This window comes from Nuphar pumila, chromosome 10 (genome assembly GCF_984573655.1).
Source record: "Nuphar pumila chromosome 10, dmNupPumi1.hap1.1, whole genome shotgun sequence".
In the NCBI taxonomy this organism is placed as follows: domain Eukaryota; kingdom Viridiplantae; phylum Streptophyta; class Magnoliopsida; order Nymphaeales; family Nymphaeaceae; genus Nuphar; species Nuphar pumila.
Window position 1 is genome coordinate 118,563,597 of NC_143258.1, and position 72,089 is coordinate 118,635,685.

Genomic DNA, 72,089 nt, shown 5'->3' on the forward strand with positions numbered 1-72,089 from the left:
ATCACATTCTTAAAAGAAAGATAGTATTAATCCTTGTGGTGAGATGTTTTTTATAGCATTTACAACTTTGGAAAAGAAATCGAAGGATTCATGGACATGGTTTTTAGAGCAAGTGAAGAAAGAGTTCATTGTCTTCGACAATTATAAAGTAGGCATGAAGGTCTAAAAAATGTTGTCTTCCACACATGGCCTACATGTTATGTTGGATATTGCATGAAACACATGACAGAGAACTTTTGTAAGAATTTTTGTTTACCACTAAATGCTCTTTGGTGGAGCACAACCTGAGCAACCATGAGACAATAATGCAATTATTTTCTTCAAAAAGTCTAAAGCACTGCATATCATTATATTGCTACTAACATGAATCTGAAACATTAGACTAACAATCACTTTTCAGCAAAAAGATATGGGTGATTAATATCTAATATAACAGAGTGCTTCGTTTCATAGATTCTCACCATACATGACAATCTCTTAATTCTTTTTATTAAGAAGCTTTGTCTTATGCTGATAAAACTTTTTTAGAAAAGAAAGAAAACTGAGATGCAAATGAGAGGGTGTGATACCTGGTGAGCGTACCGATATATCGTACAAACCTCAAGAGGTCCACCATGCGAAGTATAAAATGATCATTTTAAATGCGAACATTTGCTATTTTGGACATCAGGCAAATTTTAAAAATTCTAAGATTTTTTGAGAAATATATCATTTTTATCATAAAGTACGATCATTTTTTGTTAAAATAATCAGTAAAAAGCTATTGTATATTTTGACATGCTAAATCGATGTCACAAATCTTGGAATATGGGAAAAACTTTGCATGGAAAACCCTTGCAATTTAACTTTTCATGATGGAGTCTAGGAAAAATTATAAAGAAAATAATTGAAAAACATAAAATGACCTTAAACAATATATTTATCATATTAACATTGTGATATCTTCATATTTTTAGAATATCATGGCCTTTTAAGCGATTATCATCCATGTGATACCCACAGAGCTGCCTCGGGATGCCGTTCATCTATGTGACAAACGACAACAAGAAAACCATGAAAATTTGCTTGCTGCTTAGATGGGTCCCACAATTTTTTCCAGAGCCATTTATGTTTTAGATAAGGGGCAGCTACATTGGAAATTAAGAATGAACAGTTGAAAACAAATGCCATTCATCATTGATGAACGACATCCAAGGCAGCTCTGACAATATACAGTCAGAGCTACCTCTAACCTGATCCTTTCCACCCTTAAACAAATGGGTCGGGTCAGTCCTTACATTATAATAGGAGTAAAAATGTATCGAATATTCAATCCGATCCCAAACATATTAATTTCTGATTTGTAAACTGTAAGATCCAGTTTGTAAATGTACTGAATCAGAATAGATTCAGAATTGAATTAAGGTTGATCCTTATTTGGATACATTTTTTTTAACATGTAAAGAGCTTGTTTTTGTTCTTTTTTACCATATTCACTAGTACCACATATATTCGGGATCCAATTTCAAACCTACCTCATTGTACCTTATTTTGATGTCGAATCTACTACAAATATACTCTTTGTATTCTGAATCTAGATTCAAATTTGACATGATCCAGCCGAACCCAATTCATTTGGTACATTAAACCCGTGAAATTTATGGAATTCTAAATGAATAAAAGTGAAGCATTTATATGAAATAATGAGATTTTATGTTATGCAATACAATTTTGATGACTTGAGGTTTCTAGAACAAAACCTATAATAAACCCTCAAAAGTGGTATTTGGATCCGGATTTTAGCGAGAACCGATGATCCGACCCAGTTCATGGGGCTAAATGGAAAAAAAAATCCGATGGTTTCAGGATGATAGTGTGAGACCCAAAACACATTTACGGTGAGAGAGTGCAATGTTGAAACAAATGGGAGAAAAATTCACTTAGTAGCGGGCGAGATCCCCCAACGAGGGAAAACGTCTTAATAAGACATAAAGGAATTTCTTTGCAAAAGTAAACACCAAGTGATGGTGTGGTGTTGTGGTAGGACACACGGGTGTGTGAAACCGCAAGCCAAGCTCAAAACCCACTGTGCGCCCATATGGAAATGAAAAACCTTACCTTTTTGCATTAAATCCGGAACAGAACAGAAAGAGCTAAATACAATTTAATCCACACTTTATAACGAAAAACAATATAGCACATGTGGTGGGGTTTGTTGCCCCTTTGGTGGAGGACCTTGGTTCAAAACCCCTTGTGCATGGGTTTTTTCTTCCTTTTTTTACATAAAAAGGTGATATATTTTTTTTACTATAATGAAAGGGGTAAAAAGGTGGGCTGGTAAAAACTTATCTACCTCATAACCCACCTCCCAAAAAAATGTGTGGGAGTTGGCTTGTAGTTCCTCATTTCCAAGAAACATGGGAAATCCCACCAAATGAGGTAGGGGTACCACTAAAGCAACCAACAAAGGTAGTTAGAGAAACTTTTTGCTAAAGGGAAGAGGGGGCAATTTAGGAAATGCTTTGCACTCACCAAAAACGTGGGATGGGGGTGGAGATTTGAGAATTTGAAACTCCCCTAAGAAGGGGGGGGGGGGGATTAAATGAGGAAGTTATGGTGGGGAGCTACACTAGACGACCCACTTCTCTCTCTCTCTCTCTCTCTCTCTCTCTCTCTCTCTCTCTCTCTCTCTCTCTCTCTCTCTCTCTCTCTCTCTCTCCATTTTCATGAGTTTGGACCTCCCTTGTTGGACGTGTAAACCTTCTATTGTTGTGCTAGTGGACCTCCATTAGCGACATGGTGCACTGCTTCAACGAAGATAAGGAAGTGTGGTGGTTGCCATCATGAGTCTCCAAAGAGGTAAGGGGTGTTTTATTTTATATGTACGTGTTAGATGCCCTGCAACACAAATATGTTGCAGTGTCGTCGATTCAAGTATGGACAACACCGTCGACATGGGGTTGTCTGTGTCAGGAAACATGATTGGGTGTGGGCCGAACCTTTGGTTCGTTTAAATGATGAACTATGGGAGCACAACCAACAACCATCATCTTGATGGCCGCAGGGATCACGTGATGTTGTTATAAGTCATGATATAGTGCGTCGGTAAAAAAAAATAGAAACCCAATATTAAACTGGGGTATTGAGAAAGTAGACGTTATATGTTGATTGATGCTTTGAAATGCCAACATATCTGGGTAGGTATGATTGAGTTCTTCTTGTAAGTGGATTCGGTCATTTCATGGGCTGTAATGTCATCTATACATTCACTTTTAGATGCAGACCACATATGATGTGTAGTAAAAAAAAATACAGATATCTATCGGATCCAGAGCAACATGATGTTGTTTCATTTTAGCATCACAAGGGTTGCATTAACAATGCAATGGTCCTTAATTGATCGGGTTAGATACTGACCCCAAATGGGTTCACGTCATTACTTAAACCTGTTTGATTAGGCTTCGGGTTTTGCACTGTGAGCCTTAAATGTTACTCTATTGTTGTTGAGGGTTACTTTTTTTTTATTCTCTTTCTTATCACTACAACAAATCAGTGGATTAGCGACGACTTAATTCCGTCGCTAACCGGCTTAGCGATGGATATCTTCTATCATGAATTTTTTTACGCTAATAAGCGACGGCATATATCCGTCGCCAGTTTCGTCGCTAAGTTGCGATGGAATAACGAACGACAACGTCTGTCGCAAAGCTGTCGTTACTAAACGATGACCTCAATTTGGCGACGGCTTTACAGTCGTCGCTAATCCGTCGCTAACTTATACATCTAGCGATGAATATATCCATCACTAATCCATCGCAAACAAGGAAAAAATTTAAAAAAATTTGAAAATTAAATATCGAGAAAAATTTCTCACACTACAATTGATATTTCCTATACAATTTATATTTCCTGTGAATAAAAAACAAAGTACACATAAAATTACATATAAAAGGAAACAAAAACAATTAATCGTTCCACTTTAAAATTCACAAGTTTTAATTATTTACAATTCAACAATTACATTTTCGAAACAAAAAAAAAGTAGAACAAATTCAACACATTAATCTAATCATCGCCAAGATTTTGTGTGTCTTCTTGTTCATTGCCTTGATCTGTCCCTTCAGCTCCGCTACGCTGATTATCGCCAGCAACCTACATAAGAAAAGAAATGTCAGTATTGATAAACAAAATATATTGAAATAAAAAAAAACTCTATATGTAATTCTATCATGCTCATATGTGCTCTAAGGCAGGCAAAAAACTCTATATGTGATTCTATCATGAATGATGTGTTCTAAGGCAGTCAAAAAACTGAACATGGGATTATAGCATGCTCATATGTGTTCTAAGGCAGTCAGAAAAACTCTATATGTGATTCTACCATGCTCATGTGTGCTCTAAGGCAGACAAAAAATTGTATATGTGATTTTATCATGCTCATATGTGTTCTAAGGCAGTCAAAAAACTGAATATGTGATTATAGCATGCTCATATATGTTCTAAGGCAGTCAAAAAACTGAATATGTGATTATAGCATGCTCATATGTGTTCTAAGGCAGTCAGAAAAACTCTATATGTGATTCTATCATGCTCATATGTGCTCTAAGGCAGACAAAACTTTATATGTGATTCTATCATGCTCATATGTGTTCTTAGGCAGTCAAAAAACTGAATATGTGATTATAGCATGCTCATATGTGTTCTAAGGCAGTCAAAAAACTGAACATGTGATTATAGCATGCTCATATGTGTTCTAAAGCAGTAAAAAAAACTCTATATGTGATTCTATCATACTCATATGTGCTCTAAGGTAGGCAAAAAACTTTATATGTGATTCTATCATGCTCACATGTGTTCTAAGGCAGTCAGAAAAACTCTATATGTGATTCTACCATGCTCATATGTGCTCTAAGGCAAGCAAAAAGTTGTATATGTGATTTTATCATGCTCATATGTGTTCTAAGGCAGTAAAAAAACTGAATATGTGATTATAGCATGCTAATATGTGTTCTAAGGCAGACAAAAAACTGAATATGTGATTATAGCATGATCATATGCGTTCTGAAGCAGTCAAAAAAACTCTATATGTGATTCTATCATGCTCATATGTGCTCTAAGACAGGCAAAAAACTTTATATGTGATTCTATCATACTCATATGTGTTCTAAGGCAGTCAGAAAAACTCTATATGTGATTCTACCATGCTCATATGTGCTCTAAGGCAGGCAAAAAACTGTATATGTGATTTTATCATGCTCATATGTGTTCTAAGGCAGTTAAAAAACAGAATATGTGATTATAGCATGCTCATATGTGTTCTAAGGCTGTCAAAAAACTGAATATGTGATTATAGCATGCTCATATGTGTTCTAAAGCAGTCAAAAAAATAATATATGTGATTCTATCATGCTCATATGTGCTCTAAGGCAGGCAAAAAACTGTATGTGATTTTATCATGCTCATATGTGTTCTAAGGCAGTTAAAAAACAGAATATGTGATTATAGCATGCTCATATGTGTTCTAAGGCTGTCAAAAAACTGAATATGTGATTATAGCATGCTCATATGTGTTCTAAAGCAGTCAAAAAAATAATATATGTGATTCTATCATGCTCATATGTGCTCTAAGGCAAGCAAAAAACTTTATATGTGATTCTATCATGCTCATATGTGTTCTAAGGCAGTAAAAAAAACTCTATATGTGATTCTATCATGCTCATATGTGCTCTAAGGCAGACAAAAAACTCTATATGTGATTCTATCATGAATTATATGTCTTCTAAGGCAGTAAAAAAACTCTATATGTGATTATATCATGCTCATATGTGTTTTAAGGCAGTCAGAAAAACTCTATATGTGATTCTACCATGCTCATATGTGCTCTAAGGCAGGCAAAAAGCTGTATATGTGATTCTATCATGCTCATATGTGTTCTAAGGTAGTAAAAATATTATACTGAAATATTATATAAAAGGTCAGTACTGATAAACAAAATATATTGAAATAAATTATATCCAATGCACCCAAGTTAAGACAATCAAAGTTACATGAAATCTAACGACATGCAATATATTACATGAAACTTTCATACCTGAGAGGCACCTGCAATTGAAGTTCCCCTGTTCAGCAAAAAACTATTGAACTCAAATTGAAAAACGTCGGCGATGGTTTCATGAAAGTAGTCACGCATTGTGTCCTTAACGATCTGGCGTACATCATCACCAGAAAAAATAGGATGTTGCTTGGAGCTTATGTCGACGAAAGAAGTCTGTGAGCCGTGACTGGAGGAAGCAATGACAGATGAGGTGTTCATATTACTCTCAAACCCGAACACATGACCCTTTTTGGGTTCACCTGCTGCAGTCACCCATGCTGCAAGATCAAATGATGAATGCTGAGTGGAGTCATCGCCATATCGCTCTACCATCTGTTGCTTATATGCCTCCTACAAAATAATGTTTACAGTATGCATTAACAATTAAGAATTACAATGTTTATGATAACTTGTATATTGCAATGATTATTAATAGAATAAATGCATACCGTTGTCGTTCTCGCCTTCTCTGATACGAAGTCTCCCGTGGTCTTCCGTTTATGTGTTTCAACAAACACATTTTTATATGGTACAATGCCTCCTTTTTCTGCTTCCTGCGAAGTTAAATGATAAAAGATTTAGTTAACAGGTTTGCAACAATACTTATAAAATTGATATTATATATTGATGAGTAACCATTTTCTTCAGGTGGTTCTCAAAAGTCTTAGATCCACCTGTGTGTAGATGGGCTTCGGGCATTTTTGCTCGATTTTGTGCAGCCTTCGCAGAGCGATTTTGAAATGCATCCCCCCCCCCACTTGTCACACATTCCCTCCCAATAATCTTTCCTGATAGTAATAGGGTCATGGCCCTTCCACTGTAATGGATCATCTATTCCACCAGATGATTTTTTTGCTGCAGTATTCATATTGTGCAGCATGTCTGCAAATCGATTGGTAGCCACCTTCTGTCACACCTTCCTTGCATCATGTTTCTCCACCGTAGTCGCGAAGCAATTCAAAGCCTATATATATTTTCAAAAAGTTAGTAGACATGACTATAAAAAAAATTTAAATATGAAACACATTAACTATGACAAACAACTGATACCGTGAATGAGGACCACAATCTGTCTATCACCTCTTTTGGATACTCTTTCCATTGAGCGAACGATCCTGGTAGATATTGAAGAAGTGAATTCTTAATCTCGCATACTACTTCTTGTGGCTCAAACCTCGTGTTGCACATGATTTTGTACATAGTAAATATCAATATAAAATATTTATAAGATATGCAATAAGTGAAAACGAAATACTTATGGTCGATTATCGATATACACTATTCGAATGAGTCTTCTTGTGCCAGACTGAGAAGACCCTGCATCCTGTGTTGGCTCCTGACTTGTGTGATCAACTGGTGTAGGTGGGTCATGTACAGGCGAAACATCATCAGTAAAAAAATACGTTAGAAATTCTCAGAATACGCATTTCAACTAATCAAGCATCCAATTAGTTAAATGATATACCTATCACAGGAGCCCGTGAAGATGAAGGCTGGGTCTGACTACTACTGGATGAACGACCACTGTAAGCTCCACGAACCATATTCTAACAAATAAAAAATGGCATATAATACATTCAAATAATTTGCATCAAGTATTACAATACATTCAAATCATTCATATCAAGTATTGCAATATATCCAAATTATCAAACACATTTTCTCCACATGCATCACATCCAAATTATGTCGTATCCATAGGGTCGGTCAATATGGTAGTTCCCAAAAAATAGATTTCTTTGTCCAATTGTGATCCTTCCCAAATTCACGGAAGGGTGTAGGACAACGGGTATCTGTTAATACATCTGGAAAGTATCACAATCTTCTTAGAATCTCTATGCCAAACAATCTTGTGGATGAACCTTCCATTTCAGTTGTGCCTGCTCTAAACACATTCCTTTGTCGTTGGAACGGATGGTCGCTGGGTGGAAATCGACGATGGCATTCAAACCAGCAAGGCTTCCTTCTATGCATCAATCTAAAAGCTTTGGTATCCTCCATGCAGTACGGACATGCCAACCTCTCATTTGTGCTCCAACCAGATAACATACCATATGAAGGGAAGTCACTGATTGTCCATAGAACAACGGCCTTCATATTGAATTTTTGTTTTTTGTGGGCATCATACGTGGTAACATCGTCATCCCACAATACTTTTAGTTCATTAATCAATGGCCTTAAATATACATCAAAATTTTGGTCAGGTGAGGTCGGACCAGAGATCAACATAGACAAGAAAAGATTTGGACGCTTTATACACAAGCTTGGTGGAAGGTTGTATGGAGTTACAAATACTGGCCAGCATGAGTATGAAGTTGATCTACCCTCAAATGGATTAAATCCATCTGTACATAGACCGAGTTTAATATTTCTCACTTCCAATGCGAAGTTCTGATGAGTACGATCAAAGTGCTTTCAAGCTTCAGCGTCAACAGGATGCGTGATCTTGTCTTCATCGTGTCAAACTTTATTTGCATGTCATCTCATGTGTTTAACTGTCCTTGAAGACATATACAATCGTTGCAATCTAGAAGTGATAGGAAAATAGCAGAGCGACTTGTGTAAAACTTCCTTTGATCTCGTGCTACCATTGCCTCTTGTCTTTGGCTTGAACCGAGGATGCCCACATGATGGACATGATATGTTATTTTCCTAATTCTTGAAATACAACATGAGTGATTTAGACAAGCATCAATCTTTTTATACCCCATACCTAGAGCGTTGACCATAACTTTCGCACGATAGAAATTTTTTGACAATTTCTCATCTTTGGGCAACATACTCTTCACAATCATGCACAAATGGTCAAAACATGATTGACTCAAATTATACTCGGACTTCAAATTCATTAGTTGAAGAACTGCAGATAAGATAGTGTGACTCTCGCAACTGTTCCAAAGTGGCTTATCAGCATCTCTAAGTAAATCATAAAATCTACTAGCTGCATCGTTTGGTGAATTCTTCATCTACTGCAGTTCTTACATCACTAAGACTCATAGCAGAACCCAGTTATATTCATGCGGCATCAAATGTTAAATTCATATATGGATTATCGTGCACCATATTCACCCGTGCATCAAAATTCTTTCTAAATTCTTCTTCATAAAACGTCTAATTCTGATAATCACTCACAAAACCCTTCCTGTATAGGTGATGTCTAACGCCATGAGGTTCTACAAATCGATTATTCTTACAAATCTTGCAGGGACACCTAATCTGACCTGTGTGATCCACTGTACTGACACTTGCCGTTGCAAATTCAATAAAACTTTCAACACCATTCATATATTCAAGCGATAACTCATTGTCCACTATTTTACGGTACATCCATTCACGGTTTGCAGTCATTTTGTCGTATGATGTTACGAATAGTATCCTAACCAGTTAAAAGAGAACCATCAGAATGCTATGATAAAGAAAATATCAAATTTATCATGCAATATATGATGTCATACAATCACAATAATTATGATGCATGCATTGATAACTTAATATTTTCATGTGCAAACTATTCATGACACAATACATTCATGTGAAGCATGCTTTTATTATACAATTTCACATGGAAGTCATAATCAAATTGAAAGTAACTACATGCAAGCATGAATACAATCACATCAAACATTGCAATACATTGAAATCATTCATATCAAACAAATGTCAAACATGTACCTACAGCAAACACACTTCAATATCCCGCTAACTACTACCATGCCTAGCATAGAATTCGTACTCAAAAAATAAGAACACTTCTATTCTTATACATTAAAATCATGCTCAGCGTGATCTCTGAACTCTAACAAAGCGGTCTTAGATATCAACAACTAAGTGAATGTGTGAACAATAAACTGTTACATCCAATAAATTAAATAACATGTGATGTGCTTGCATCACTTACTCACCATGGGTATTTACCCGATTTGCATTATTTTTGTCACTTACTTACCACAGGTGGCAGGGCACAAGCGAGTTTCGTTGAGAAATCTGCAAAAAGCATTGTGTTAAAATGAAGTCACCACCTGCCAAAAAAAAAATCGAGGCAAATAAAAAAATCTTGCATAGGCCTTTTATCTAAAAAAAGTGGCCCTTCCAGAAGTCGGACTTTGGTGCACGTATTAGCTCTAGCTTTACTAGAGTTATCCGAGTAGCAGGAACCATCAAACAAACTATAATTGATTTAATGAGTCATTCGCAGTTTCATAGAATAATGCAGTTTCACATAACGCAGGGGGCGACCCCCCTGCCGGAAACGCAGGGGGGCGACCCCTTTGCTTGCCAGAAACACAAAGGGGGCGACCCCCTGCCTGTCGGAAACGCAGGGGGCGATCCCCTACCGGAAACGCAGGGGGGCGCCCCCCTGCCGAAAATGCAGGGGTCGACCCCCTGCCGGAAACGCAGGGGGTCGACCCTCTGCCGAAAACGCAGGGGGGGCGACCCCCTGCACCCTGCTGCCAGAAACGTAGGGGGTCGACCCTCTGCCTGCTGAAAACGCAGGGGGGGCGACCCCCTATGCCCTGCTGCTGGAAACGCAGGGGGGGGGCGACCCCCTATGCCCTGCTGCTGGAAACGCAAGGGGTCGACCCCCTGCCGAAAACGTAGGGGGTCAACCCCCTGCCGGAAATGCATGGGGGGTCGACCTCCTACCGACGAAAACGCAGGGGGGTCGACCCTCTGCCGACGGAAACGCAGGGGGGTCGACCCCTTGCCGACAGAAACATTTACCTGCGTGTTGACGGGCGACAGCGAGAGGCTGACAGGGAGCGGTGGGGGCCGGAGAGAGGCTGACGGGCGGCGGGAGGAAGAGGGCGGCAGGATGGAGAGGGCGGCGAGCGAGAGCAGTGGAAGAGGCAGCGAAACAGGAAAAGAGAAAGAGGGTTGGGATTAGGGATTTACGCGACGGCTTAGCGACAGAATTATTCTGTCGCTATGCCGTCGTAAATCAAAATACAAAAATAGCAACAGAATCTATTTTGTCGCCAAATCTGTCGCTAAATAGCGATGGAATAGATTATGTTGCAAAATACGTCACTAAATGGTGCGACTATTACGACAAAACCTTCTGTCGCAAAACCCGTCCCTAATTAGCGGCGGTGTTTGCGACGGAATCTATTCCATCGCAATTTTCGTAAATATTATTCATTTTAGCGACAGATTTGTTTCTCTCGTTAATTTGTCTCTAGTTAGTGATGGAATTATTCTGTCGCTAATTCCATATTTTCTTATAGTGTATGGATTTAACATCAGCCAATACCTACCAGATGACTTCCAAATAACTAGTTAATACATTAATTCATCTCACAGGATTTTTGAAGCCTGTAGCTTTTAGTTTCGCCTCACATTTCTTGAAAAAAAATGACCTGTTGTAAAACATCCCACACGGTAAAGAAAAAAATGCTGGGATGTTTTCACTGAAACATCAAACCTATTCTGGGCGTTATCAGATTGCTAGAATTTTTCTGAAAATGCTAGTAGTAGACAAGTTTGTAAGGAATCTATTTCTGAAAAAAAAAATGCGTGACCATGAGACAACGATCTACTAACCTCCGAATATATTTTTTAGCATGTACCTTATTGCAATGTATTCAGAAGTCGGTTGTCGATCTGAAAAATACAATGGTATTCTATGTATGACTATGATGTAGTTGAAGTAACGATTAAAAAGATGGGTCTGGATTTCCTGCCCATCATTTCTTTCATTTTCGTTTATTGGGTGCCAATATTCTTATTATTGATCTGGTATTTTTTTTTAGTAAAAAGACCTAGTTGTATAAAAAACAAAAAACAAAAAAACATGAGACCCATGTGTTAGAGGTATTGATGTTGTTGTGTGGTTACCGAGATCCATTTTTGTCTCACTTGTTTGCTTTGCTTAAAATTTTACATTGTTGAGAGCATAAGTCGGAACACACACCACCCACACACTCACATGATTTGTCAAAAGGAGGAAAACAAAACTGGGTGATCCAGCGTAGTTACCTGACGTGTCTGGGTAATGTATCAACGTTCTATGAGAACGAAAGTGTTGATGGTATAAAAAAAACATGTGACCATGATGCAACGATCTACTAACATCAGATTTTTTTTCGAGCAAGTGCATTATTGCTATGTATTCAGAAGTTCGGGTAGCATATATATATATATATCACATGCATAACTAGGGCTACCTCCGTGCAACCTAGTTGGTTGGATCGAGGGATTTCGTCCCTCTCTAGCCTTGGGATTCAGGGATGTGGTGGCAATGGCGTTAGTCGCTGCTCATATTGGTCACCCATCCATAAAGGCCTACAGTGACCTGCTAGATTCGACTATAGCGTTGTACCACTAACATGGGTGCACCAGAGAACGGATAACCCCATTCAAGTGCTAGTTGAGCCTTGCACACATAAGTGGCAGGTGGACTCCTCAACAAATTCTAGCATCGATCAACATGTCTCGTTGACGATGTCACTTGGTGGTTGCCACACGGCCATGGCGTGGACGTGCTTAGGGCAGCCCGACGTAGTGTGTGAAGTCCATGTGACTTCAATCCAAGTACATATAAAGAAAGAAATGTGTATATAAAAGATAAACAAAGCTTGCCGTGAATATGGCATTGTTTGTGGGTACGAATGCATACGCCATAGCTCAGAAAATGAATGTTCAAATGTGGGCTCTGAGTCGAACCGAGTTCTGAGAAATATACATTGTTGGGCAGTGCCTTTGAGATGCCCCAAATGGTAAGATGCATACTATGTGCTTGAACCAAACACAGGTTCAGAATTTAGGAAATCCCTTGTGGTGTGATGTCTCGCATAAGAAAATAAATGAATAATAAAAATGTATGCATAATCATAAAGTTTACGAGACTCTGGGTATACCTGAAAGATGGTATATGTTACCAGACTCTCTGGGCTCTGGGTACACTTGAAAGATGGTGTATGTTACTGGACTTCTCATGGTGCGATGGCTCACACAAAAACATAAATGAAAAATATAAATGTATGCATAGATATAAAATTTTTGAGATTCTGGGTATACCTGAAAGACGATATATGTTACTGGATTCTCTTGGCTTTGGGTACACCTAAAAGATGACATATGTTACCAGACCCGTGGTCTACCTTGGAGAGGGTAGGTGGTACAAGCTTCGTAGGACAATTGAGTTTTTTTGTGAGAGCTAGGCGTCTCACCTGGTCCCCAGTCCATGAAGTTAGGGGGTCAGGACTACCAATGCATCCTAGGTGGTAGATCCAAGACTTCTGCAGAAGTGTCTAGGGTGCATCCTAATTTCTTGTTCTAGCCACTAGGGAGTTCTCTCTCGGTCATGGACCGTCTCCTTTGGATATTCGTACGGCTAGTCATACAGGTTATTAATTAATAGACCTCTGTATGGTCTCGATTTGCTACGAGGTCTATGCCTGTGCGTACCCACAGGGTAAAAATAAGATAAATATTAAATAATTTAAGTTGACTGAAAACTTATTCCTGAAGAATTGTGAAGTGTTGATATGACATTTGTAGAACTTGTGAAACTACAATTTATGTTAGTATGAATAAATGTACCTTTAGTCCAGTTATCTCTCATATTGTATCATAAAGTAGAAAGCATGTTTATTTTCTTAGATTAATGCAAATTACCTGCTAGCTATAACTTTAGATGTTTGCACATATTTGTACACAGGACACTGAGCACCACATATAAATATGATGCTTCTTACCCAGACAGGAGATTCTGACCCTTCTACTTTAAATGTTTTTCAGGTAACGAGTAATTTAGAGCATCGGAGCGTCGTTCTGGATCGGGTCAAGAGATCTCCATTATTTAGTGTTTTTGTTTATGTTGGACTCTGATTAGTGTAGTTACTTTTAATTGATGTAATGGATATCTTAAGTGGATAAATAAAATTATTCAGTATTTGCTTCATATCTCACCTGTAATGTGCCCAACTCTTTGTCCTTATCATTTCCAGTGTTTCAAAAAAAAAATCCAATTTTTTTACTATAAAAGTTGGGGCGTTACAACTTTGGTATCAGAGCCATACTAAATAATTGGAGATCTTGGCTATTCCAACGACTATGATGACTCTGTAAGTATGATATAATATGATCTAGTTACGTAGAAAGTAAAATAGTAACTTATATTGCAACTTTTATGGGGTTACAAATCGAGGTTGGTAAGGATTCCATTTGTCTTATTTAATTGGTTATCCACATAGATGACGTGGTCAAACCGCTGCAACGACATCATGCAAATACTGCAAGGTCTGACTGAGGTGGTTGGCCAGCATCCCTCGACTATGCAACAAATGGGCACCAATTTGCACCAGGTAGCCCACGAGAAGAGTACGAACGACGGAGCTATGTTCCATAAGAAATTCATGGACATGGACCCTCCTGCTTTCCCCGAAAAAATGGATCCGGAAGTGGCCGAAAGTTGGATTCAGGAGATCGCGCACATCTTTCGCGTACTGGAAGTACCCAAGGAACGACGAGTGGATTTTGGGACTTATCGTCTCAAGGATCATGCTGAGAAGTGGTGGGAAACCATCAGGGCAGTCAAGTTTCAGGACGGTCCCGTATCTTGGCCGGAGTTCGTGGAGGCATTCAATACCACCTATTTTCTCAAGCACGAGAGAGCAAAGAAGATACATGAGTTCTTGGACTTGCAACAGAGCGTGATGCCCCTAGCCGACTACATCACTAAGTTCCACAGTTTGGAACGCTATTGCCCAAACGTGTACATATCGAATGTGGATAGGGCAATGAAGTTTGCTCGAGGATTGAAGACGGGCTTGAGAAACCGTCTATATACTCGAGGGCCCAAAAACCTTGATGAGGCTATTCAGGTAAAAGACCATTTCCCTTTGTGTTATAAGTTGAGTAAAACTTATAACGATATTGTTAACCATTATTTAGTAATGGATTGTTCCTGTCTATCCTAGATACATAGATTGCGACTCTCCTTGACGATGACTGGAAGGAGGGACAGAGGTCGCAGAAGAATAAAATCAGGGTTCAAAAACCCAAATTCAAGAAGAAGTTTGGTGGGAGGCGATTCCACCCTTAGAACAAGAAGCCAAGGCACGAGAATTGCACCAAACCCAAGCCAAGACAGAATCAAAGGTGTCAGAAGTGCAATCGCTTTTACCCTGGACAATAGTGTCCCCGAGAGATAGAAGGGTGTCTCTACTTTGGAAAGATGGGGTACTACATCAAGGAGTGCTAGAAGAAAATGACCGATGATACACGTTGTGACACTAAAAGACAACAGCCTTAGCAACACCATGCACCGCCACCACAGCCACAGGCAGCCCCACAACACGTAGCGGGACGCGTGTATGCCACCACAGTTGATCAATTGGAGAAGGGGGACTTAGTTCAAGGTACAATGTTTATTTTCGGCCAAGTTGCTCTAATATTGTTTGACTGTGGAGCTTCTCATTCCTTCATTTCTTTATATTTTGCAAAATAACTTATAATCCCCACAGAATCATTGAATAAAAAACAAGTAATATATAACCCTATAGGATTCAATGAAATTTGTGTGAACTACATGCCAGAAGTAGAAGTTATTTTAGGAGAACACAATTTACCTGCCAACATAATCATACTTGATATGACCGAATATGATGTCATACTGAGTATGAATTGGCTCTTTGAACACTATATTAGAGTTCTCTGTAGAGAAGGGAAAATAATTTTGTCTCAGCCGGATATGCCAGAAGTTGAATTCTGACTTGCAAGACCTCGAATAAAGAAAAGAGTTATTTCGACCCTCAAGGCCCAGAAGTATCTCCGTTAGGGAGATATGACTTTCCTAGTCAGTATGATCGGAGGAGAAATGAAGTCAACTCCGATTGAGGATCTGAAAATCGTCCGCGATTTTGCCGATGTATTTCCAGAAGAACTTTCTGGATTTTCTCATCAGCGGGAAGTTGAGTTCGGGATCAAACTGATGCCAGGTACGAAGCCAATATCAAGAGCACCCTATCGGATGACACCAGCAGAGTTGGAAGAATTAAAAAAGCAGTTGTAGGAGCTGATGGAGCACTGTTTTGTGCGACCAAGCACATCTCCATGGGGAGCACCGATCATGTTTGTGAAAAAGAAAGACATGTCTATAAGACTATGCATAGACTATAGAATGTTGAATCAAGTAACTGTAAAGAACAAATATTCTCTACCTCGTATTGAGGATTTGTTTAACCAATTAAAAAGGGCAAAGGTCTTCTCAAATATCGATTTGAGATCGGGATATCACCAGTTGAGAATAAAGGATGAAGATATCCCTAAGTCAGCATTCAGAACCAGCTATGGGCATTATGAGTTCGTGGTGATGCCATTCAGACTCACAAATGCTCCAGCAACGTTCATGAACCTGATGAATCGGGTATTCAGGCCATACTTGGACTCTTTTGTCATAATCTTCATTGATGACATACTGATATACTCGAAAAATGCAGAGAAACACAAAGAACATCTGAAAATCATTTTGGAAACCCTCTGGACACATCAACTATATGCCAAGTTCTCGAAATATGAATTTTGGCTTAAAGAAGTCATGTTCCTTTGGCATGTGATCTCGAAAGACGGAGTCTTAGTGGATCCTGCCAAGGTTGAGGCTGTTATGAATTGGTAACAACCAAAGAACGTCAGCGAAATCCGTAGCTTCCTAGGATTAGTTGGCTACTATAGGCGATTCATTCAAAACTTCTTCCGAATCGCTATGCCAATGACAAAGCTCCTACGGAAATGGGTGAAGTTCGAATGAAACCAGAAGAGTAAAGAAAGCTTCCAAACTCTTAAAGTTAAGCTTACCACAACTCTTGTGTTAGCCTTACCATCTGGAAGCGGAGGATTCGTAGTGTACACAGACGCTTCTGGTACCGGGTTGGGTTGTGTGTTGATGCAACACAACAAGGTCATTGCCTATGCATCACGACAACTGAAGACTCATGAGAGAAATTATCCCACTCACGACCTGGAGTTGGCGGCAGTGGTTTTCACTTTGAAAGTTTGGAGACACTATCTATATGGGGAGCAGTTTGAAGTCTTCACTAATCACAAGAGCTTGAAGTACCTGTTTTCCCAAAAGGAACTCAATATGCGACAAAGAAGGTGGCTCGAGTTCATTAAGGACTACGAGTTTACAATCTCGTACCATCTTGAGAAAACAAATGTTGTTGCTGATGCCCTTAGTCGCAAGGCCGGGGGAAATCTTTCTAGCCTGGTAAGTCTTGAATGGAAAATGATTTCTGAGTTCACATAATGGAGACCTTTCTCCAACGATCAAGGCGTACTTAGGCTGTCTAGCCTGATGGTACGATCGAAACTGTAAGAGCGGATCATGATTAAGCAAAAAAAAGACTTATAGTACGGGAAGGTGGAGGCATTGGCGTTGCAAGAAGACACCGTTTTTCAGTGCAAGGAGGATGAAAGTATATGGTTTAAGGATCGACTATGGGTACCGAGCGATCCAGAGACCAGAGAAGAGTTATTAGCAGAGGCACATAAGAGCAAGTATACCATTCACCCTGGCAGTACCAAGATGTTCAAAGATCTACAATACAGGTATTGGTGGAATGAAATGAAGCGCGATGTTGCAAGATACGTTGCAAGGTGCTTGACGTGTCAACAAATCAAGATTGAGCATCAAAGGTTGGGAGGAAATACATTCAAGATCCGTTACACGTGATTCAGTTTGAGGACATCAGTGTGCAGGAAGATCTGACCGTAGAAGAGAGACTGATCGAAATCATAGATCGCAGTCAGCGGGTGATGCGAAACAAGATCATCCCATTAGTCAAAATGAGATGGAGACATCATGGCTTAGAAGAATGCACGTGACAGCAATGAAGGACAAGTACCCTCAATTGTTTGATCGATATGTATTGCAAATTTTGCGGACGAAATTTCTTTTTAGAGGGGAAGGATGTAAAACCCGTGAAATTTATGAAATTCTAAATGAATAAAAGTGAAGTGTTTATGTGAAATAGTGAGATTTTATGTTATGCAATACAATTTTGATTACTTGAGGTTTCTAGAACGAAACCGGTAACAAACCCTCGAAAGTGGTATTTGGATCCGGATCTTAGCAAAAATCGATGATCCGACCCGGTTCACGGGGCTAAATGAAAAAAAAAATCTGATAGTTCTAGGATGATAGTGTGAGACCCAAAACACATTTAAGGTGAGAGAGTGCAAGGTTTTGAACTTGGGTTGCGGCTCCGTACACCTGTGTCCTACCACACGTGTAATTTAGAGCATCGGGGAGTCGTTCTTGATCGGGTCAAGAGATCTCCATTATTTAGTATTTTTGTTTATGTTGGACTCTCATTAGTGTATTTACTTTTAATTGATGTAATGGATATCTTAAGTGGATAAATAGAATTATTCAGTATTTGCTTCATATCTCACCTGTAATGTGCCAAACTCTTTGTCTTTCTCATTTTCGCTGTTTTTAAAAAAAAAATCTAAAATTTTTACTATAAAAGTTGGGGCGCTACACCCGACCTGGACCAAACCCTATAGGGTTCAGATATGATCACACATAAGAAGACTTGAGTCCGGACCCAAAGGTCCGATTAATACATGGACCCAGGTATAGTTTGTGAAATGTTATACCAGACCGAGGACTGACCCGAGTTCCCATTAAGACCCACAAATTTTCAGTGCAAAAATGCTAAAAATATTATTTTATCATGTATGATCCGGGTCTGGTTCATGTAATTCTTATAGGTCCGAGTATGATTTCTCTTATGGTAAACCTGATTAAACTTGGGTTTAGACCCGATATCATACCCAAAAAACTAAGTGTAGTTCCACCTTGGTCCCAACCAAACCCAAACCATTGACACTAGTAGTGGCAGTTGGAGTAAAAGCTATGTCACAACGATGCAAGGACACGGGGATGCATGACGCGGGTTCAAATTTTGATTTTTTTTTAGAAAATAGGGCACAAAGTCATGATTTTTTTTAAAAATTTTAATAAATAAACTATTTCTTTTTTTATATCCTAATGTTAAAACATGCATTTTTATTAAAATAATACTTTAAAACATTAAAAAACAATAAAATAATATTGAAATATTCATTATACGTGTCCGTGTGTATGTGTTCAAACGTGACTGCTTGTGTCACTAGGGATACGACACCAAAAAGGCATTTCCATGTCCTCACCGTCTTGTCGTCTTAAACCCTAAAAAAGTAGAAATCCAGTAAGTAGGGTTTAAGCCGGGACTCACCAAAACAGAGAGAGAAAGAGATGTCAAGGATCGCTACCCTAGCTCACAGAGTATCTCGGCGATCTGTCTCCCTTCTCTCTCTCAAGAACCCCAAACCCACCTCCTCCAATGCCGCCTTCGTTTCATCTCTCTTCTTCCACCAAATAACCCCACGCCCCACTCTCAACCCTCAATTCCTCCACCACCCTCGCTTATTCTCTTCTTTGAAGAAATCCGGAGCCGACGAGAAGCTTCTGCGCGTCATCGAATCGGAGATCCAATGTGCCCAAGATGACAATGAAGAGGTATAACCTTCTTCTTTTATCACTCACCCACATCGATAAATCGATTGAATCCGAATTTTAATTCTATTTTTCCTTGGAGATCCTTTCGAAATCTTAAATGGGTTTCCGTTGGATTTGTTCCGAATGCTTGTACTCGCTCCCACCACGTCGATGAATCCGTCGAGCCCGAATTTCCTTCTATTTCTCTCCGCAGAATTTCGAAAATCCTAAATGGTTTTTCCGTTGAATTGTTCTGAATGCTTGTTCTTACCGCTGCCCACATTGTTGAATCTATGGAACCGGAATTTCCTCCTGTTTTTCTCGGCAGAAATTCTAAATTCTAAATTCTAAATGGGTTTTCGTTTGTTATCTTCCAAATGATTTTACTCTTTTTTCACCATGTTGGTTACTTGGGTTAAACCTGAATTTCCGCCTCTTTTCCTTCTCGACGAGGCCAAAAAGCACAAACTGGTTCCCCACACACATACACACGCACACACACACACACACCCGTATTTACTAATTGATTTCTATTCGGACTTCCTCGGTTTTTCTTCACAAAAAAGTGGAAATTCCAAATGGGTTTTCTCACAAGTACATAAATAACTTCTTATTTTCGCTTACCTATGTTTATTAATCAATTCGAACTCAAGTTTCCTCTCGTTTGTCTTCACCGGTAAACAGACAGAGCCCCAAGATGGGTTTGCTTTCAAGATGTTTTGAGATTTTTACTTCGTTCAACCGGATTGATCAATCATATTGATTAATCACGAAATTTTGTCTTCTTTTTCATCACAGATAGCCGAAACCCCAGACGGATTTCCTTTCGAGATTGTTGATAACCCTGGTGAACAAACGATCACTCTCAAGAGGCTGTATGGGGCAGAGAGCATCAAGGTGGAGGTTCATATGCCCGAAATTGACGCTGGAGACATCGAGAAAGCCAGGGATGAAGATGACGACGACGACGACGAGAACTCTGAGATGATGAATGTTTCCCTTGTAGTCGAGGTCAAACAAGGAAAAAGCCCATGTTTGGAGTTCTGTTGCACTGCTCTCCCGGATGAGATTACCATCGATACCATGATCATCAAGAATCCATCTGGGTCTACAGATCGAACTCCATACAATGGGCCAGAATTCTCGTAAGTTCCTATGCTCTAAGGAAATCATAGTCTTCCTGTAGTTCTTTCTTTGTTGGTGGGATAGTTCCATATATTTAGTCTGGAAATGCTGATGGGTCCTTGTTAGCAGCTATGATATGAATGCGATCTCCTATATATAGGAAAAAGATCTTGTTAGGTAGTGATACATTCTAAAACCTACACGATATTGAAAGGATAGGACAAAAAAAGCTTATCGTGATGTATCATGATATTTAAAGGAAACTTGCTTTTTTTCACCTATATTTACCAATTTTAATAATTATTCACCCAAGTCTCCATTTATATAGGCAAATTTTGGAAATTTTCCATTCCTTATCAATTTTCATATGTAATGCTCAAAAGATTGGGTTCTTAAAAAAGACGTCATTGCTTATTTAATTTATGAAGTAGCTAAACTTTGTTACATGCTATCGAAGATTTTTGCTTAACATGAGTTTCTATTTTAATTTTTTGTGTTTCAAATAATTATTGAGTTTAGTTATAAATAAGTTGATGTTATGGACCAATATTGTACGTATCTTACGATGCATATCATTACTATTTTAGTTGTATCGTACAATAGAGGGTAAGCACTCTTAAAAAATGACCAACTCATAATTTTTCAGTTTTGAGTTTTAAAGATCTCTTGAGGGCCGACTCCTTCATTTGTGTAGAAGTCGTTAGATAGGTATTCACGCACCCTAGGACTCGTGAGAGCGATTTAGGGGCCGATCCGTGCACATGGGAGAGGGATTTTGTGGTTTGCTAAAGTAAAAGTGCATTTTCACCATTTTCCCACTCAAATAAGTGGGTTAAGGTAAACAAATCTTGATTATGAGGTAAATTATAAATCTACCCTCCATTTTTTTTTGTCTCAGGGGGCGCTGCTCCCTTACAATCCCCTTTCAACTTACCGTGAAATTGGATCCACAAAAATTAGAGATTTATATCAAGGAAGAAATAAGGCTCTACACTCCTTCAACAAAGATGACATCAAATGATCTGACATGACAATGAGGCACTCAAGTAATGAGTGAAAACTGATTGAAAATTCAGTGCATTGCCATAATATTTTTGTTTATGTAATATAAAAATATGATGAAGAAAGGTGTTTCTCTCAAGTACATTAGTATAATTAAAGATATGTATGAAGGAGTAGTAACCAATGTCCGCACTTGTGGAGGGGTGACAACCAATTTTCCGATAACGGTTGGGTTACATCAAGGATCTGCTTTAAGCCCTTTCCTATTTGCGATAGTGATGGATGAGCTTACGAGATCAATTCAAGATAATGTACCGTGGTGTATGTTGTTTGCTGATGATATTGTTTTGATTGATGAGTCTAGAGCTGGGGTTAATGCTAAGTTAGAATTATGGAGACAGACATTGGAAGCTAGAGGTTTTAAGTTGAGTAAGAGTAAGACTGAATATATGGAATGTCGGTTTAGTAAGCAACGAAGTAGTGATGGGAGTGTAGTGAAGCTTGGTGAGCAAGATATACCGGTGAATGATTATTTCAAATATTTGGGATCCATCATTCAAAAGTATGGAGAAATTGATGGAGATGTAAATCATAGGATAAAAGTTGGGTGGATGAAATGGAAAAGTGCTACTGGAGTGCTGTGCGATCGTAGAATGCCATTGCGGTTGAAGGGAAAGTTTTATAGGACGACTATTAGACCCGCTTTACTATATGGTACGAAATGTTGGGCTGCCAAGAGACATCATATTCAAAAAATGAGTGTAGCTGAGATGCGGATGCTTAGATGGATGTGTGGAAATACAATAAAAGATAAGATTCGGAACGAAGAGATACGTAAGAAGGTAGGTGTTGCACCCATTGAAAATAAGATGCGAGAGAATCGTTTACGGTGGTTTGGACATATTCGGCGAAGGCCTAATGATGCTCCAGTTAGAAGGTTGGAGAAATGGGAAAATATATTAGTTAAAAGAGGTCGGGGTAGGCCTAGGAAGACTTGGATGGAGATGATAGGAAAGGATATGAATGCTTTGAACCTCACCGAGGACATGGCGTTGGATAGAAATGATTGGAGGAAAAGGATTCATGTGGAAGACCCAAAATGAATTTCTTTTTTGGTTCATATCGCTGACCCCAATTGTTTTGGGATGAAGGCGTAGTTGTTGTTGTTGTTGTTGAATATAAAAATATGAGTCTTGTAGCATGTTCTTAATTGCAAGATATTTAATATTTTGCATTGTTCTTGTGAGATATGCATGCAATATTATCTATGATTCTATATTAGTTGATGTTTGATGATGTCTTATGCAGCTCATAGAGACATAAATGCTTCACATGTAATTTTATGATTGTATTTTGTGCAATTCATAATTGTTTCATGTGATGATTTTTTTAGAAATTGTGCTATTTTTTCATTTTTCTTGATTTTTAGAATTTTTTATTAAAAATGTATGATATTTTACGATACGATACAATCTTAGTTGTCAAAAGCTGTGCCTAAGCTGGCTAGGCATAGGGCCACCGCCTAGGCTTATGGGTTTAAGCGGTAGAGCCTTGGGCAGAACAGGGCAGAATGAGAAATGAGGCCTAATATGTTCAGTTTTTTTCTCTCTTTCTCTCTCTCTATATATATAGTCATATAGATGTAGAGAGAGGATTGTGCTGCCACCATTAGGAGTTAAAAAATGAAAGATTTGCTACTGAATCTTGATAGTCATCCGAAAAAGAATGCTTATGCCAACAAAAATATTTTTCGTCTGATTCAGATAGTAGAGTATGGGTTCTTACATCTGAAGAACATTTCATTTTAGAGACAATAGATAAGATCTTTGATCCCAAAGAAAGAAAGCAACATTTGCTTAAATTTATAGAATTCTCTAAATCATCAGAGAAAAAGAAAAAAACAATTAACTCCTCCAGAGGTATTCTACTCTCTAGATGAATTGTTTAAAAGACATAATAAAGGTAAGCAAATTAAAGCTCAACTTAGCATTAGAAGATTTATGCACGGAACAAAAAGAAATTCAATATTTGGAAGGAGGAGGAGAAGGAATAAGAAGAGAGAGAGAGAGAGAGAGAGAGAGAGAGAGAGAGAGAGAGAGAGAGAGAGAGATACTTATTTCACCTCATTGTCATCACTATCATAAGAGGAGTTGGGGAGGGGGAGGAGGAGGGGGGTGGGGTGGCGCGATCGTGCCCTAACCCCCTGCCCCCAAATTTCATTTTTTTTAAATTGTACCAAAATGGACGTCAAAGTTGATTGAGTCCATTTTAGATAAATATAACCCTGGGTGCCACACCTGCGTCACGTCGCGTCGACGTGGGTGTGGCGGCCTTTTTAATGCGTCCATGTGACATAGTTGGTATGTTTAAAGAAAACCCTATCTCATTCCCTTTCTACATCAAAATAGAAGAATCCTTCAACAACTAAAAGAAGTTGTTTAATACAAAGAAAATTTTATAAATGAAATTTCTAGTGAAATTGAGCAAATAAAAATAGAGAAAATGCTTAAAGATGAAAAATTCAGAAAACGGGTAGATGAGTTTAAGCAAATTATGGAAAAAGAAGTATGTTCTGAAATCCCTACTTCCTTTTGGCATAGGAAGAAGCTTGAGGTAAATTTACCTTATATTGAAGGATTTAATGAGAATAGAATCCCAACCGAGGCCAAACCAATTCAAATGAATAAAAGGTTGTTAGAAATATGCAAACGGTAAATAAAGAGTCTTTTGGACAAAGGGCTAATTAGAAAAAACTCTTCACCATGGAGTTGCATAGTTTTCTACGTGGAAAATGCTGCGGAAAAACAAAGAGGTGTTCCTAGACTAGTCATAAATTACAAACCTCTAAACAAGGTCCTTAAATGGATAAGGTACCCAATACCTTACAAACATGACTTGATATGGAGAATTCAAGGGCATAAGGTATACTCTAAATTTGACATGAAATCTGTATTCTGGTAAATCTAGATCAAAGAAGAGAACAGGTGCCAAACAACCTTCACTACCCCATTAGGACATTATGAATGGAGTGTTATGTCGTTTGGGTTAAAGATGTGAAGAACCTCACAAATAATTAAGTTTACAAAGAGCATTCATTCATCAAATGTGCTAAGGCAAAAATAACACAAATTTCTCTAAGACACAAATATCAAAAAGTGCACTAAGGGACAAGAATATCAAATATTATTGAGAGAGAAACCGCACTAAAAAGATAAGATACAATGGGGGAAATAGCCCCTTATTTATAGTTTACAAGAGACAGCAAATTAGAGCCATTAGGAACAGCCCAACGACTGGTTTGACTAATTGACCCTAAGACACAAAAGAAAAAGACAAAATAATAGTAAAAAAATAAAAATACATATTACAAAATTATATCTCATATGTATATACTTTATATATATATACATCACCGAAAGTTTGTCAAGTAAAAAGTTGAATCTTGGTGAGCATCTATGTCATAGGGGCTCAGCCAACTGGGTGCTGCACCCGCGTCGATGCGACGGAACACCGGCGCGCATGCAGGTGCATCACCCAATGCGGTCAACCTGATGCACCAAGGGTCATTTATGTCTAACTTTTGGACTTTATATATCTATGTCACATGGGTGCGGGTGCGGGGATTTGGCACTTCCAAAAACCCAGGTGCGGGGGTGCGGCAGGGGCAAAAATGTAAATATATATATCATGTATAGTGTATATATATGAATGTATGGTAGGCTGGTAGCTGTTAAGGTCCATGACATTTATGCATGTTAGCACGTTCACCACAATTTTATGCCCCTAACAAATTTAAAAATTGATATGGTGATTAGGTGTATTAATTGTCACAATTATGGACATTTTAGTAATTTTTATTAGGAAAACATATTAATAATTGTGCATTTTGAATGCACAACTAATAAGTGTGTAACTTATTTTTACACAAAATTGCAAAAATAGCTACTGGTGTCCATTAATGCATGGAACCGCCAAGTCATTTTTAAACTTCAAGGGTGTATTTTATGGTCATTGTTTTTGCCCTTGCAGGAAGAGGGGTCCGGGGGCTCCCCCCGACGCGGGTCCCGCAACCCATTTTCATAGGGCAATTTTTTTTTAAAAAAAATCCCAAAAAAATAGACAAAAATGACCTTGGGTGCGGTCAACGCACCCAGGGTCGGGTTGACCGCACCCGGTGCCGCACCCGCGTCGACGGGTGCGGCACCCTGCTAGCCGAATCCCTGTGACATAGTTATATATATATATATATATATTTGCCACACCCCCGCATTCAAGTTTTTTCAAAGTGCCGCACCCACACCCGCACTCGCACCCGCACCCGCACCCATGTGACATACTTGAGCACAATGCCTTGGTGAAGAAATCAACAAGTTGATATTCTGATGTCACATAGGGAAGATCAATGGTCTTCTTTAAGTATTCTTCACGAACGAAGTGACAGTCCATCTCTATATGCTTAGTTCTTTCATGAAACGTATGATTTCGAGCAATGTATATAGAGCTTTTGTTGTCACAGCGTGACCTTGTAGGGTTCTGAAGGTGAATTCCCATATCTGAAATTAGTTGTTTGAGCCGCACGATTTCCATGGTAGTAGTCGTCATTGCTCTATATTCAGCTTCCATAGGTGATAGTGACACCTTTTGTTGTTTCTTGTACTTTTATAAAATCAAGGATTCACCTAAAAACACACAAAAACCAGTTGTTGAGCAACTTTAGCCCAAAGTTTTTTAGGAACATTCTTAGCAATAAGTAGTGTTCTTGTAGTTTCTATAATATGTCTATGTTTTCTTTCTGAAATCTCGTTTTGTTGTGGAGTTTTAGGACACAATCTCTGATGCAAAATTCTTTCATTTTTTAAAAATTATTTAAAATCATTTGACAAATATTCTCCTCAAGAGTCAGTTCCGAGGAGTTTGATCTTACTTTCAAATTGATTTTTAATCATGTTATGAAAAGTTTTAAAGGTTGCAAATACATCAAACTTAGATTTAAGAAAATAAATCCAACAATATATAGTGAAATCATCAACAAACACAACATAGTAGGAGAATCCTTCTTTAGAAATCACCGGAGCAGCCCCCCACACATCCGAATGAATCAACTTAAAAGGCATTGAAGAGAAAAATATTCTTTGTTCATAAGGCAAGGATGTCATCTTTCCAGGTAAACATTCTTTACATTCAAAATTATCTTTACAAAGATCTTTAGTAATAGGTACAAAATTCAATTTCCTTATATTTGAATGCCCAAGTCTATGATGCCAAAATTTTATATATTTTGTTTAGACAATATTACAAAATGATTCCTTTGGAATACAAAAAAAAGTTCATATTATAAAGATCTCCTTGCCTATAACCTTCCCTAATCAATTTTCCGGACTGACGATCTTGCACCCAACATTTATTTGATGAGAAAATGATATCACATCCATGATCCGAGATTTGAGAAACGAAAAGTAAGTTAAGATGAAGTTTTGGTATAAGTTTTACTTTTGGAATATAAAACTTGTGTTTTGTCTTATCATTTTTAAAAATTCCAATACCCTCTATTTCCAAGGAAGTTCCATCGGCAGGGGAAACAAAGGATGCATCTGAGTTAGATTGACACTCGGATAAAATAGACTTGTGTGGGGTCATATGAAATGAAGCTCCTGAATCAAGAAGCCAAGAGCACATACCAGGAGTAGAAGAAGATGCAATGGCCGCTCCTGACGTAGATCCTTTAAGCAATGGTTGCAATGCCTCCGTCAATTGGAATAATGATTTGGTGAGATATTTGAGTTTCAGAGTATCCTCGTCTTGTTTTGATGGGTCCACGACAACTCGTTTTTCTTGAGGTCTGTAGTCCTTCTTGAATCTAGGACATTGAGGCCTAATATGGCCGGGCTCATAACAGTTATGAAAAATTATTTTCGATTCTCCTCTATTCTTATTAAAATGAGGAGGGTCTATATGGATTGATATAATGTCTCGGTTTGGAGGCGGCAAGTGCGCAATTCTCTTCTTGACCATTGCTAGAAGTAGCAAGAACGCTATCATTCTTACTCATGTTTAGCCTAGTCTTTTCTCCACTAAGTTTAGTGAGAATCTCATGAATAGGAGGAGGCAATGATGATGATAGCAAGGAAGCCCTAGTTTGTTCAAACTCGGGTCTCAATCCATAAAGAAAAGCAAAGAGTCTAACTCTTCGCATCTCAATACACTTACCTTCTCATTTGGGTTCAAGTTGAGTCCAAATGAATGATAGCTCCATAAAATAATTTGTAACATTCTTATCTCCTTGTTTAATATTTCTAGCTTTTTCTTCAAGATAATACTTATGAGTCATATCTTTTTTAGTAAACATACCTCTAAGATATTCCTATGCTTCATTTGCCTTTTTGTAACACAAAAGATTTGAGGCAATTTTTGTCTCAACTCCACTTGGCATCCATGAAAGAATTTTGGCATTTTCATGTCCATTCATCATTTTTTTTGTAATATTCTTCCATTGCTTTGTCTTTTTTTCGAGACTTGTCTTCATACCAATTTCACATATTGTAATTTTAGGAGTGGGTTCAAGAATAATACCTCTCACATATCCTCACAAACTTTGACCTTTTATGAATGTCTTCAAATGTCCCGCCCAAATGATGTAATTGCTTCCATCAAGCTTAAATGGCAGAATAAAGTTGGAATTGCTTGTATTGTGTGAGAAGAATTCATCCATTATAAACAAGGAGAAGAAGAGGACCACCACCAAAGAAGGATTATGAACATGCTTCACGAGGCAGCCCACCAATGCACAATTTACGAGTGATTGTAAACCAAGCTTTGATACCATATGAAGAACTTCACAAATAATCAAGTTTACAAAAAAACTTGACAAGTGCATTCATTCATCAAATGCGCTAAGCGAAAATAACACAAAGTGCTCTAAGGCACAAATATCAAAAAGTGCACCAAGGCACAAATATCAAAAAGTGCACCAAGGCACAAGAATATCAAATATTATTGAGAGAGAAACCTCACTAAAAAGATAAGATACAATGGGGGAAATAGCGGTTAGAAAGTAATACATATATGTATACAACAACAACAACAACTACGCCTTCATCCCAAAACAATTGGGGTCGGTGATATGAACCAAAAAAGAAAATCATTCTGGGTCTTCCACATGAATCCTTCTCTTCCAATCATTTCTATCCAATGCATATATGTATATTCTTGTAATTTTTATTTTCTTATTTATGTAATTTCTCATTTTATTTATTTTTATTTTTCAGTTTTTGTTCCCTTTCAGTACATAGTCAGGAGCTGACTGTGTACAGTGTACAACAACCAGCCATTGACTGTGAGTCTGTCAAATAAGAGCCGTTGGGCTGATTCCCGGCAGCGCTAATTAGAGCTGTTGGGAATAACCCAACGGCTATTTCAAAGTGTAATGCATTATAAATAAGGGCAATGAGCCCATTGTAAGCATATATGAATGAAGGGGTTTTATCCCCTCTTAGCAATAACACAGTGCATTTGAAGCACTTGTTCTTTCTTGCGGTGTGAAGCTTTTTTATGCTATTTTGTGTTGGCATATGTTTTGAATATCAAGTTATTTGGAAACTTGATTGTGTGTGAGACTTTTCACATGGTTTCAGAGCTTGGTGTATGATCAACAGTGTATTGGTGTGTTGCCTCGAAAAGGGTGCTTATTCTCCTTCGTGGTGGTGATTAGTTTTTCTCTTCTAATTCACTATGGGTGAATTTTTCCTACACAATACAAGCAACTCCAACTTTATTCCGCCATTCAAACTTGAAGAAAGCAGCTATAACATTTGGGCGGGACACTTGGAAACATTTATCAAGGGTCAAGGTTTGTGGGGATTCGTAAGAGGTACTATTCTTGAACCTACTCCCAAAATTACATTAGGTGAAAATGGGATTGAGACTAGTCTTGACGAAAGAAACAAAGCTATGGAAGAATATTACAAAAAAATGGATAAATGAGAAATGAAAAACGCAAAAATTCTTTCATGTATGCTAATAGAGTTGAGACAAAAATTGCCTCAAACCTATTAAGCTAAAAAAAGGCAAATGAAGCATGAGAATATCTTAGAGGTATGTTTACCAAAAAAGATATGGCCCACAAGTATTATCTCAAAGAAAAAGTTAGAAATATCAAACAAGGAGATAAAAATGTAAGAGATTACTTTATGGAATTATCTTCCTTGTAGACCCAACTTGCCCAATTTGAACCCAAATGGGAAGGTAAGTGTTTAGAAATGCGAAGAGTTCAAGTTGAAGAAGATAGACTCTTCGCTTTTCTCTATGGTTTGCGACCCTAGTTTGAACAAACAAGGGCCTACTTGCTATCCTCCTCCTCCTATTCATGAGATTCTCACTAAACTTAGTGGAGAAGAAACTAGACTAAATATGAGTAAAAATGTTAGTGTGCTTGCTACTTCTAGCAATGGCCAAGAGGATTGTGCACTTGCCACATCAAAATCAGGGTATCATATAAAGTCATATAAACCTCCTCATTTTAGCAAGAATAGAGGAAAATAAAAAATCATTTGCCATAACTATAATAAACCTAGTCATATTAGGCCTCAATGTCCTAGATACAAATACAGGCCTCAAGAAAAACGTGTTGCCGCTGCACTATCAAAACAAGATGAGGATACTCTGAATCTCAAAGACCTCACCAAATCATTATCTCAACTAACAGAAGCATTGCAACCATTACTCAAAGGATCAGGAGCGGTCATTGCATCCTCTTCTATTCCTGGTATGTGCTCTTGGCTTCTTCATTCAGGAGCTTCTTTTCATATGACCCCACATAAGTCTATATTATCCGAATGTCAATCTAATTCGAATGCATCTTTTGTTTCCACTGTCGATGGCACTGCCTTGGAAATAGAGGGTGTTGGAACTTTTAAAAATGATTTGTCAAAACATAACAAATTTTACATTCAAAAACTAAGACTTATACCAAAACTTCATCTTAACCTACTTTCAGTTTCTCAAATCTCGGATCATGAATATGATGTTATTTTCTCATCAAGTAAATGTTGGGTGCATGATCGCCAGTTCGGGAAATTGATTGGGAAAGGTTCTAGGCAAGGAGATCTTTATTATATGAATTTCCTTTGTATTCCAAAGGAATCATTTTGTAACACTGCCCAAACAAAAGATATACAAACTTGGCATCATAGACTTGGGCATCCAAATATAAGGAAATTAAATTTTGTACCGGTCACCAAGAATCTTTGTATAGATAATTTTGAATGTAAAGAATGTTTACTCGGTAAAATGACAATCTTGCCTTATGGTAAAAGAACTTTTTATTTTTCAATGCCTTTTGAATTAGTTCATTCGGATGTGTGGGGTCCTGTTCCTCTTCCTTCTAAAGGAGGATTCTCCTACTACGTTGTGTTTATCGATGACTTCACTAGATATTGTTGGATTTACTTTCTTAAGTTTAAATCAGATGTATTTGTAACCTTCAAAACATTCCATAACATGATTAAAAATCAATTTGAAAGTAACATCAAAATTCTTAGAACTGACTGTGGAGGAGAATATTTGTCAAATGAGTTTAAACAATTTTTAGAAAACGAAGAAATTTTACATCAAAAATCATGTCCTAAAACCCCACAACAAAACAAAATTTCAGAAAGAAAACACAAACATATTATGGAAACTACAAGAACCTTTCTTATTGCTAGAAATGTTCCTAAAAATCTTTGGGCTGAAGTTGCATTAATCGTAGTATATCTCATAAACAGGATGTCTTCAAAAACTTTGTCAAATGAGATTTCTTTTGAAAAATTATTTAAATATCAACCTGAGTTTCAAAGACTGAGAATCTTTGGTTGTAAATGTTATGTTTTAAATGATAAAGGAGATAAACTATAAGGCTATCCCCTGTGCGTTCATTGGTTACTCTGAAACACAAAAAGGATTTAAATGCTACGATATAAAAAATGATAAACTTCTTGTCTCAAGAAATGTTAATTTTGTTGAAAATGAAAGTGGATTTGAAGGAAACAAGTCCCAAGACATAAATTCTGATTATTCTTTTTTGTTTAAATTGTTGTCTAATGATGAAAATAGTTATGTAGAATCTCCTATTGAAGATAGAACAACAATTGAACCAATAGTATACACTAGTGTTAAAATGTGTACTCGTACACATATATGTATATTGAAATATAATCCTTAAATGTACATATATATATTTACATATATATATATATAAAGATGCGTATACATATATATATATATATATATATGTATACGTATCTTTATTTATATATATATAAATATATATATTTTCTCTTCCTAAAATACCCTCAAGGGTATTCTTGTAATTTGTCATTTTACGCATATTCCAATTGGAATATGCATTGTAATATTTCTTTTATTTTTTGTTTTTTATTTTTTGTTTTTCGTATTCGTACCATATTGGGGGCCTCCCAATAGAGACGTTGGGAGCTCCCAACGGTCACAAATGTGACCGTTGGGGGCTCTCCAACGTCTCCTTTGGGAGCCCCCAAGGTGGTCCCTTTTTGTGCTTATAAATAGGGGCTTTCCCCTTTGTATTCTTCACTCCAAGAAGGAGCTTTTGCTCCATGTAATGGGTGTTACACCCTTATTTTCTTCAATGATATTAACTTATGCCTTATAGGCATTTTTGCCCCTTTGTGGGTTTATGTGTTAGCACATTATGTGCTTGTGTTTTCCCTTTAGTGGGTATATTCGCACTTCATGTGCATGTGTATTGGTTCATTATTGAACCTAATATATTCAAAGCCGCTTCTTTACATGGTATCAGAGCAAGGTTACGATGAAGTTGTCTCTTGGTGCAACGGAAAGCGTGGTGCTCAAGAAATGGTAAAGTATTCATTGTTCCTCTCTTTTTTTAGAAGTTTTCGTTTTGTATCTCTTTTCTTAACATATTATGCATTATGAAACTATTTTTCTTGCACATTTAGTGTTTTTGATAGTTGAATCATTTCCTTTCACATTTCGCGTGTTCGTATATTTTAAAATATCTACTTTTAAATTTGGTAAACTTGTTTATTGTTCAAATATATAATTCTTGGTTATATATTTATCGATTCCTCATCACATATAATAGTAATTTATGTTTTGCAAAATTATTTTTCAATTATGTGAGATTTATGATTTTTTCATAAGAATTTCGTGATTAACCTATAAGTTAACTTTTTATATACGATTTCTTGCTAAATTAATGATCTTTGCTTAAAAACTCTTGTGTATGGTTTTTTGGTGCATTTTTTTGTGATAACTTATATAATTCTTGTATATGTTAATGATCTTTGCTATATTTTGATATAACTCTTGTATGAGAATTTCTCACATCTAAATCTTTGTAGTTTACTTTTTTATGAACCCTAAGTAGTTCTTGTTAATGATAAATATTTATGAACTCCTAAAAGTCTCTCAATGGTTTTGGTATAGTTAAAGAATTTTGAAAAATTATTTGTGATAAATATGTTGTATGAACCATTGTGTTCATTAGGAGAGATCTTTTAAAATCTTCTCATACTCTATAGAATGCATAATGTATCTATTGCATCCTTTGGTATAAAAGATTTCATTAATTTTTGATTTTTTCTTCTAATGATGCAACTTTATAAACATGTTTGTTTGTATTTTTCACATAAGGTTTCAAAACCTCTTGATTGTATCTCTAAAAGGATGCCTACATTGGCCATAATATGGTCTTCTTTGTCTTAAATTGCATTTATCAAGCATATAATTGCATAATTAAAGCTTGAGAGACTTAAGCATTTGTTCCTTTTTATGAAATACATGCATTATTGTATGTTTGTCTTTATTACGCTTTTTGCGTATTTTGTTCACGTGATTGTGAGAGTGTCTTCGTACACTTCTTTTATAAAATATTTATGCTTGTATGCGTATTGTCTCTATTCATAGACATTTTCACATGGTACTCTCTTTTCAATAAAGAGATGTTTTTTGCCTTCTTTAGGGCTTGTGTTTGTTTTTATCCTTTAATGGACTTGTAAGATTGTTTCTTTTATCATTATAAATGCTTCCGCAATTTCTTGGTACATGTTGTCCTAAATTTACACATTTAAGATTATTGCCATTTTACATCTTGGTATACATATAATTGCAAATTATAAAGGCTTGATTTGTTTCTTGGATTATTCCAATTCCTTTCTCACACATGATATAGCTTAAATATTTCATGTTGTGTTTATTAAGTCTTTTTATAATGATCATGATTGAACATAATTTCGTATATATGCAACATTATTGTTATATGGCATATTGTTGTGATTAATTATGTTGGACCTTTGAGTCGGCCCTCTTTGTAAAATCACATATTTGGAAAATGTTTTCCCTAAGAGTTTTTTGCCCTTTTATGACATTTATCTTCTATCCATCACAAGGTATATGATGCATAAATCCTTTTTTATGGCTTTATTGTTATATTAGAGATAATTCTTAAGGTGAGTTATGGGCACCTTGTGTTATGTCATTTTAGATTGTCCACTTGCCATATTATAGATGGTGATTGAGGTGAGTTATGGGCACCTTGGGACTCTAGAATGATTTGGTATATGATCTCTAATTATGAGTGTGTCACTCGTTTGATTTTGGCCATTAATCTTATGGATGCTCTTATTTATATATGTGATGGAAATATGGTGTTTGAAACCTTAAATGTTTTAAGGTATATTAAAATCAAGGTTTTAGGGATTATTGCCCAACCTTTTATTGTTTATGAAACTTATGTGTGCATTTGCACATTTTGTGATTTCGTGCTTTTATGCACAAGTGTTTCATGTGTTATTGGTGTGCGTATGTTCACACATTTATTCTCTAAAATATTGTTATATCGGTTTTAGTATCTTGTTGAAGATACTTTTACATAGTTTATTCCAAAAATATGGGTATTCTTTTTTGAAAAATATTGTTCTATTGATTCAAGGTTTTATTTATATGTTTGTCATTACAAGTTTTATTGCCTCAAAAGTCTTCTCCTCTTATACCTCTTATCTAAGTGTCATCATATGTAGACAAGAATTTTATTACACCTTTGTGTGTTGGTAGCCCTTTGTTGACTTTCTTCTCTTGGTCTAGTAGCTGAACACATTTGTCTTGAGTGTTATTATATGTAGACAAGACACGTTGATTCACACCATGGTGTGTGATTTTAGTCCATATTGGCATTTGTGTTCTTGTTCTAGTCGCTGCAATGTATGCCCATAGTTGACTTCTTTCACTCATTTCAAGTGCCATTTTATGTAGACAAGAGTTGTATTGTGTTTTAGCCCATGGTTGGCTTGATACTCTTGTTCTAGTAGCTGAACATACTTGGTTTTGAGTGTCTTTTTACGTAGATAAGAGATGCTTTTTGTCCATGTTGACATGTATTCTCTTGTTCTTGTCGTTGATACACTCATTTCAAGTATTATTACATGTAGACAAGAGGTTCTTTTACACACCTTTGTGTGTGTCTTTTGGCCTTTAATGGCATTATGATTATGTTCTTGTTCTAGTAGCTTATACACTTGATTTGTAGATTTTGGAGGACTAATGAGGTATTTGCTTGTAGTGGATGAACTACTATTGAAAATTGCAAAATTTCATTCATAACTTGTGTTTTTAGATACAAGTGAATCATATCTATGATATGTTTCTAAATCAAATTGATATTTTAGCATTTAATCTATATATTAAGTGCTTACAGTTTTTCGGCCACTTTTGTATTTGATATGCAAAATGAGTCCTTTGTCTCAAATGATATTCATTCTTGAATCTTGGGTGAATGTTTTAATATACTTTGTCAAATCATGCTTCTTATATATGACATTTGTTTGACATAGATCTTCTCCCTAAAGATGTGAAGAACTCTATTGTTGATCTATGCATGTTAAATATACCTTTATAAAGCCCCTCTTATTGAAGTTCATATTCGTCATGCCTTTTGAATATTTGTATTCGTGTTCATTTTGACTAAAGTATGTTTGGAGCATGTTCATTAATGATTTCTTTAAGTATTAATTCATTTTATGATAGTATATGCATATGCTCATTATGACCTTTTAGGCCCTCATTCAATAAAGCATATGTAGCTTATGCTTCTTCGTAAGCTTATTGTGGTGTCCCTTAATGAACCATCTTGTTATTCCCCATTATGGGGTTGTGTTTGTCTAATGTTGGACCTTATGAATGCGTTATGCATTTTTGCAATTTGTTTCCGCTCATTATTTAACATGATATATGATTTTGAAACCTTGGTTTTCTAAATTTTCTTTTCATGCTAAATTAATTATCCTATCCTGTGCTTCAAATTTCTATGCATAAGTTATAATTTTGCACCTTGTTAGGAATGTTCCATTTGAGTAAAGTGCAAAGTTATTTTTTACTTGTTCTTTGCTGTTATTCCACAGGATCTTGGAGATAGGATAAAAAGAAGTACCCTGGATGGATCAGGAAATGTGTTCACCATTAGAAGGCAATTGGAGGAAGGCATTTTCAAGTTTCAATAGCATCCTTACCGAAGCCTCTTGGAGTCTTGCCCTTTTTTCAATCTTTTCGTTTTCCCGCAAAGATTGAGAGGGGGTGTTAAAATATGTGTACTCGTACACATATATGTATGTTGAAATATAATCCTTAAATGTACATATATATATTTATATATATATATAAAGATACGTATACATATATATATCTATACGTATCTCTATTTTTATATATATATATAAATATATATATTTTCTCTTCCTAAAATACCCTCAAGGGTATTCTTGTAATTTGTCATTTTACGCATATTCCAATTGGAATATGCATTGTAATATTTCTTTTATTTTTTGTTTTTCGTATTCGTACCATATTGGGGGCCTCCCAATAGAGACGTTGGGAGCCCCCAACGGTCACAAATGTGACCGTTGGGGGCTCTCCAACGTCTCCTTTGGGAGCCCCCAAGGTGGTCCCTTTTTGTGCTTATAAATAGGGGCTTTCCCCTTTGTATTCTTCACTCCAAGAAGGAGCTTTTGCTCCATGTAATGGGTGTTACACCCTTATTTTCTTCAATGATATTAACTTATGCCTTATAGGCATTTTTGCCCCTTTGTGGGTTTATGTGTTAGCACATTATGTGCTTGTGTTTTCCCTTTAGTGGGTATATTCGCACTTCATGTGCATGTGTATTGGTTCATTATTGAACCTAATATATTCAAAGCCGCTTCTTTATAACTAGAAGAAATCAAAATGCAACCAATGAAAGTGTAAATCAAAGTAATAATGAATATTTAGAAATTCCTTCAGAACAAACCACCATTCATAGATTTGAACGAACCTCAAGAATTTCAAATGAATTTGTGTCTTATAACTCATTCTCTCCTAGACATAGAGCATGTCTTATAGATATTCATTCATATTTTGAGCCTTCATGTTACAATGAAGCAAAAAATTTACCCGAATGGATAAAAGCTATGCATATAGAATTAGACGCTCTTAAAGAAGCTAACACTTGGAAAATTCTAAATTTACCTATTGGAAAGAAGACCATAGGATGTAGATTGGGTTTTAAAGTAAAAACCAAAAGTTATGGATCATTGGAAAGGCATAAAGCTAGGCTAGTTGCCAAAGGATATTTTCAAGAATATCGAGTGGATTACGAAGAAACTTTTGCTCCTGTTGCCAGGATGACCACTGTTCGAATGCTTGTAGCTATCAATTATTAAAAATTAGAATATATTTCAAATGGATGTTAAAAATGCCTTTTTGAATGAGAATCTTAATGAGGAAGTATACATGGATGTTTCACCTGGATTGATAATTCCTTCAGGTAAAGTACTTAAATTAAAAAAAACACTGTATGGTCTCAAACAAGCACCTAAAGCTTGGTTTGATACTTTTAACAATGTTATTGCAAGATATGGTTTTAAACCATGCTATACTGATACAACTTTATTTATCAAGAATTCTTCTGTATTATTATAATTTTACTTTTATATGTTGATTATAAGGAGTGAAAAAGGAAGAATCAAGAAAGTAAAACAGTTTTTAAAAAATTCTGGCAGATCTTGGGTTCCTAACATACTTCCTTGGTATAGAAGTATCCTACTCTAACAGAGGGTACATATTGTCACAAACAAAGTTTGCTTCAGATATTATTGACAGGTCAGGACTACAACAACAACAACAACTACGCCTTCATCCCAAAACAATTGGGGTCAGAGATATGAACCAAAAAAGAAATTCATTTTGGGTCTTCCACATGAATCCTTTTCCTCCAATCATTTCTATCCAACGCCATGTCCTCGGTGAGGTTCAAAGCATTCATATCCTTTCCTATCATCTCCATCCAAGTCTTCCTAGGCCTACCCCGACCTCTTTTAACTAATATATTTTCCCATTTCTCCAACCTTCTAACTGGAGCATCATTAGGCCTTCGCCGAATATGTCCAAACCACCGTAAACGATTCTCTCGCATCTTATTTTCAATGGGTGCAACACCTACCTTCTTACGTATCTCTTCGTTCCGAATCTTATCTTTTATTGTATTTCCACACATCCATCTAAGCATCCGCATCTCAGCTACACTCATTTTTTGAATATGATGTCTCTTGGCAGCCCAACATTTCGTACCATATAGTAAAGCGGGTCTAATAGTCGTCCTATAAAACTTTCCCTTCAACCGCAATGGCATTCTACGATCGCACAGCACTCCAGTAGCACTTTTCCATTTCATCCACCCAACTTTTATCCTATGATTTACATCTCCATCAATTTCTCCATACTTTTGAATGATGGATCCCAAATATTTGAAATAATCATTCACCGGTATATCTTGCTCACCAAGCTTCACTACACTCCCATCACTACTTCGTTGCTTACTAAACCGACATTCCATATATTCAGTCTTACTCTTACTCAACTTAAAACCTCTAGCTTCCAATGTCTGTCTCCATAATTCTAACTTAGCATTAACCCCAGCTCTAGACTCATCAATCAAAACAATATCATCAGCAAACAACATACACCACGGTACATTTTCTTGAATTGATCTCGTAAGCTCATCCATCACTATCGCAAATAGGAAAGGGCTTAAAGCAGATCCTTGATGTAACCCAACCGTAATCGGAAAATTGGTTGTCACCCCTCCACAAGTGCGGACATTGGTTACTACTCCTTCATACATATCTTTAATTATACTAATGTATTTGAGAGAAACACCTTTCTTCATCATTGTCCACCAGAGAACGTCCCTAGGTACTCTATCGTATGCCTTCTCTAAATCAATAAAAACCATATGCAAATCTTTGTTCCTCTCTCTATATCTTTCAATAAGTTGTCTAAGAAGATGTATAGCTTCCATAGTTGATCTTCCAGGCATAAAACCAAATTGATTCTCCGATATTATGACAACCTTCCTCAACCTAGACTCAATCACCCTCTCCCAAAGTTTCATAGTATGACTCATGAGTTTTATACCACGATAGTTTGTGCAATCTTGTATATCACCCTTATTCTTATATAAAGGCACCAAAGTACTCTTCCTCCACTCATTAGGCATCTTATTTGTTCGCCAAATCAAGTTAAAAAGATTTGTCAACCATTCTAAACCTTTCTCTCCCAAGCATTTCCAAGCCTCGATAGGTATACCATCTGGGCCAACTGCCCTTCTTGATTTCATTTTCTTCAAAGCCTCTGCAATTTCTTTCTTTTGAATCTTGCGCATGAAGTCACGATTTATCTCATGAAAAGGAATGGAGAAGTCTCCAAGATCTTGAGCATGACTATCATTAAATAGCTTATCAAAATAATCTTTCCATCTCTCCTTAATCTCCTCATCTTTGACTAAAACCCTTTGCGTTTCATCTTTGATACATCTAACCATACCCAAATCCTTCGATTTCCTATCTCTCATCTTTGCAAGCCTATAAATATCCTTCTCGCCTTCTTTGGTATCCAACTTGTCATAAACCTCCTTATATACCTTAGCCCTCGCGTTTCGAACAACTTTTTTAGCTTCCTTCTTTGCTATCATATACTTCTCCAAATTCTCATTATCACGACTCTTACTTAGATTTCTATAACACTCTCTTTTAACCTTAATAGCTAATTTGACATCCTCGTTCCACCATGATGTATCCTTACCTAGTGGTGCACCGCCTTTAGACTCACCCAATACCTCCTTAGCTACTTTTCTCATACCACCCGCTATCTTATTCCACATTGATTCTGAATCCTCCTCGAGACACCAATCAACTTCCTTAACTACCTGCTCTACAAACATTCCTTGTTTAGCTCCTTTCAGTGCCCACCACTTAATTCTAGGATCTATCCTATGTCTATCCCTTTTGCGGCATTGTCTAATTCTAAGATCTAAAATTAAGACTCTATGTTGTGTAGCTACACTTTCTCCTGGTATAACCTTACAATCGATGCAACAACCCCTATCTCTCTTTCTAAGTAGGAAAAAATCTATCTGACTCGTATTAACCCCACTTTTAAATATTACTAGGTGAGACTCCCTCTTCCTAAACCAAGTGTTTGCTAAGATCATATCATAGGACAAACAAAAATCTAAAATCCTTTCTCCACTTTCATTTCTTTCTCCTATACCATAGCCTCCATGGATATTCTCAAATTCATCTCTACTAATGCCTACATGTCCATTAAGGTCACCGCCGATGAAAAGCTTTTCTCCATAAGATGTCTCTTGTACTACTCCATCTAAATCTTCCCAAAATTGATGCTTAATGGAATCATCTAAACCTACTTGGGGTGCATAAACACTAATAATATTAATAATATCCGTACCTAATACTAATTTAATAAGTAAAATTCTATCACCCTTCCTACGGACCTCAACTACATTATCTATAAACTGACGACTCATAACAATCCCTACTCCATTCCTATTCCTATTTATTCCTGTATACCAAATCTTATATCCCCAAGGTTCTATCACTTTAGCTTTCTCACCTACCCATTTGGTCTCTTGAAGACATAAAATATCAATCTTTCTCCTACACATAACATCTACTAACTCTACCAACTTACCAGTTAAAGACCCTATGTTCCAAGTGGCTAACCTAATTTTATGGTCTTGGACTAACTTCTTTACCCCCACCCGTCCAACAAAGTGAGGGAACCCTTGCCTATTTGACACCACACCCGGGCGCCGGTGTGACGCGTCGCTTTTGGGCGACGACCTAGCAACCCTTGCACATTTATCACTGCCTCCGGGCCTAGAGAGTACAGCGCGTCGCTCAGTAGGGAACGCCCCAACGAAATTCTCATATTGGTTCATTTTCATAGGATATGACAAAGTTTTTATGCTGGCTGTCACAGGCCTACCGCAACCCTCCTCCTTTATCCGGGCTTGGGACCGGCAGTGTATAACTACACAGGCGGACTATCAGATGATAAAGTTGTTGACACCCCAGAGACTGTTGGAATGAAAATGCGAGCCGATGATGGAGTTCCTTTAGACAATCCAACTCCCTTCAAACAACTCGTGGGATCTCTTATGTATTTGAGTATTACAAGACCAGACATAGCTCATGTTGTACATATTGCCAGTCAATTTCAACACGCTCCAACATCAACTCATATGAGTGCAATGATGAGAATTATCAAATACATTAGAAGTATAATAAATAAGGGAGTTTTTCTATCCTCTTCTTCCTCCTTAGATCTTATTGCATATTTTGATGTTGATTGGGGGGATGCAAATATTAGACACTCAACAACTGTTTTTTTTGTGTTTCTAGGTGAATCTTTGATTTCATGGAGGTGCAAGAAACAATAAAATGTGTCACTATCATCTACAGAAGCTAAATATAGAGCAATGACAACTACTACCATGAAAATCGTGTGGCTCCAACAACTAATTTCAGATATGAGAATTCATCTTCAGAATCCTATAAGATTATGCTGTGACAACAAGAGCTCCATATACATTGCTCGAAATCATACGTTTCATGAAAGGACCAAGCATATAGAGATGGATTGTCATTTTGTTCGTGAAGAATATTTAAAGAAGACTATTGATCTTCCCTACGTGATATCAGAATATCAACTTGCAGATTTTTTCACCAAAGCACTGTGCTCAGATTCAACTTTTTACTTGACAAACTTTCGGTGATGTCACCATAAGTTTGAGGGAGACTGTTAGAAAGTAATACATATATGTATATACTTGAATATACATACATACATACATATACATACTCTTCTTAATACAAGAGTATGTATATGTATAAGTATATGTATATAAATACATATTTAAAGTATATACATATATTCTTGTAATTTTTAATTTCTTATTTCTGTAATTTCTCATTTTATTTATTTTTCTTTTTCAGTTTTTGTTCCCTTTCTGTATATAGTAAGTAGGTACACAGTCTGTCAAATAAGAGTAGTTGGGCTGATTCCCAACAGCTCTAATTAGAGCTGTTGGGAGAGCTGTTGGGAATAGCCCAATGGCTCTTTCAAAGTGTAATGAGCCCATTGTAAGCATATATGAATGAAAGGGTTTTATCCCCTCATAGCAATAACAGTGCATTTGAAGCACTTGTTCTTTCTTGTGGTGTGAGGCTTTTTTATGCTATTTTGTGTTGGCATATGTTTTGAATATCAAGTTATTTGGAAACTTGATTGTGTGAGACTTTTCACAATAGCCCCTTATTTATAGTTTACAAGAAAGAGCAATAGTTGTTGGGCTACTTCCCAACGGCTCTGAGCCGTTGGGAACAGCCCAACGGCTGGTCAATTAGTCAAAGTTTGACTATTGACCCTACGACACAAAAGAAAAGGACAAAAACTAATAGTAAAAAAATAAAAATTCATATTACAAAATTACATCTCATACGTATATACTTTAAATATATATTTATACATATACATACTCTTGTATTACGAAGGGTGTGTATATATATGTATATATTCAAGTATATACCTATATATATGATTTTCTAACAAAAGATTGCTCCATCTGAATTACAAAAGGTAATGAATGAAATTTTCAATAGTTATACTCATTTCTTGATTGTATACATTGATGATGTATTAATCTTTTTCTCAAAACATTGATCAACATTAGAGACAGTTGAAAATATTTTTTAATGCTGGCAAACAAAATGGGTTAGTCTTGTGCGCCAAGAAAATGAGTTTGTTTCAAACAAAAATAAGATTTTTGGGTTATAAAATCCAACATGATAAAATGTTGCCTATCCAAAGAAGAATTGAGTTTGCTAATAAAATTTCAAATGAAATTAAAGATAAAACTCAATTACAAAGATTTTTAGGATGTTTAAATTATGTGTGACTTTTACAAAGATATGGCAAAAGACCAAAAGTTGTTAACCGACAGGTTGAAAAAGAATCCTCTGCCATGGATAAAAGCACACTCTCGAGCAGTTAGAAATATTAAAAATAAAGTACAATCACTCCTGTGTTTGTAAATACTAAACCAAGTGCATCCAAAACAGATGCATCTAAAACAGGGTACAAAGGCATCTTAAAGCAAAGGATTGACCCTAAGCAGCCGAAACAACTAGTAAGATTTACTTCATGAGTTTAGAATGATGCTCAGAAAAATTACTCCACCATAAAGAAAGAAATCTTGGCAATTGTTAAAAAAAATTCTCAAACTTAAGGACAATTGTTAAATCAAACATTCTTGCTAAGAATAGACTGCAAATCTGCAAAAGAAGTTTGGAAAAAGTATCTACCACAAGATGAATATTTTATACCTAAATTCAAGAGAAAAAATAAAAAATATTATGAGACAATTCTCATAGAAACAAAAAGTGAAAAATTCTGGCACGCCCTTGAACTGCTTGCTCAAAAAAATGAATACTGAGAAAATTATGCTCTTACATGAATGAGACATCTCATAAGATCCCAATGTAGTGAGAAAAATATTCTCCAACATCCAGGGTATAAGAACATATACTTGATGGGATTGTCAGGATGCCTGGACATATGTATTGTATATCCAGAATCCTAAAGACGAACATTTCTGGTTTATTAAATTTGTCAAGCAGGTCAAAACCATCCCAAATTGGTTTTTCCATTATTGACAGACTAAATTTGGGGCCATCGAAGAAATAATGCCAGCCACTCTTAAAGAGAAAATCGGTGAGGCTAATCCTGACAATGAATTTTGGGACCCTAAAGACAGGGACTACATCCTAATGCAATTTTGTTCTGTCACAGGACTTCCCTGGATAATGAAATTAGTTATAATAATGTTAACTGCATTCAACTGATTATATTACAACTTACAAGTAATGTCATTTTTTAAAATACATGGTTAATTTTTATGGTAAAAAAAATCAATTTTGCATTTCAAATATGTAAAGTGCACCTTTTTAGTTTTTTGAAAAATGCCTTTGCCTTTTTATTTTCTTCCAAAACCAAGGAACTCGCTTTACCTCAAATGGTGTCTATGTATTTTAAAAGATGGCATTGTGTTTAAGAGTATTTTGACCGTTTTAGTTAATCGAATGCAGCTGATGTTGTACGACTAGTTTAATGTTATATATATATATAATGTCATGTTGTCTCTTAAAGTCATAGGCATAGGTTGTTTTTATCCAATCAGACCTCATAGATGTGTTCACCATGTTCCAAGTAATAGAAACCAGCTTTTGAATCATGTTTTTGCGTTGAAAAAACACAAGTTTATGACCCAATAAAGTGTCACACATTGTAGGCCATTGAGTTTTGAAGCCTTATAAAAACATGTCTGCTTGTCATAATCAGGAGGTTCAAAAACCGATTCTTACTAAGAAAAGCTTGTAGATCACATCCGTAAGGTTGGTTTCACAAAAAACAGCAAAAAATATGAAAAAAAGAGGTTTTGTACTTCATATTGTTGTGACCAAGTGTTTTATATAGCAAGGTTTTCCCCACCAAAATTGCAGGCAATTGGAACATATTGTTAATAATCTTCATGTAGCACCATTTGATAGCTTATCGTTGCACCATTTTGTTCTTTTGGTAGTTCAAACAAAGCTTCACCACGTAGAAAGCTAAGTCACACAGACTCGGCTAAAAGGTCGACGCACCCCGACGCGGGTGCGGACACAGTCAACTAAGTGTCGGACTGAGTCCGTCCACATTTTGGACTCTGTCAACTTTGATCGAGTCTACTTTTGTTCATTTATTAAAATTAATTTTGGACTCGGTCAACTTTGATCGAGTCTATTTTTGTCCATTTATGATAAGTTTTGTTGTTATCACACTCACAGGCTTATTTATGTGTTATATTTTGGTAAGTTTGTGTTGTTACTTCAATAAAATTACTTTTTTATTTTTGTTTTAAAATTTGCAATCTTTATATATATATATATAGCCATATCCCCGTGTCCAAATTTTTTGAAATTGCTACGCAACACCCGTACCCGCACCCATGTGACAGGTAGAAAGCCTATGAAAAATGTGATAGATCTGAGACGTGCCTGCTTGTCATAATCAGGAGGTTCAAAAGCTGATTCTTACTAAGAAGTAGATCACATCTGTAAGGTTGGTTTCACGAAAAACAGCAAAAAATATGAAAAAAGAGGTGTTTGTACTTCACGTCACTGTGATCAAATGTTTTATATAGCAAGGTTTTCCCCACCAAAATTGCAGGCAATTGGAACATATTGTTGATAATCTTCATGTAGTACCATTTGATAGCTTGTCGTTGCACCATTTTGTTGTTCTTTTGGTAGTTCAAACAAAGCCTCACTAGGAAGAAAGCCTATGGAAAATGTGATAGATCTGAGACATCTGATTTTGTGTAAATTGCCACATCATAGGCTTATCCAATGATGCTGAAGGTAATCATGTTTCTTCAGTTGGATGTGGGCATCTTTGGTTACTCATTACTGTAAAGGTCTATCTATAGTTATAACATGCTTGATTATGGCAACGTTCTTCAGTCCTTAGCCAAAGTCATTAATAGAAACAGAGTGTCATCTAGGCACTAGAATTATTATGACAAATTAGTGATATGTTGCTCCTATGCTATGTCACATGGGTGTGGGTGGGGGTGCGACACGGGTGCGGCGCAATTTTAAAAATTTTGGACACGGGGACTCGGCTATATATATATATATAAAATATCCTGTGTGCATATATGTGAATATTGTCCTCTAAAGTTTGGCACCAACATGAGTGTTTTTATAAACTTTGCAAATTGTACTTTTGCCCTTGCAGAAAGGGGGGTCCGGGGGCTCCCCCGGTGCGGGTCCCACTGCGCGGTCAACGGGCAGGGGTCCAGGGGGGCCCGCCCCTGGCGGTTGTCAGCGCTCCCCAGAATTTTTTTTCTGGGGCTTATGTTTAAGACTCATGCTATATATATATATATTTTTTAAAAATATATAAAAAGATCATTTTTTTGGTTTTTTACCCTAAAAATAGACAAAATTAGACCTGGTCAATGTTGATCGAGTCCAAAACAAGGACGGACTCGGCCTCGACTCGTTGACCGAGTCTGACTCGACGTTGACCGAGTCTGGGCCGTGTCCGAAGCCGCACCCGTGTCCGCACCCGTGTCGGGGCGTGTCGACTCGGGTGCGACACCTCCTTAGCCGAGTCCGTGTGACATAGCTCCTATGTGATTTGGAATCATACGAATCAGAATTGCAAGGATTCCACTTCTAGCTCCTGACGTGAGAGGTCCTCACAAGTGGTAAACAAGCATGCTCTTACCCTTTAGTGGCATTTTGGGTCCTAAAATCTTTAAGCCACATGAAGTATTGCAAGTCAACTTTTTCTTTTTCTTAGTGCCAGTTTTGGTTTTCTCATATTTTGTTTTTTTGGTTGTTTATTCTGATATTATTTATTTGGGGGGTTTTGGGTGCAGGGATTTGGATGAGAGTTTGCAGAAGGCCTTTCATAAGTATCTGGAAGCGAGAGGCATTAACAGTTCTTTGACAAGTTTCCTACATGACTACATGATTAACAAGGATAGCAGAGAATACATGGGATGGTTGAAGAGTATGAAGGAATTTATTGAGAAATGAGTTGCTTTTGGTATATTATCAATTTTGAGACTATAGCCGCTTGTCTGTTCATGTTCTTTTTTGGTGTCAAGCTTTGTTTTAATTAATTTGCACGAGTTCTTCATTTTGTGATTCCTTTTTAAGCTTTTTTAGCAGATATCAATTGTCCAATATGGAACTTGTATGCATAATTGCATATATAGGAATGTACTTCGGATTTTGAAGAGTAGAAAATTTTGTAACTCTGTGTGTGTGCACGCCTTCATGCATAGTGCACATTAATCTTGTTTTTCAAAGACTATACCTTGACCCGTGGGTTATGATTTTCATGATGTAATATGCTTAAGATGTCTCACTAGATGTTCAAGTTATAAGAATTGTGTTTATCCGATCAGGACCATCATGTTCTGCATTCTGTAACTGTGTTGGCATTTAAGCAACATGATGATCTGGATCTAAAGCATGATAGACCTTAAATTGATCACGAGCACCCCATCTTGGGGGCTATGTCACATGGGTGCGGGTGCGGCCCAATTTTAAAAATTTTGGACACGGGGACTCGGCTATATATATATATATATATATATTGTGGCATGACAGCCTAATCGGTGAACTAGTTGAAACTATGATCTTGTCAACTTATTCCATTGGTAGCGTTTGCTTCATGACCAGTATCATTACAAGGATGATCTAAGTGTAGTATACTGTTAACTAGCTTTTTGCATGTGCATGCTCAGCTTCAAACTGGGAAGGGGAACTGCTGCTTCTGTTGTATTTATTGAGTTTTAGTCTCTCACCAGCCATCTTATAGAAAATTGAAGCCCATGAAGACTGTTTTTAGAGGTTATCTAGATGTCCAAATGGGGATGGCTGCAAGCGGTAGCCATTTTTTTTGAAAGGCACGCTGGGGTTAGTCAGACCCCTACTGGTTTCATTCAATTCAGTCTAATATCATTACAAATTGTATTTCCTCCCCCTTGGGGAACCAATCTCGGGGTGATCTTTCCAATACTTTTCAATTCCCCCCTTAGCCATCTTAGCTAAGTATCTTGCTATGAAATTGGAATTAAACTTTGGTTTTTTGTACACACTCTATAGTAACTATACAAAATGATCCTCACTTGAGGAATGTCCTGCCCCAGGTATCGTCCTTTTAAGAACTTTGAGAGTCTGGACGTTATGTCTGCCGCCCAGTCTCTAAAATCATTTTTGACCTAGGGCCAGCCATGTTCAAAATTTCTGGCCACCCACACCACCCTCTGTTCTCCATAGAACCAGACTTAGAGAAAAAACTGCTTTAATATTTATATATTCCAGTGTGGGAGGGAATGATACCGCCACGCTACATGATAGATCCCGCAGATGCTTACCTGAATCCAACCCAGTTTAGGCAGGAATCAGCATTCCAATCGTCTCCATCTCACTGCCACTATGCCCTAATTATTAAGGGTGCAAAGAACATGCTCTCTCAAACACATGAAGCCCATCTTTCTTAATCTGGGTTGGGTTCTTTCTTTCAACACCAAAAATCTGCTGATTTCTGAGTTTCCAAGTGACCCATATCATTATCTGAAAGGACCTCTCCCAACTCCATCTAGCGTGCTTATCCTTTAACTTAATGGCAAATCAAGACCGAACATGGCTGTTCAGATTACCCATTGGTCGCCACTTGACACCATATAAGTCAGCTGTCCATTTTCCATAGGTTTGCAGCTGTCACGGGCTTAGAAGCGAAGGCCCCCATGACGCAGCTTCGGGCAATCACAAACACCGAAGGCAAGCCTTTGGAGCGCACAAGAACACACAACACACGCGCACGAGCGGAAGCAAGAGTACGCGCATGTCCAAACACAAAGAGAGCAAAGAGACAAGAATGCAAAAAACTTCTTTATAGATACTTGAAAGCAAAGTACATCAAGAGGGGGAGAGAGGGTCTGAATACACGGAGTCCTTAGGTCGTAAGGCCTTGTGGGGCACTCTAAAGTGCCAAAGAGGTATATACATCAGAGCAAAAAGGTGAAAAACATGGCGGTCCGGAACACGCTCCCCCGCCTAAGTTGGCGCCGTCCTCGACGCCAATTGTTCATGGTAGCCTTCTACAAGTTGTCGATGCTGCAACATGTTGCTGGCTTTCTCCCAGGTGGCTTCACATTCTGGCAATCCCTTCCACTGCACTAAGTACTTTTTGACTTCCCCTAGATAGTTGTTGGAATGGTTGATGATGATATCTGGATCTCTGCCTGGTACACTAACTGTTGAAGGAGCTCGCTGCGGGATCGGGGCACGTTGAGGCATGTTCCGTTGAGGATCTCCTTCATCTTCATGGAATGACTTCATGTTGCATATATGGAATATCGGGTGCACTTGAAAGTTTGCTGGCAAGTCCAGCCGGTACGCCAAGTTTCCCACACGTTTGATAATGGTGAATGAACCATCATACTTGCGAATAAGGCCTCGGTGGTGGCCTCGAAAGATAGCTGTGCGGTCAGGAAAGAGCTTGGCCAACACTTTGTCTCCAACTCAAAATTCTGCTGGGCGACGCTTCTTATCTGCCCATTTCTTCATGCGTTTGGTTGCCTTGTTTAGATATGCCTTCGCCAACTCTGTCTGATCTTGCCAGTTCCTGACAAACTGGTATGCATAAGGTGTTTTTCCACGTCCTCGCGCAGCAAGGGAGTGCAGAGTCTGCGGCTGTTGTCCAGTTGCTACTTCAAATGGACTATGGACGGATGACTCGCTCTTTTGAAGGTTGTAGCAGAATTGAGCCACATCAAGTAAATCAACCTAATCCCTTTGGTCGACACTGACAAAGTGCCACAGGTATTCCTCCAGCATGCCATTTATTCTCTCTGTCTGTCCGTTGGTTTGGGGGTGGAAGCTTGTACTGAAATGCAAGTTCGTCCCCATTAAGCGAAACACTTCTCGCCAAAACTTGTCAGTGAAGTGTGCATCACGATCACTGACGATGCTCTCTGGAATTTCCCAATGCTTAATTATGTTCCGCACGAATAACTTTGCAGTATCTGCAGCTGAGCAGGTGGCAGGGGCAGACACAAAGATAGCATACTTCGAGAACCTATCCACAACTACATAAATCGAACTGCAACCTTGTGCTTTCGACAAACTTACAATGAAGTCCATGGTTATGCACTCCCACGGGCGACTAGGCACAGGTAGGGGCTCCAGTAGTCCATCGAGTCTCTGATTGATGGGCTTGTCTTGTTGGCAAATCAAGCAAGTCCACATATAGGCATCTACGTCATCGCGCATCTGCGGCCAGTAGAATGCACGTTCTAACAATGCCAAGGTCCTCTATTGTCCTGGGTGACCCGCCCAAGTAGTATCATGACACTCGTGCATCAAGCGCCTCCTCAAGGTATCTTGTCGCAGAATATATAGATGATCGCCCGCGGCGCGGAGCAAACCATCCTCTAGCCAGAATCTCCGCGTCTTTCCTTCCTTCACCAATGTGATCAATTGTTGAGCTATTGAGTCACTTTTTGAAGCTTCACACACTTGTTCAAGAAGATCGCTTGTCGGTTGGCTCACACTGTCATCCCAGGTGAGCAAAGCTGTAAGTTCCGCCTTTTGACTCAAGGCATCGGCCACAACATTGGTCCTGCCTGGTTTATACTCGAGGACCATATCGAATTCTGCCAAGAAATCCTGCCACCGCGCTTGCCTTGGACTCAGATTCTTCTGAGTTTGGAAGTAGCTTGTCGCAACATTGTCAGTGCGCACAACAAATTGTGATCCCAAAAGATAGTGTCTCCATGTGCGGAGACAATGCACGACCATCAACATCTCGCGCTCGTGCACTATGTATCGACGTTCAATGTCATTCAACTTCCTGCTTTCAAATGCAATATGATGTCCTTCTTGGAGCAACACCCCACCAATAGCAAAGTCAGACGCATCGGTCTGCACTTCAAATGGTTGCCGACAGTCAGACAACTTCAGCACTGGCTCCTCTGTCAAGGCATGTTTTAACCCATCAAAAGCCTTCTGGCAGGCATCAGACCATAGCCATGGTTTGTCTTTCTTCAACAGATCTGTGAGCGCAGCTGCAATATGCGAGTATCCCTTGATGAAGCATCAATAATAATTTTCAAGCCCCAAGAAGGAGGGCAACTCGGGAACCTTAGAGGGTGGCTCCCATGCTTGAATACCTTCAATCTTCTTATGATCCATTTTGAGAGCGCCTCCTCCCACAATATGCCCCAAAAAATGGACTTCCTTCTGACCGAATAGGCACTTCTCTCGCTTGACATATAGCTCATGGTCCTTCAGAGTCTGAAACACAATCCGAAGGTGCTCAACATGCTGCTCCATCGAGTCACTATACACCACTATGTCATCCAAGTACACGACGACAAACTTGTCAAGGTGCAGATAGAAGATCTTATTCATCAAGGTCGAAAAGGTAGCGGGCGCGTTCGTCAAGCCAAAGGGCATGACCAGGAATTCAAATGCGCCATATCGCGTTACATAGGTAGTTTTTGGCTCATCACCTTCTGCAACTCTGACTTGCCAGTAGCCAGATCTTAAATCCAACTTAGAGAAGACCTTAACCTTTCCAAGTTGATCAAACAAGTTTGCGATCAAAGGAAGCGGGTACTTATTCTTCATTGTCATTTTGTTTAGTGCCCTATAGTCGACGCACAACCGCTTCGACCCATCGTGCTTTGCTTGAAAGAGCACAGGCGCTCCAAAGGGAGCTTTCGATGGTTGGATGATTCCTGCTTCGAGCATATCATCTAATTGTCTGCGTAATTCCTGCAACTCAGGAATTGCCATGCGATAAGGAGCCATTGCGGGTGGCCGAGCACCCGGTATTAATTCAATCTGATGATCTACCTCACGCCTCAGAGGTAGCTTCTTCGGCATCTGAGCGGGCATAACATCGCCAAACTCCTTCAATACTGGCGCTAAGGCGTCTAGGACATCCGCGACTTCCTCTGCCTCATCCATGGTGCGGATTGTGACAAGGAAAGTCTTGTCACTGCTTTTCATGCCTCTTTTCAACTGGAGCGCCGACACCAAGCGCTCACAAGGCTTCCCTATCATCGCAGTAACCATGCAGGGTTGACTCTCACTCTCGAAGCTGACAACGTTGAGGTGGGGCATCGACACTGCCTTGTTGCTTCTCAAGAATTCCATCCCGAGGATGACTTTAAAATCATCCATGGGTGCGACTGATAACGCGATCCTTCCCGACCAATTATGGATCCGCACTGGTACATCCCGAGTGACGTCGTAGATGGCCTTAGCCTCAGAATTAACCGCTTTCATGCGGCTCTCTTTCCGTTCCCAATGTAATCCCAACCGTTCTGTTTCTTCACGCGAGATGAAGTTGTGCGTGGCACCAGTATCTACCAATGCCTTGGTAAGTCTTCCGTTGAGCAGAAGTTCCAAATACATCAATTCTTTGCAAACTGTTGGTTCCACAACGGTTGTGACTTTTACTGCATTCATCATCTGCATTGCGCCAACTGTTGGCGCCTCTGCAGGTTGATCCTCTTCCTCACCCTGAACAACATTCGCAACTCGGGGTGCGCGGTTATCTCCATTCCCTTGACCGTGGTTTCTATTGGGACATGTATCCTGCCAATGATCCCCATGACAGATGCGACAATCACGGCGGCGATAATTACCACCTTGAAAGTTATTCCAATTCTGATTATTATTTTGGCCATCTTGCCGGCCATGATTCTGCTGGTTTCCCCGACCAGCGTTTTGTCCTTGGTCGCTCCTTCGATTGTCCCTTCGATTATTGCGATCATTTCCCTGCTGTCTGCCTTGAAATGCAGGGTCATTCCTATCAATCTCGGCAAGTTTTTCTACAACCGCAAGCCCCTCAGCTAGAATTGCGGGGTCATGCCGAATGAGTTCTTGGTTTGCCCATCCTTGCAACCCGTTGCCAAAGTAAAACAACCGATCATCATCATCCATTCTCTCAACTTCCAACATTATCGAAGGGAATGCCTTGACATAGTCATGCACTGACCCTGTCTGTTTCAATGCCAATAACCTTTTACGAGCCATTTTCTCTTGATTTTTAGGTAGAAAGTAATCTCGCATTTCCTTCTGGAGGTCCTCCCATGTGACTATAACAACTAATCCCCATCGAACATCACCCAAGCGACGTTCATCCGCAAAGTACATTGTGGCGGTCCACAGCCGATCTGCGTCCTCTTCTATCCTCGCAGCTTCTAAAAACTGGTCCATCTCATAGATAAAATTTTTAAGATCCTTTGAGTCCCGCGTGCCTTTATACTTTGCGGGCTCAGGTAGCCTGTAACGTGGTCTATCCACATATGTCGCAACACCGCCAGCCGGGGCAGTTCTCAACTGCCGCTCTAACTGTTCATTCTTTCGTCGAACAACATCCAATTCCGCAACCATGATGTTGAACCGACCCAACAAATCATCAAACTTGGTGGAAAAATCCTCCACCGAGTAGTTAAGTTTAGTGACAAGACTTTCCACCGAGTCTTCCACTCCCTCTACTGTTGTCTTGATCTCTGCATTGAGATCATTAAAAGCAACACAAGTTCCATTAACCAACTTCTCCATGTTGGTCATTGACCCATTCAGCTCCGCCACATCGCGCAAGATGGCTGACACCCGATCATCGACCATGAAGTCCTCTTCAACAAGAACCATACTGTTTGAAGGAGTCATGGCAATCTTCTTTGGTGCCATTGTCACTCCCAATGTCGACAAGGCTCTGGTACCAACTTGTCACAGGCTTAGAAGCGAAGGCCCCCGTGACACAACTTCGGGCAATCACAAACACCGAAGGCAGGCCTTTTGAGCGCACAAGAACACACAACACACGCGCACGAGCGGAAGCAAGAGTACGCGTATGTCCAAACACAAAGAGAGCAAAGAGACAAGGATGCAAAAAACTTCTTTATAGATACTTGAAAGCAAAGTACATCAAGAGGGGGAGAGAAGGTCCGAATACACGGAGTCCTTAGGCCGTAAGGCCTTGTGGAGCACTCTAGAGTGCCAAAGAGGTATATACATCAGAGCAAAAAGGTGAAAAACATGGTGGTCCGAAACAACAACAATATGGCATGATAAAAACAAATGATTTGAGTCTTCACTAGCAGCCTCTCATAGCTCGCATCTACTCGGGAGTTGAAGGCCCCACTTATCGGGAGTTGAAGGCCCCACTTACGATTTTGTTTTTTGCATGAGCAACCGGTGACCCTCCACGGCCTTTTCCTCGTGAAATTTACAAAGTTTCTTCCAACACATAAGGTGGGCATGCCTCTCAGTTGCCCACTTTTGCCAAAAAAAAACTACAGATGATGCACTCTATTATTTTTATTATGTTCACTGGGAAGGGGAAAGAGCCCATCCAATAAAGGGAAAAGGATTGAAGAACCAACTTTATCAGCACCACTCTAGCTGCCACCGATAATTGTTTTCCATTTCATGCTTTCTTGGCACAATTTTTTGTGATAAGTGCTTCACATATGGCCATTTTCATTCTCCCTTTGAAAATCGGCAAACATAAGTAGGTGAAATGAATCTCCTTGATCTGCCAACCACTCTAATGAGATGGTATTAGCTCTGATGTGAGACATGTTACAAGGAACAAAAATTGTTCTCTTTACTTATTTGGTGGTCGGATGCTGCCTCGAAGGACCCCATGATTTTAAGGAAGTTTAATATCGATTGTTTGTGGTTTCATAGAAAGAACAATGCATCATTAGCAAAAAGGAATGGTGCCATTGGAACTCTTTTAAGGTTGATGGAATAATACTCCCCTTTGATACTGAGGGATTGAGGTGTCTTGTAAGTCTCCATGGCAAATAGAAATAGATAGGGAGACATTGGTCCCCCTGACAGATACCTCTCCTCCCCCAAAACTGCTTGCTGGCCCCTCCGTTTATAACCATGGCATAGGTCAAAGTTCTGACACACTTCATGATCTTTTCGGTCCATCCTCTATCAAAGCCAAAGAACATCAAGGTGTCTTCTAAAAAATCCCAGTCTATCTTGTCAGTTTTTGCGAGTTTTGTCTTAAAAATTACTTCTTTCTTCTTGCTAAAGTGCATTGAATCCACCAATTCATGTGCCAAGAGAACACCTTCTTGAATGCTCCTCCCCTTTGGGAAAGCTTGCTGGTTCCGGCTTATAATATTATCCAATATCCCTCTGTCTATTGACAATAATTTTGAAGATGAACTTGTACACAAAATTGCACAACCCAATAGGTCAAAATTGACTTACTCTGCTCCTACAGTCTTGGGAATAAGAACTATATGGGTGCAATTCACTCTTCTCAAAAGTTTCCTCGATTGAAAAGAACTCTTTATGACCTTCGTTACACCTCTCCCAACAATGTGCCAATACTTCTTATAGAAGAAACCAGGGAAGCCATCCGGGTGGGGGCACTATTGGCTTCCAACTCAAACACTACATTCTTCACTTCCTCATCAGTTACTTCCTTGACAAGCATCCTATTTTCCTCTTCACTGACCCTCGGTTCCTGCTCCCCTGAAAAAGGATTTTGGGTTAATGTATGTTTTGGGGAAGAGGGACGAGTGCCATAATCCAAGGTTAGAGAAGTAATGTGGTTTCTCATGATGTTCCTGTTGTAAAGGGAGTGAAAGAAGGTCGTGTTTCGGTTCCTTTCATCTAACCAATGGCATCTTGCTTTCTGTTTCAACATAAATTCCTTCATTTCATGAAGAAGTTGAAGATCATCTTTCAGTTGGAGCTCTCTCACAATTCCTTCAGGGTCCCCCTTTCTCCACCTGCGCTTGACACACGTCAAGTTATGCATAAAATGGATTTGAGCCTTGCTGGAATGGAACCTACAAATGACTTAACCCGTTCAATTAGCTTCCTCTTTGTGGCCTCCAAGCGAGCCATAAGAATGAAAATAGCATACCCACCCGAGGCCCAACTAGTTCTGATGACTTGCTCACAATCATTCCTTAATTAGAGCCTAGATATTAAAAAAAATTTAAATGATGGAGATGGCCTGAAATCACCATGGGAATGAGTTTTCCTTGGGTATTTGGATATCATTGAATCCACAAGACACCTATCAAGTCGACATGCTTGAAAGCGTTGTCCTTTCTGATGGTTGTGCCACGTTAACGTTGAATTAGGAATATGAATCTCCATTAAACCACATGTCGCAATCATGTGATTAAAGTACTCACTATCCACATGTTCAGATTTGGAACCTATCCATTCCATTCGAGTTCGTGTAGTGTTCCAGTTGCATCAAGTGCTGCCACAACTCTTGCCTTTTCATTGCCTCATTCTGTTCATATATGCCTGTAGCCACAACAAAATCGTTAGAGAGGTCTACAATCACTGTCATGAACTGATCCTAACCAAAGCACTACCTCTAGCTTAACTGTATTTTTATTCCATAAGCAGATTATTCTACTATTATCTATTGCATCAAAATTCCCAGACATGCCAAATCCAATAAATTCTTTTTCAATCTGTGACAGTTGATCCCTAGTGACCTTGGTTTCTAGCAGGAAGGCCACCTCTATTTTTTTAGTTCTCAAAACTTTCAAAATCTTTTGGCAGGCCCACCGGTGACCCAATTCCCTAACATTCCATGACACAAGCTTCATTAATGTAACTGCTTGGGGTGGAAGGTTTTTCCTGAGGGTCCTGAAGCTGGTCCTCCTTATATGCAGCCATAGTCAATTCCACTCTGTCACCCTCACTCAATACTTGAGGCACCTCCTCAACTATCGCTGATTATTCGCACTTCAACTGGTTATCCAAGCTCAGACCCTCTTTGTTCTTGGGACTGCGACGAGTCAAGGTTCCTTTCCTCTTGAAGGATCCATGGAGGGCTCGAGCCACCCCACAATTCTATTTACCAGGGCCCTCTCTGGAAGAGGGTTTGGTCAGTCGTTTGGATCTAGCCAATATGTTTTGGGCTCTAGCAAAGTAAAACTCGCCCCATGATCCAAAAAGGAGCAGTTGGGATGGGGTGGGGTCAGTTGTTGGTTTGAGAAATCACCTGGGGCTCCAGGTTCAGAACTAACGACTGGTTGTGCATAACTTTTTAAATGGGACAGAAAGCTCAATGTTACGTACCTGGCTTCCTTCTTCTATCAGCATTTTTTCAGGCGTCTAAGCAGGGAACCCAGATGGCATCCTACAAAAAGCCCTTTTGGGAGACATGCCTCAGTTTGTGTGACCTTCAGCACATGTCTGATCCTCTGAGCAGGTAACCCTCTTTGTGTTCACCCTCACCGTGTTAGCCCCAACATCATTATTCTGCAACATCGTCATGGATGATTGCTCTGGTCTGATGGTCTATCGATGAGTTCAGAGCACAACCCTTACCGACTTCCTGAGGAGAGACTATGTTAGATGGCTGGGCCTAGAATCGCTCCTTACGTGCAGTGGGGACTGACTTCACGATCAAAATGGGTCCCTTGGGAGGAGACGTCTTGCCTGAGGCGTCTCCCTCCTCTCCATGCTCCTGGAGACTTCAAACATATTTTCCGGAGTTCGGGCAGTCGCCTCTTTCGTCCTCCGGTGGTGCCGTCGGGAAACATTAACCAGAGTCCAACCATACGATGTCCTCTCCTCAGACGTCTCTTGGATTTGCGATTTTCCACCACATCGCTCAACTGAATGAGAGATTGATCTACATTTCAAACAATACCATGTATTGTTTTCATATACTCTCCTGTGTATAGGTAAAGTCCCTTTTCGATCTCAATCTCTATTTCCGACCAATGATAGAAGTCAAGAGGAACCTCACTGTTAACTCGGGTGAATTGCCTTTGTTCCTTCGACTTGGTATATGTACTCCCCCTATGGCCTCCACAATGCTTGCGAATATATCATCTGACCACAGTTCTGAGGAGAGATCTGGTAGTTGTATCCACATGGAAGAGTAGTGTGAACCTCCAATCTAATTGGGGCTCTGGGTTTCCATCGATTGGTGACCAGAGTCTCCCCCACCATGCGACATGCTCCTTTGAAGGTTACAATCTTGAGGTGTTCTTCGCTCCTCACTGAGATTAGGAAGAGTCCATCCTTTAGGGTGGCCATTGATAAGCCTGGCATGGGAGGCCACTGCGCCATTAGAGAATCAAACATATACCGATATTGAATACTCTCTAGACCGCCCTGGAACCCCAAGATAACCGTCCACCAGAGGGGTTCCAGAAGTTGCTCGTATCGACTACTTGGGATACTGATTCTAGGTTTGTCATTGTATAGGCTGACTCTAGTAGCTTTGATAGGGGTCTAATCCCCTTTCATGTTCTCTCCCACAACGCTCGCCCAAACTTAAAGCCTAGTGGTTGAGTTGCAGGACAACTGAGATCCTTCAACCGCCTTGGACCTGCTTGTGCGGAGGGGACATCCACCCAACACATCTGCCCTACTTGCATTCCCTCCTGACTCCCCTCATTTGTCAAGCTTCTTGTCTCAATGCTAGCCATTTGTAAAGCCATGAGGTTTACTGACCTTTCATGGCACACATTGTCAGTTCCTTGTTTAGAGAACGTGCAAGATACCAAGGCAATGCCCTATGTCCATTTCTCGTGCCATGCCACGTTTGTAAAATGCTTATGGTGAGCCTTTTTGCAGTGGGATACACCTTCCTCCTGCTCCTCTCACTCATTTTCTCCTCTTCAAACGATGCATGTAAACCTATGAAGTTTATCATGTTTACATGATCTTATGAACATAAGGTGCTCCCATATGAGAGGGTGTTGCGTGTTCTTCCCGGAACATGGTGCTCAGTCGGGTGTACGGGCCGTACACCCACCTGCGAACCCAAAACACGGTAGAGAATATATAACCTGCCCCCTCCCATATCCGGACCTGCAAATTCAATGAGTTGGCAACATAAGTTATCACATGTTCATAAAAGCACAATAAAATTTAAGGTATATATAAACAAATTACTTTATATTACCTACGGTAACAGGCAAACCAGCAAAATTTTGGCTAAGGCACCCCCAAGCAAAGTCATCAACCTTGTCTACTTTAACCAAAAATCTAAGGTATGATGCATTAATCAACATTGATGACTACATAATTTCTCAAAAATAGAACAGGAATGCTCTCAACTCCATATCTTTATTTTCTACTTTTAAGTATTGGTTTACTATATCCTTTTTTGACCCTTTTCTAAAATCTCTACAAGTCATATTTCTCCCTTAACCATGACAGCTCAATCCTATCACCATCAAAAACAACTTCCTCTGCTCTCAATAAAACTCTGCCAAGACATCAAAAATCACTAAAATTCATTAATAAGCTTCTCATAATATTTTAATCGTGCTGTGCCCACGGCATCCTACAGAATAATGGTGAAAGAAATTGGAAGGTATTGGTCTCTGAATTCTATATATGTGCAGTGGCATCTAATAGAGGATGCAAAATCTTCCACGACCTAATACTTAGGAACTTTTCAAACTACATGCCATCCTATCACTCCTTTTGCCTCTCAGAAAGATTTTTCTACCACTAGTGGGTTGAGAACCAGTAAAATTAATGTATTAATCCTTCTAGTTCTTATATTGAATAAAGTAGTGCATTTATCAGTCATGCCCAAAATGAACCCCCTCAAAAATTCATCTACAATGGATACACAAAGTAAACAACATATTTTTCTATGAAAATACTTTTTTGAACTAGAGGATAACTTCTTTATTCTTCTCCCATTTGCTGCACTTCTATGCTTATTTGTTTCCTCATGTTAAGAAGGAGCAACAATCAATGTTTCATCAAGTTGAGGAGCACCAATCAATTCCTCCATTTCTTGTTGTCGAGGACACACACCAACAACTCTCTATCTTGACTCGTCGGAGTTGGCAACCACACCAAGTCTCGTTTGGTGTGCGGGACCGAGAACAGATGTTCTCTATCTTAGGATTTTTTTAAGGCAAATAGACTGACTCGATCTAGATAAAACCAGATTGTCTGGTCAAATAGGAGGTGGCAGACAGAGAGCAATCGCTCTCTGTCTCAACCCATAATTAAGACCGACTCAGTCTAGTAAAAACCAGACCAAGTCTAGTCAAACAGGGGTGAGACAGAGAGTGATCGTTCTCTGTCTTAGCCCACAAACAGACTAACTCAATTTGGATTTAGTCAAATCAAGGGTGAGACAAGAGAGCAAAAGCTATCTCAGCCTATTAATAGATCGACTCGGTCCGAGTGGTCAGGGTTTGGGTGAGAGGGAGAGCTTTTGGTACGCGGACAAACTGACTCGGGCTGGTTGAGCCTGGTCAAATGTGGATGAAACCATACTGAGTCTGGTCGAGATGGATGCGAGACAGAGAGCTAAAGCCCTTTGTCTCGGCCCCTAAAAGTTGGGATCATACCAACTTGGTCTGAACCAGACCGAGTTTGGTCTAATGCTACTGGGTTTTTATTCAGCAGCAGACAGATCAACTCAGTCTCGGTTCACTCAGACTGAGTCCAGCCAAATACGAGAGAGAGAGAGAGACAACGAGATTTTCTTTGTGTCTCATTCTGTGAAGACCCTGGATGAATCGATCCATGTTTGAACCGATTTGAGTCAGCCAAGACCCTCGATCTAGGTTACACCTAGATCGGGTCTAGTGGGACTGCACCCAGACCAACTCGGTCTAGTTGAGACCCATATCATTTTTGGATTTAGTCGGGACTAAATCCATACTCAATCAGGTTTGGATCCAGTCTGGACTAAACCCATACCGAATTGGGTTTGGATCCATTTGGTACTAAACCCAGAATAAACTGGGTCCAGATCAGTTCTACCAAATTTTGTATCTAGTGTATGAAACAAAGATAGGATCTTTGTCTAGTTTGGATTCAAACTAGAATAGATTGGATCTGGATCCAGTCTGTTAGGGAGTGAAACAGTTAGGTTTAGTTTTGACGGAACCCAGACCAAACTAGGTTTGGGTTGAGTTCAGTGAATCCAGAAAAGAGAAAAAATGTATATGAGAGGGTGGGTGTGAGTTTGAACTCCTAACTTCTCACTCTTAGGGAACTACTCCTAACCATTAGACCAACATGGTTTAGTTGGTTAAGGATAGAAAATAAATTATACATATACTTGTTTTGGGTTTTACTTGTAGGATACATATCTGGGTCAAATCTGATCGAGAATAAGAAATCAGAATCAGAGGGTCGGCTGGATCCCTCACGAATCTTGTTATTTGGATCTAGACCCGCTTAAAAGGTAAAATGACCTTTTTGCTTTTGTTTTGCTTACTTTGGTAAAACGGGCATAACTCTTCGTTCTGAACTCGAAATCAGTTGAGGTTTAGTGTGTTGAAATTGGGACACAGAAGAATCTACTTCTTGTTTTCATGACCAAACACATAGCACAACAAACGAGGTCTGATAAACCATTGTCAGGAAGGGTAGTTTGATAATTTTATAAATAAAGAAAATGTTTGTTTGGTAAATTCTTTATGTGATGAATAGATCTGATGACTATGAGAGATTTGACAGCAGAGTAAGGTATCGATTCTTGCATTTGAGGTAAGAGAACATTTGCAAATAACTTCCTAGATAAATAAGATACACGTTTGTTCATAAATATATCTTGTTATGTGATTCTATGTACTTTAAAAGTATGTTGATTATTTCATGTATATGAATAGGTCTACTGAATTACATGCTCAGGAATCTATATTTTTTATGCTTTCAATAAGATGCATGTAGATTATGGTACATATTACATGTTTAGCATAGTACTTGATCATGTCATGAAAATGTTAATCGTGTCATGAATGTGTTTGTTATGAAAATGGGGATGATGGTTTGACACATGTAATATGTTGTAGAAAAAAGAAAAATAAATATTAGGCTTTGAGAAAGGCAGGTAGAGTTTCAGTTTTATCAAAATATGATTTATTCTAAGTATGTCATGCTTATACCTTGGGAGGGGTATTTTAAGTGTCGTGGCATGATTAATTGATATTGTATCTCTTTAATGGATTATTATTCTTAAAATTTATAGAATGTCTATGTGATTATATGCTAAACACTAATGAGTAAAAATACATTAAAAATGATATAATATACTAACATTGAGAAAGGAAAGGAATGGTGCACCTAAGGTAACAACAGAGAGAGATAAATAACTTTTACCAAGAAGGACATGGTATCGGACTTTGTTAAGAGGAATGAGTATACCTCTTTTGTACCTGGGATCTTGAAGAATTCGTTGGTAACCCTTAGAGATTAAAAATATTTTCTATTGGACACATGTAGGAAGTAGCATGAACCACAAACCTTGGACACATGTATAACACTTCGAACACTTTAAGGCATGTATAACCTCTCGAGCTCTTCGACTAGCTACTGACGAGCATACTGGGCTCTCCAACTTGCAACCGATGAGAAAATGTACAACAATTGAAAGTCCATAGCCTGGACGAGTTTGAACTATGTTGTTTGTGGAGTAGATCATATGTTTGGCCAACACCATAGACTCTGCAATTGTCTACATGAGTTGTTTATACTCAATAGGCTATTTTTGGAATAGCCGATTAGTGTAGAGTACAACATCGAATAATGTCTACTTTAGAAATAAAGAATGGTTTCAAGAAAGGTAAAAAGAAGAAAAAATGAGGATAAAATGTGTAAACAAGTGATAGTTAGAGAATTAAACTCAAACTAAGAGCTTAGAGCACATTATTGTTGTAACGATTGTATCTTATATTTATAAATGCAATCTTACTGAGTTTTAGACTCACCCTTGTTTGGTTACAATTGTAAGATCTAGAAGCGTTGTAAAAATAAGGACGTAACCTGTGAACTGGGCTACTGGAAACCTTAAAATACTTTGGAGTAGTTTACTTTTTATTTCTGTTTTTTTCTATTCTATCCACGTGTTTGATATTTGAACCTTTTATGACATGTATAGAAAAAACATTGGTTCGATTAGACGTTTTGCTGATTTTTCTTTGAAAAGTGATGCCCACGAACCCAAACTCGAGATGTACGGGTTTGGGTCATTACATTTTTACGATACAGTACAGTCATTTTTCATAAAAATGTTGAGAAATGTCTCGCTAGAAAATTTTCCCCATGATTAAAAAAAAATGTTTAGAAGCACGCACCTGTACCAGAAAATTACATTTGCAAACCAAAGTTAAATAACCACGAGGCTTGTGTTGGAACCCCATGGGGGTTATCCTATCCAAAATAACAAAATCCTCAACGTGGCATTGACATATTTTTTCATGACAAGGTCAGAAATTTATCCCAAACTTTAAAAGATACAGAACTCATGCATGATACGAAGACAAGAAAAAGAAAGATTTTGCAATAATGACCCAAATTAAAAAGCCAAACCATTTTTTTTTTTGTTTAAGGTCCATGGAAAACCTAATTGTTGTGGATTTGCAGATGCAAAATCCTGCATCTTCCTTGAAACCATCTACTTGAACCGCCCATGCACTTTACTCGTTTTCATTACTGATCTTGATAATTCAATGATCATGCACAATCCATTTTCTCCAAGAAACGTTGAAGTTAATACATTCATCAAAGAAAACAAAAGAAATTAGAAAGAAAACATGAAAGGACCTTAATAAAAATTCTTAAAAATAAATTTTAGCTTTTTTCATATTTACTTTAAACAAAATGGACCATAAATGCGACAACTAACAAAAAAATAATATTTGAAATTGATAATTGGTGCGAACACGTTCTCTCGCTACCACAAATTATGACGTCGACTCTCTCCCACTCCGGGTGGGTAGGGGTGTCAACGGGTCAGGTTTACCTGGACCTGACCAAAACCAAACCCTATAGGGTCCGGGTATGGTGATAAATAAGAATACCCGATTAAGACCCAGGTTCGGACCCGAAGGTCTGATTAATACATGGAAGTGGGTATAGTTTATGAAATTTTATGCCAGGCCCGGACCCAACCCGAGTTCCAATTAAGACCTACAATTTTTCAATGTAAAAATGATAAAAAAAATGGTCTTACCAGGTCTGGTTCATGTAGTTCTTATTGGGTCCAGGTATGATTTTTCTTATAATGGACCCACTTAGACCTGGGTCTGGATCCGATACCATACTAAAAAATTGGGTCCAAGTCTGATTCTACCTGGGTCCAAACCAAACCCGACCCGAGTTCCGATTAAGACCCATAAAATTTCAATGTAAAAACGATAAAAAAATGGTTTTACCAGGTCTGGTTCATGTAGTTCTTATCGGGTCCAGGTATGTTTTTTCTTATAATGGACCCGATTAGACCAGGGTCCGAACCCGATACCATACTAAAAAATCAGATCCAAGTCTGATTCTACCTGGGTCCAAACCCAACCCGTTGACACCCCCCTAGGGTGGGTGGGAGATGTTAGAGGGCTCTCCTCCGGACTGCAATGGAGGTAGCCAGCCTAGGCCATCGGCTTTCTTGATCGCCGATAGACCCGGTCAAGTATGATTAAAGGATGCAGCCCAAAGGCCTTTTATTGCGTTGTATGGGGAGTACATTTTTTCGAACTTTTTCGATATAGGACTGGTTTCCTTTTTTGTCCTGCCAGGCTTCATCATGTTAGTACCGCTTAAAGTAGTAAGTAAAACTTGGCTATTTTATTTTATGCAGCCATCTTAATGTACAAGTCCAAACAAGATCTCCATTGTCCATTTGAAGCCATCATTTACCAAGGCCTAACAAATGTGTTGATGTTTATTAGAGAATGCCTGAAGCATGGTTATACCTCTTGTATTTCTATGCCAAATTCCCTGACCGAAGATATACTGGAGTTCCATAGACTTGCACCAACCTTCGTCTAAAAGAGGGGTTTGGATATTTTGAGCACTAGGGTTTTTTCAAGGTTTACGATTTAGGGTTTTCAGGGTTAATTAGAGCTTATTCAGGTACTATACGATACTTTTCCAAATGCAGAATTGGATATGGATCACACAAGTGCGGATCAAGTTCCATTAGTTTCCGGACATGAATTCATAAATGGTCACACACAGATACGGATGAATCTGAGTCCAATTTCAGATGAGCCTTTTCTTGGTCCAGTGTGTAACTTTGAACCAGGCCATCACTTGGTTAAACATTAAAGGCAAGTCCTGCTCCAAACTAGGCTCGAGTGCTACAACCTGGTTGGGCATACTTAAACCCTCTAGTTTTGTAGTCTGGTCTTGGAGATTAAGCTGCAAATAGATCAAATTCGGGCCAGAGATTGCCAGGTCCAAGCCCAAATCTGAAGTATGAACAATAGATCTGAATCTGAATCCAGATTTAATGAGGTCAAGTATGAATTTGAATCTAAAATGCATGTGGTAATACTAGATCACAAAATAATAGAATGAAAACAAGCTATTTACATGTAAAAAATGTGATAGGATCATTTTTTAGCTGAATCTAGACCAGATCTGGCTTAAAGTATCGATCTGAATCCAAAAGTAATTCAATTTAACTGACCCCATCCCAATGCACATTCTGATTTTACTTAAAAGGATCCAAAACCGAAAATAGCATGTCGGGCTTGGATTGGATATTCAACCATATCCATTCATTTGAAACCCTAATGGGGACCTTAAGTTGGTCATGATCCAACTAGGGGTGTCAATGAGTCGGGTTTGACCTGGACCCGACCCGTACTAGACCCTATAGGGTTAGGATTTGGTGACAAGGAATGAGGTCCTATTAGGGCCTGTTTGGATGACAGGAGAGCAAAATCTGGGATTTGCCAAAAACCAGGTTTTTAATCTATTTGGATGGCCAAAATCCATGTTATTGGTCCTTAAATGCTTAAAAAAAAACCCAAAAAAAATTAAGACTGACCATTTTGTTGAATGATGCAGCCCTTGTCGGGTGATACCATCCCAGACATTTTTCAGCCGGTGAGTGGCCGGAAATGGCTAAAATGTCAAAAAAAAAAAAGAATCCGGTCATTTCTTGGCCAGTGGGTGGCCAGAAAATTCACAACCAACTTAAAAATCGATAAAAAATAAAACTAAAAACAAAATCACCGGCCATTGTTGGAAAATGGCCGCATTACCTTGGATTAAAAAAAGAAAACTAGACACATTCCCGCCCAAGTATGAGTTCTGATTAAGATCTACAGTTTTTCAATGTAAAAAAGATTTAAAAAATATTATTTTATGGCGTATGGTTCATGTAATCATTATAGAACCTTGGTACGGTTTTTCTTATAGATGGTCTGATTGAACCCGAGTACAAACCCGAAACGAGTACCTCAAATCAGATTCAGGTTCGGTCCCACCTAGGTCCGAACCAGATCCGACCCATTGACACCTACTCCCCTCAAGTACATCCACCAAAGGGCATAGGGTCCATAATTTTTTTTTTATGATGAGGAACCCTCGCCCAAGGTAGGAAAACCCCGGTGGGGCCTTCACTACCACCCTGCCTTAGGTGCCCATACATCTGCGCGCCACTGGGGTTTGATATGGTGTCTTCGTCTCAGCAACCACCCCCGCTGGCCACACGTGTCTCTAAGTGGTTTGAATTTCAAAAAATCAGGCCGTTGGGGAGGGGAGCCGTCCACAAAGCAGAAGCCATATATATATAGTCTTGAGTTTTCGATTGCTTGCAACGGTCAAATCATGTCTAACACGATGAATGTGAAGGAAGGGGCGCCCAGCGTTATGGAAGTCTACGAGAAACTGGAGAAGGTTGGGGAGGGCAGTTACGGCAAGGTCTACCGAGCCAGAGACCGTCGAACCGGCTCCATCGTCGCCCTCAAGAAGACACGCCTCCGCGACGACGAAGAAGGCGTCCCACCCACCGCTCTCCGCGAGATCTCCCTCCTCAAGATGCTCTCCATCGATCCCCATATCGTCCGGTAATCAGAGTCTCTCTCTCTCTCCTTCCGGCCGCCTCCCCTGTTTCTCTTCTTTCTTGCCTCTATTTTTTATTTTGTTTTCCTTTTCTTACATAGAAATCCATCTTTTCTCAAAGAAAATCGACTATTCCTTGTTGGATTATTGAGTTTAGAGTGATACCAACAAATCATATTTTAGATGGGAAGCGTCAATTTCTTGATTATGTTTTTCCTGTGCTCATGCTGTGTTAGATTCAGAAAAGAAAATTGGTGGTTCCCTCAAACACGGAGTCTTGTGATCTATTGGTATTTTTCTTTCTGCATTTCTTGGGATGTTAATCGGTTTTCTTTTCTTTTTTTTCTTGGTTAGGTTGTTGGATCTTAAACAAGGACAGAACAAAGAAGGGAAGACTGTTCTTTATCTGGTATTTGAGTACATGGACACGGATCTGAAGAAATTCATTCGGAGTTTTCGATCGGCTGGAGAAAAAATGCCGCCCAAAACCGTGAAGGTACATTCTCCCAAAACCTTTTATCCCATCAAATGAAGTGTTTTTCCTATTTCAATTCATGCCTTTCTGTCTTTCTCAGGAAATAACTCTTCATTTTCGGGAAAGAATTTAACTACTCTGTCTTCACTATTAGCATTAGGATGTGTGAATTATTTTTAATAAGATCAGTGGGCATTGCATAGAAACTTGCATTTCACCCCCATCACTCCAACTAGTTCACTTGCTGTAGCCACATCCTATTATCTGAGTGGCTGTCAACGGGGTGAGGTTCAAATTCTCCTTGTAGGTTATGTCAAAAGTACATTTCCCTGTGTTCATGATCACCTGCTTATGAAGTCCATGAAAACTAATTATATGAGCTTCAAAATGTTGTAATATATAGAGGAAAGAGATAGTACAGTACCAAAAGATTGAAACTGTGAATTTTTGCTCCAAAAAATTGAAACTTTGTTTAGAAAAAAGTCAAGATCTACAACATGACCAGATTCTTTTTTAAGCTCTGACTTTGGTTCATTGTTATTATAGAGCTTAATGTACCAGCTGTGTAAAGGTGTTGCGTTCTGTCATGGCCATGGAGTATTGCACAGGTACCCTATTTGAAACCTTACATCCTCATACCTCAGCATTTCCATTTTCAACTCTTCAAGACAAATGCATCACTATTTCAATAATGTTTCTGACCTTTTACATCATCACCACAGGGATCTCAAGCCTCACAACCTTCTTATGGATAAGAAATCTGGGCTTCTCAAGATAGCAGACCTTGGGCTCAGTAGGGCATTTACCATCCCAATCAAGAAGTACACTCATGAGGTATATCATCACATTGACAACACAATCGTTTTTATTTGTTTAATTTTTTGTCATGGTGATTGAGAACTCCCTTTTTCTTGGAAAGTATTTTAGGAAAAAAAGTGTTTTTTTCTATTTAAGAAATAGCCTCCTTTAAAATCATATTTTCTTGGTTTCAAGGTATTTTTCTTAGCCTCCTTTTGAAGAAATTTTTAACTTCACATTGCTGACCCTCATTGTCACGTGATGGACATGGGATTTGATTGCTTGGAGGTTGCTTGTACGGTTCTTAGATTACAGTGTGCTAATAGAATTCCTGTCGCAAACACTGATACAGATCTTGACACTTTGGTATCGAGCTCCTGAGGTCCTTCTGGGTGCTACTCACTACTCAACTCCAGTAGACATATGGTCTGTCGGCTGCATCTTTGGTAATTGTTCAAGAACAATTAGAACTTACAAGCAACATCGTTATTCTGAGTTTTCATTAACACAAATTTCACAAATACAAGTTTATCATTATTTTAACATAAAGATTGAAATTATGTTGCAGCTGAGCTTGTTACAAATCAAGCAATCTTTCCATCAGAACTTCAACAGCTATTGCACATATTCAGGTTCTACTAGCTCACCGTAAACTTTATTAGTTTTTTCCTTCTATATGAACTACTGCATTACTTCAAATGGTCAGCTAGAAATTATGGTCTTTGTAATTTAGGTTGCTGGGAACTCCAAATGAGGAAGTGTGGCCTGGTGTAAGCGCACTTAAAAACTGGCATGAGTACCCACAATGGAAGCCAAAGAGTTTGTCAACAGCAGTTCCTGATCTTGACCCTGCTGGCCTTGATCTTCTCTGGGTATTCTGCTCCATTCCATTTTTTTTCTTTTTACATCAATAAGTTGATGTTAACTCCTTGACTTACATATGTGCGCTAACATCTACAGAACATGTTGCGATATGATCCCTCAAAAAGAATCTCTGCAAAGAAGGCAATGGACCACACTTACTTTGACAATCTGGACAAAACTCACCTTTGAGAAATGGTTTTGTCATTGGCAGCTTGTGATCTCATACTCTTAAGTGAGATCATTTGTTCATTTGCTTTTCTCAAGCACTTGTTTTAACTTTTTTGAAAGTCAGGAATGATGTTAACATTGTGAACAACAAACGGATCCCGTTGGATGCAGTTCTGTAATTAACATGTTTGTCGGTTCTCTTTTCCAATTCAAAATTTTTGACGAAAAATTAGTACAGTGCACAATGAAAGCAGCAGGGCACTTAAAATCTGTAGCTCATATGAACTGGGTTTTGGTACTCCTGGTCATGCATTATAGCTTCCAAAAGAACGGCTTATTTCATGCAATTTTTACAGGAAATTGCTGAGCTTTGGGTTTTGGTATCCCCTTTCCCACAATGAGTGAAACAAACATCAAAATCACAGTCATGGGAAGCTTCTTTTTATATGGAGAAGCTCACTTCTTGCTTTTTCAAAAGAAAGGGAAGCTTGGAAATATGAAAAACTTCATTAAAAGCTGGCTTCCTCTTTATTTTCCAAATTGATTCCTTTTCGCTTCCTTGATGTTTCCTTCTCACTTGTCACTTCTCACTTACTTCTTCCTCACTTCCTATGTTTTTCGTATTAAAAATAAAAATCTTGCATGTTAGTTTTATATAGTTTTATACTTGTGTTCATGTCATTTCTTATTTGCTTCTGCCCACCCTTCATGTTGCTTTTTAAGTGTTTCCTTTTCAATTTGCATGTACTTCATGTTGCTTTTTAAGTGTTTCCTTTTCAATTTTCATGTACTTGCAATATCGGTTTATAACCAGCTGGCCGCTTCTCACTTCATACTACCTGTATGACAAGCTGCACAATATCCAAGTAGTATATATATTGGGGACTGGCATCCCTCCTATCAAGAAGTTGGAAAAACATGTTAAGACTGTATCACCTCTATGCTTGGGGGCACAAGTGGGGGACCCTTTGAGTTCACTTGTAGGAATTTCTGTATTATCCCAATATCTAAATATTTTGTAATTAAATCAAGTGTTTCAACATGCCTACCAAATTCCTGGAAAAGGATGGAACACTAGTCAAACATTACTTTCACAAATTACGGTGCAGAATGATAAATAGATCCCTGCTCACCTGAAGCAAATCAAGCTTCATCATTATCATCCCAAAGGTAGCAACCCTCCGGATACGGTGCAGAATAATAAATAGTTCTTTTCTTACAACATGGTCTTACAGCATGCTTGGAGACCAGTTCTTTTCTTAGTTGAGCTTCTACTTTGTTTAGTCTTCATTTGTATTATTCTTCATATGAAGGCACTCTTAGGTTTAGTCAGCGTCTTCCTAGTTAAAGAATCTGACATAGGAATATCAGGATGTTGCTATGCTTCTCAAAATACAAGGTGATTAATCATATTAAAGTTTAAGATTCTGCAAGCCAAACATGAAGCAGATGAAGCTGATAACAAGCACAAAAAATCAAAGCAGCATATAGAAATATAAGATAGTGAATGACTTGCATCTCTATAAATATAAACTTGTGGCCGCATGCCACACCCCCATAGTTGCAAATATCAGTCTTGAAACATCCTACCCCACTGCTCAGAACTCAAGGACAAGTACAGTTTCAAGAGCTCTTCTATTTTCATTGAATCAAATAAAGATATTTACTACTGCCACATGCTATTGTTTTAAGCAATTCAAGATGTTTCTTGTACATGTGGTTGATTCTTTCATATCATCTAACATTATTTCAGCTAGTTTTTGTTCTCAAGACATTGCAATACATGTTCTCAACACACACACACACACACACATACATGCAAATGCATGTGCACATACACACACATACATGCGCTGTAGAGCACATCTCATGTAACTAATGAATCCTGAACTATCAGTCCATTCCCGGGGCAGGTTATGTGCACCCCCCGAACACGCACTGTAGCTACAGTGCGTGTTCGGGGGAGAATACCCAACACCCTCTCGTCCATTCCCTTTCTGTTTCATATTATGGTAAAAAAATTTGTTTAGAAAATAAAAGGTTACATGCTGTTTACATTCTGCCTTTGGATAGTCATGATTTTACAACAGCAAAGCGTGCAACTCATTGTATGTCAATAGTATGGAAATTTCTGTCATTTCAGACGAAATATCGTGCACAATTTCTTCACCAACACTCTTAGATTAGACCACTAAACCTCCTACTTGATTATCCCCAAAAACAACTTCTACATGAACACTTATGGATGTCAATAGTATGGAAATTTCTGTCATTTCAGACGAAATATCGTGCACAATTTCTTCACCAACACTCTTAGATTAGACCACTAAACCTCCTACTTGATTATCCCCAAAAACAACTTCTACATGAACACTTATGGATGACAAGTGAGACAAAAACCTCTAGATCACATAAAAGAAAAGCTAATACCTCCACTATTCCTTTCCGAGGAGCATGGCACATGCAATAGTCGCTCCTTGACTGCCCATAATAAGGTGAACCAGATGAAGATGCATCTCCAAAACTAGAATCACGATAACCCTAAGCAAAAAGAACACAATAGAACCATACAAAGCAATACACAAATAACATACAAATCATAACATAATAGAACAAAAAACATAAAAAATAGAACATAATAATCAAATCTACCGAAACTAATCAAATCTACTCATCCAAAAAAAGAAAACTAATCAGATCTCACAGCTAGAGAACATAAACTCCTACCCAAATTAATCAAATCTCACAGCTAGAGCTCTGATTAATCATTTTTCAACAAAAATCTTCTCATAAAAAAATGAACAACTTATCACATATTTAAGCAGATGACTAACTCTTTATGAACCTCCTAGTGATGCATGATTGCTACCTTGTAAAAAAATTTACCACAGGAACAAAATAAATCATATGACCAACAACAACAGTTTTTCTAAACAAAACCATTCAATATTTTTTCACCAAAATCAGTAAATATTTTTTTTCAGAGAAAACCATCTTACCAGGGAAACGAGCAAAAAACATTGCACTGCAATCAATACAAAGCTACATAGTTCTCTCTTGAGCTTAAGTAATCAAACAGAAGAAGGGAATTTTCTTCAAGTAGACACAAAAAAGTTCAAAACTTTATTTGAGTCCTTACTACAAACTGTGATCTGGTAAAGTTTTCAAGCGTGCTTTATGAAAATCTGACAAAATAAGGAACCGTTTATTATATTCCATCGGATCTAAAGCTACCACAGAGAAGGACTCTTTTTTTTTTTAATATTGTTGGACAAAGTAAAGAACATCTTTTTATGATTTTTTTTA

The 72,089-nt window shown here is 38.4% G+C and overlaps 3 protein-coding genes across 3 annotated transcripts; all 3 read left to right on the forward strand.

Annotated features, from left to right (window-relative positions):
- The first annotated feature begins 14,268 nt into the window (after positions 1–14,268).
- On the forward strand, positions 14,269–15,119 carry LOC149828074 (uncharacterized). Its single transcript, XM_090018623.1, has 2 exons — positions 14,269–14,898; positions 15,003–15,119. The coding sequence occupies exons 1-2, from the start codon at positions 14,269–14,271 to the stop codon at positions 15,117–15,119; spliced, it is 747 nt and encodes a 248-aa protein (XP_089874749.1).
- A 4,174-nt stretch (positions 15,120–19,293) lies between these two features.
- On the forward strand, positions 19,294–47,072 carry LOC149828075 (uncharacterized protein At2g39795, mitochondrial-like). Its single transcript, XM_090019870.1, has 3 exons — positions 19,294–19,580; positions 20,358–20,704; positions 46,540–47,072. Exons 1-3 carry the CDS (start codon positions 19,317–19,319, stop codon positions 46,697–46,699), a joined length of 771 nt encoding a protein of 256 aa, XP_089875996.1. The 5' UTR covers positions 19,294–19,316; the 3' UTR covers positions 46,700–47,072.
- Positions 47,073–66,221: 19,149 nt separating this feature from the next.
- Positions 66,222–69,012, forward strand: LOC149828076 (cyclin-dependent kinase B2-2-like). The gene is made up of 8 exons (XM_090018638.1): positions 66,222–66,483; positions 66,833–66,974; positions 67,500–67,561; positions 67,676–67,787; positions 68,104–68,197; positions 68,320–68,383; positions 68,485–68,623; positions 68,712–69,012. The coding sequence occupies exons 1-8, from the start codon at positions 66,245–66,247 to the stop codon at positions 68,802–68,804; spliced, it is 945 nt and encodes a 314-aa protein (XP_089874764.1). The 5' UTR covers positions 66,222–66,244; the 3' UTR covers positions 68,805–69,012.
- Positions 69,013–72,089: the final 3,077 nt, after the last annotated feature.

What these genes read in the sequence shown, in the direction of transcription:
- LOC149828074 (XM_090018623.1), top strand. Translation starts at nt 14,269, where the DNA reads ATGACGTGGTCAAACCGCTGCAACGACATCATGCAAATACTGCAAGGT. An exon ending in ACCTTGATGAGGCTATTCAG is followed by an intron (nt 14,899 to 15,002) that starts GTAAAAGACCAT and finishes CTAGATACATAG; the next exon opens with ATTGCGACTCTCCTTGACGA.
- LOC149828075 (XM_090019870.1), top strand. Translation starts at nt 19,317, where the DNA reads ATGTCAAGGATCGCTACCCTAGCTCACAGAGTATCTCGGCGATCTGTC. An exon ending in CCCAAGATGACAATGAAGAG is followed by an intron (nt 19,581 to 20,357) that starts GTATAACCTTCT and finishes TTTTCATCACAG; the next exon opens with ATAGCCGAAACCCCAGACGG. An exon ending in TACAATGGGCCAGAATTCTC is followed by an intron (nt 20,705 to 46,539) that starts GTAAGTTCCTAT and finishes TTTTGGGTGCAG; the next exon opens with GGATTTGGATGAGAGTTTGC.
- LOC149828076 (XM_090018638.1), top strand. Translation starts at nt 66,245, where the DNA reads ATGTCTAACACGATGAATGTGAAGGAAGGGGCGCCCAGCGTTATGGAA. An exon ending in ATCGATCCCCATATCGTCCG is followed by an intron (nt 66,484 to 66,832) that starts GTAATCAGAGTC and finishes TTTCTTGGTTAG; the next exon opens with GTTGTTGGATCTTAAACAAG. An exon ending in GTCTGTCGGCTGCATCTTTG is followed by an intron (nt 68,198 to 68,319) that starts GTAATTGTTCAA and finishes ATTATGTTGCAG; the next exon opens with CTGAGCTTGTTACAAATCAA.